This window comes from Cryptomeria japonica, chromosome 4 (genome assembly GCF_030272615.1).
Source record: "Cryptomeria japonica chromosome 4, Sugi_1.0, whole genome shotgun sequence".
NCBI classification, from domain to species: Eukaryota; Viridiplantae; Streptophyta; class Pinopsida; order Cupressales; family Cupressaceae; genus Cryptomeria; species Cryptomeria japonica.
Window position 1 is genome coordinate 413,319,070 of NC_081408.1, and position 72,089 is coordinate 413,391,158.

Below are 72,089 nucleotides of genomic sequence, written 5' to 3' on the forward strand. Positions count from 1 at the left end.
CGCTTCATATTAGACCCAACAACAAGCATGCCATCAAAATAAAGAAATAGGATAAACTGCCATTATCCAATCTCTTAAAATAAACACAATAATCAAAATTACATCTATGGTAACCTTTTTCAACCATGAAACTATCAAATTTCAAATACCATTACTGGGGTACTTGCTTTAGACCATATAGACTATTCTTCATCCCACACACTAACTCCTTACCTTTGACCTCATATCCCTATAGTTGCTACATGTAGATATCCTCCTCTGAATCCCCATAGAGAAAAGAAGTTTTAACATCTAGTTGTTCAAGATGCATGTCTTCTACAGCCACAAGAGTTAGAACAATTCTAATTGAAGTGATTTTTATAACTGGAGAAAATATTTCATCGAAGTCTCTTTTTTTTTTCTTTTGTGCAAAACCTTTTACCATGAGTCTAGCCTTATATCTTTTCTATCCCCCATCCTCCTCCTTTAGCCTATAAACCCATTTATTTGGTAGGACTCTTTTTCCTATAGGTAATGGGGGTAAGTCCCAAGTCTAATTCTTCATCAATGAATACATTTCCTCTTTCATGCCTAGCTCCCACTACTGTTTGGCATCCACTTGCATTAATTCTTCATATCCTTCTGGTTCACCAAAATTAGTTGATAAAATAGAATACAAAGAAGGAGAAATTTTTTCAAGAGGTCTACTTAACCTCATGGAATTTCTAACACTTGTAGGAGTTTGTGGGATATTTTGTTGGTGTTGAGCATCAGATACCAATGGCATTTTATTTTCAGGAAGCTTATCCAACACCATATATTCCTTTTTGACATGTTCATGCTTCTTTTCTTGCATCTATTATTTATACATGACCTTCTCATTGAATATAACATTTCTACTTCTAATAATTTTTTAATTTTCAAAATCCCATAATCGATAACCAAAGTCATCCATTACATATCTAATGAAGGTACATTTTTTAGATTTAGCATCAAGCTTCTAGTTCTATTTTCTTTATCAACATGGACAAAAGATTCACAACCAAAGGTTTTTAGAAAATATTAATTTACCTTTTTACCAGTCCATGCATCCTCTAGACTGCCATCATCCAATGGATTTGAAGGTCCTTTGTTTATCAAATAAACAAGAATATGTATAACATCTACCCATAAATGTAGGGGCAGTCCAACATGCAATCTCATGCTCCTTGCATGCTCCATGATGGTCCTATTCATTCTCTCAGACACACCATTTTCTTGTGGGGTTCCTAGAATGGTCTTCAGCCTTCAGATTCCATTGAAAGAATAGTAATCTTCAAATGATTTGCTGCAATACTCACCTCCATTATCAGATATGAGACACTTCAACCTTTTTCATGTCTCATTCTCAACGAAATCTTTCCATTTCTTAAAAGTTTCAAAAATATTTAATTTTTGTTTTAAGAAATATACCCATGTTTTCCTGGTTGCATCATCTATTAAAATAACATAATAACAAGAGCCACCAAGAGATGATATCTGATCCAGTCCCCATACATTTGAATACACAAGCTCAAACCTCTCATTCTTCTTCTCTTTCCTAACCTTGAGAAATATGAATATTTTCTATTTACCATAAACACAGTTTTCACATACCTCTAAATCAATCTGCTTCAATCATGGCAAAAAAATTTTAGAGTGAAGTATTTTCATCCCTTTCTCACTCATGTGTCCAAGTCTATGGTGCCATAATTTTGTATTTGTCCTTGCAACATCTATTGTGGTTGTCCCTGTAGCAACGTTTTCTATAGCAGCTAAGGTAGAATAAGTATTACTAGTACACAAATACAATGTGCCTACCTTTTCACCTTTAGCTACTACTGTGTCGACTTGAATTTCATCCTCGGGATCTTACTTGCAACAAGTTAGTTTCACAAAATACCAATGGAAATGCTACAGGAAATCCAAACTCAACCAATGAAACTACATGAAATACATATGAAATAAAAATACTAATATTACCTTCATGGTTTATGTCTCATTGTGTCCTAACTCCACTATTCCTGGTTGCAGATGGTGTGCTATCAAACAATGCACTGATAGCTTCCAATATGGCATATGAAGAATGGACTGATAACTGATAGTTCACAAATGCTATGATATGCAATACTACATGATTATACTAAAATGATTATGTTAAAATGCTAATTGCTTCAAGATTAAAACTCACGGATGCATAAGTTTTACAAATGATTTGCTTGAAAATGCACTTGAAGTCTAACTCTCTTGCAACTGAAGATCTTGATTTTATAGACCTTGAGAGGATGAGATGATGTGGCTTAGATCAACGATCATGATTAGATCTATAGATTTGGATGGCTGTGAGCAAAGGTGAAGGTTGAGAGAAAAGGGGAAGGAGAAGACAAGTGTCACTCATCTCACCTTGATGGGGTTGCTGACTGAGGGAATCTAGGGATGGTTGGAGAAAATTTAGGCATGAGAGGACAAGTGGATTCAAGTCCTTCCTAAGATGTAGGGGGTGTTGGAGAGAACATAGAAGATGGTTATGAAATATGTGTATGTACACAATATTCATTGAATTTGGAGGTTGAAGATAAATGATGAATTAATATTTAATAAATATTAATTTCTTTAGCCACATAATTGATGAGTTGGCAAAAGGAAGATGAAGTGGAGATGGAAGAATGAGTTGGATAAGAAAGATTAAATAATTTAAGAAATTATTTAATATTTGAGACTATAGGATAGGAGAATAACTATTAAATATTAGATATTTAATTGATTGAAGGAGATAATTAAATATTAGATATTAAATTAATTAGAGGAATAATTAAATATTAGATATTTAATTATTTTAGAGGAATAGGATAGATGAATTAATTAATAAAATATTAATTAATAGAAAGACACGAAATGAATTAAATAAATTAATCGTTTCAAACTAACTATTTTAAGAGAAGAATAATTATTAAATAAATATATAATATTTATTTAATTGTTCATAGCCATTTTTATGTGTATACATTTTGCCCCTCTTTGAAATAATGTCAAGACAACATTGTTTCAAAGATTAAATCAAGTCTCGATAGTGCATCTGGCAAAGATTAAAAATCTTGATTGTGTGCCCCCTCAGGAGATTGATCATGAAATTGTTGAAAACTTTGGTTTGAACGATTGATCTCATGATAATTGATAAAAGGTTCTGTCAACTAAATTCATTTGTAAAAAACAAATTAAATCGCCCCATTGAATAGCATTAATTACTCTTTCAAATAGTAAATATAAAATTAACCAAGGTTAATTTTAATTTCATTTTATCCTTGTTAGCTTGTGAAGAAAATTGTCTAGGTGAGGTGGCAAAATGGTGATTCCTATGGAGAATCATCGATTTGAGCGTGTTTGATGATATCAACAACCTCCTGAGTATGGGTATCTGGTATGTATCTTATTCAAGTTTTGTTTTCAACTTGTTGTGCAACTTTTCATGGTTTTTAGGCGCATTTTTGATTTTTTTTTTTTTGTTTGTGATTTTCAGCATTTGGTTAGTGCTTTTGCATTTAGATTTAGCACATATGCAATTAGGTTTAGCACATTTGCTCATGATAGTGCATATGCTCATTAGGATAGTGCATATGTTAAGGATGTTAGCGCATATGCATTTTTTGATAGTGCTTTTGCATGTTTCACACATTTGTGCGTATGGTTAGCGCGTTTGTTGAAAAAGTTAGTGCATATGCCTCATTTAGCGCTTATGTTCAATAGGATAGCACATATGCTCAAAATTTATGTTTTTGATATATGCAAAAGCTAAAATCACTTTGATGATTAGATTTAACGTGTTTGATGCACGTGTATGATGAATAGGGACTTGATTGATTGATTGATGTTGTTGGATAGATCGATTTGATTTGTTTTGATATAGTAGCTCTAAGAAACCAATTTAGTGTATGGTGTAAGAGATTAGCAGAGTTTTGATTGAACTCAGTGATTGATAGAAAACCATGATTGATAGGTTTTAAAATGATTTGATAGCTTAAGTTGCTTTAGTTTGATTTGATAGATAGATAGTGTAAGTTGCTTGAGTTTGATTTGATTGTTTTGATAGCGTAAGTTGCTTGAGTTTGATATGATTGATGTGATAGCGTAAGTTGCTTGAGTTTGATTTGACAGATTTGATAGATGATGATTGATCTAATTCTCTTGGTAAATAGGAGAAACTTGATGTTCTCCAGTGTCAGAAGAAATTCCCAGCAGTACGACATTTATTGCCAGAGATGACATAGACAGAGGTGATACATATAGATGCCTGTGGTTTACGCCATTTGTTGTATATTCCCAAGATTACACATAATAGAGGATTGTTGATGGCATTAGCCGAGAGATGGCACTGTGAGCATAACACTTTCCACCTGCCTACGAGTGAGATTAGTGTGACACTCGAGGATGTTTATAGGATTATGCACATCCCAGTGACTGGCAAGTTAGTGCAGTATGATTTTCAGGTTCATGTTGGGACAGAGGCTTGCAGAGCCATTTTTGCTGATGAGAGCATCTCTAGAGGAGAGATCCGATGGGAGGATATGGTGATGTATTACGAGACTCTCCCTGTGATTCTTGCTAGTTTGATTGGAGGATTTATTTGTCCTGATAGATGATCACAAGGTTTTACTATTGGATGGGGTGAGATTCTTCAAAGTATGATGCAACATCAGACTCGATATGCTTGGGCTGTTTGTATGCTGGCTCATTTATATCATGATCTTCATCAGGTGGTGTATGATGAGAGTGCTAGTTTGTCTACAAGATGCACATTATTGCAGATCTAGTGTTGGGAGCACATTGCTATTACTCGGCCTATCCATCAAAGAGTTCATGGAGAGAGGCAGCCATATGTGTATTTTTATGTAGGTATCCTTACTCAGCATAAGCTGGGTAAGATGGAGTGTTGGCAATGGGTTCTTGATTCATTGGATAGTATTACTTAGAGACCATATGTTGATTGTGAGCCATGGATGGATGATGCTTAGACATTACCATTTATTATGAAGAGTAGATATCTCATTGGTCGGACTCCTTACATTATTGAGCGACAGTTGATTAGTCGCATTCTTAGACAGTTTGGTATCATCCAGTCTATGCCTACTGGTGTGACGATATATGCTCGACGATACAGAGATAGGCAAGATTGGGGACCTTCTTTATCATTTGAGATTACTCGCGTAGAGTTTCTTGCTACTCCAAGAGTGGCTTATGATATGAGATTGCACATTCTTGATCCTGGGGTTAATGCAGAGTATGCTCAGTACATACTAGCACATCCATGTCCTTGTATTATCGATCCAACAGATCCTCCTCCCAGCTTAGGAGATGAGGATGATGATTCAAATGATCCAATTTTTAGGAGATGAAGATGGAGATGAGAGCTTAGAGCTGCTCAGGAGGTCGAGGGAGGTGGAGATGAGGATGGAGATGGTGGTGGTGGTGGTAGGAGACTTGGACGGAGGGGAGGTTGATTAAGAGTTCTTGGAGGACCGTTTGGACCAGTTGGTAGGATTGGAAGACCGCATTCTATGGGTGGGAGAGATGTTGGCCGGATTAGGAGGGATATTGGTAGGGTAGAGATGAGATCACTGAGAGGGTTGCCATTGACAGGAGGAGGCGGGATGACTGGACTAGATGGGGGTTGCAGGAGAGGCATTTATTTTGGCTAGACTCAGCCAGACCCTAGAGTTATTGTAGCTCATGGTGGGGAGGATGAGGATCTAGAGTATCATGTTCCACTTATTAGACGATGGGTTTTGAGAGCTACTTGCATTGAGATGCCAACAGGTGGACATGGAGGTGGTGAGGAGGGGATTGGGGTTCATGCATCACAATAGGATTTGCTAGAGAAGGTTGCACCAGAGCTTGATATGCCAGAGCAAGAGACCATTAATAGTCTTAGAGCACAGATTAATCAACTTCGAGCATAGGTACAAACTTTCATGGCTGAGAGGGATAGAGTTGTTAGGAGACAACAGGATACTTAGGGCCTTCTTGATCATATTCAGCAGGTTGGATTGGGTACTCTCTCAGCTAACACTATTAGAGAACTAGTTCAGGCCGGGAAGGAGACTTCCCGTTGGTGATGACTTTATGAGGAGGTAGTCGAAGAGAGCCAAAGAGTAGGTAGTTATCATACCACTATGTTGATGGATACTACTAGTGGTGGAGTCATGGGACCTCCTCAGATGAGTGATGATCATGGGAGACAGGCATTTGGAGGATCTTCTCGCCCACAGCCATAGAGACGGACAAAGTTAGGTGGTAGTGGTACAAGACATCCGTGACTTGATTTGGATGCACTTGTATTGTTTATCTGATATCATTGTATACTTGAACTTTTTGTTGTTTTATGATGATCTATATGCAGACATGGACTTTATACGATGATGATCTCTATTATGCATGTTACTCTATTTTATGATGATTATCTATATGCATTTACATGGATACAGTGATGATGATCTATATGCATTGATTACATGGATGATGTTATGATCTTTTCTTTTCATTATGATGATGCTTTATATGATGATGCAATGATAAATGTTTTTGATTTTTGATTTTGAGGATCTTGGATGCAAAATAAAAATGATTACTTAACTTAAATGATAGAAATGCAATGATCTATATGGGAATGCAATGAATGATTATGCTAATATGCTAGTCAAATGTTTTTGATTTTTGATGCAATTTTTTAAAATAATGTGAAAATGCTAATGCAATGATTGATTGATTATATGATTATGAGTCCAAGTGCAAAGATGCAATTTAAATGAGATGAAATGGTAATGAAAATAATAATGATGATACACTACATGATTAATGAAATGCACTTAATTAAATGCAAACTAATGTAATTGATGAAATGCAACTAAATGATTTGAAATGATTTTAAGGATGAATGCATCTAAAGTGAGCAAATGAAAATTGTTTTTGTTTGTCCAAGTATACTCAATCATGATTTATGACCGTTGATCTATTAATGAAATGATATGCTTATAATGCAACTGACAATGAATGATTATAATGCAGATGAATAAAGAGCTAATCTAAAATGATTTAAATAAAAATGATATTGCCATTCTTCATATGTTATCTTGTAACAATGCTTGATTTCATCATTGAGCTTTAAAATGTTGTAAGAAAATACGAGCAACTTAACATAAAGATTTAAGATGACCTGAGTATTTCTTACATGGATTTTGATATAGCAAGTTAATACAAGCAACTTGATATAATGGATCAAGTTGACCTGAGAATTGCTTGCAGAATAGACACGGATTATCTCCTTTCATGTATGACTTGGAACGTCCTCCTTGATCTTTTGTCAATCATATCCTGAGACAAGTACATACCATAGTAAGAGATAAACCACATAAAACAATCAAAGAAAAATAATCATGTCCCATCATAGCTTCTCTAGTCATGGACATCCTTGAGTTGCATTGAGTACATGATTAGCAATAAAATTGAGATATAAACACTGAATCTTGTATGGCATTCACATGTTCTTATGGTCATTAACTGATATAATCATCTTGATGAATGATCTTTGATAATCCTTTATTACTTGTTGGTTGATTCTTCGGTTTCTGAGTGTCATGATTCAATTGTTGATAAAATGCCTTGATTTTCATTGCTTTGTTGCTTGTTATCTGTTTCAAAACCCTAGGTGTTTTTGTTTTTTCTAAGTTTTTCGAACGTTTTGGATTTTCAAAGATTCAGAAGATCACTTTAGCAAAAGGAATTAGGATTTTGCCCCCAGCAGAAACAAAAATTTATTATGGATGTATGAATTGATCAAGATCCAAACCATGGAAGGATACAAATGCAAATTGATTGCTTCTGATAAGATTTAGGATAGTGACTATGACAAGTATGTCAAAGATTGATAATTGTTGGTAAGTTGCATATTTCCTGCTAATGGTTCAGAGCAATGGATGTGGAAGATGGAATGGATAAGCTAGGAAGCAATAGATTGGATATAATGGAGTGGATAGGTGCGCAAAGCAATCTCATAGATGGAGGAACTTACTTTGTAGATAGTGCCTGTTTACCAGGTTTTCACCATCTAAATTTATTGCATTTTTCTCTCTTTTAGGGATTTTCTATTTTTCGGATGTTTACTGATTTTTTCAGGACATTATATGCTTTTTATTGATTTTTTTTTCTTTTTTCAGGACTTTATATCTCAAGCATAGAATTTCTTGAGATGGATAGAATTGATAGGTTCATCAAACCAATCACCTTCAAGGGTAGATAACTTGTACGCTCCTGATCTATATGCTGCTACTATGACAAAAGGTCCTAGCCAATTTGGTTCAAATTTTCCCTTCTTGTCTCGGTCTTGCTGATTTATTGGATTCTCCCTTAGAACTATATCTCCAATCTAAAAAATGCGTAGCTTGACCCTGTGGTTATAACTTCTTACCTTTCTTTGTTGATATACTTTTAAATGATCTGTTGTATTTTGGCGACGTTCCTGAATCAGTTCAAGTTCCTGGAGTCGAGAGACTCGTTGTTCTTCTTCTGGTATAAGACCTTGGAAGGATACTCATAGAGAAGGTATCTCTACTTCTATAGGTAATATGGCTTCTGATCCATAGACCAAACAATATGGAGTTGCCCCTGTTGGAGTGCGGATGCTAGTTCGGTATGCCCAAAGATCAGAATTTAGCTGAATGTGCCAGTCTTTTCTAGCTTCATTGACTATTTTCTTCAAGATTTTCAAGATAGTTTTGTTTGATGCTTCAGCTTGACCATTTCCTTGTGGATAATATGGAGTAGAAAACCTATGTTGGATATGAAATTGTTCACATAGCTCTTTCACATCTTGATTTTTGAATGGTCTTCCATTATCAATGATAATGGTCATAGGAAGTACATAGCGACAGATTATATAATTCAAAATAAATGATGATATTTGTTTTCCTGTCATTGTTGTTAAAGGCACTGTTTCAATCCATTTAGTAAAATATTCAATAGCAATTAGAATAAACTTATGTCCATTAGAAGATGAGGGATTTATTTTTCCTACCAAATCAAGGCCCCATTGAGAAAATGGCCATGATCCTATCATAGGATATAACTCTTGTGCCGGTGCATGAATGAGATTCCCATGGCTCTGACATTGTTTACATTTTCTAGCATATGTGAATGAATCTCTCTCCATAGTAGGCCAATAGTAACCCATACGAAGAATTTTCTTGGCCAATGTTAAACCACTTGAGTGTGTGCCACAAATACCTACATGAATGTCGTTAAGAAATTTATCAGATTCGTCTTGTTCAAGACATCTCAACAAAGTACCATCTAGACCACGCCTATATAGGATATCAGTAATAATAGTATAACAAGAGGACTGGTGGATGAAATTCCTTCTCTGATTGCTAGATAAGTCAAGGGGAAGGATATTTTCTTTTAAATACTGATAAGTTTGACCATATAAGGATTGACTGGTTCTTGATATATGGCAGTTTCAGTAGGTATGCTGGAATTGAATGGTAGGGATTAATATATCTTCCATGAGAAATTTGTAATGATGTTGATTCTCCTTATTTTGCAAGAGAGATTCTATTGTAGCCATTGCATCTGTTGCTTTATTCTCATTTCTTGTAATCTAGGTGAATGATATTTCTTTAAAGTGTTCTTTAAACTCCTCTACCAACTGTTTGTATGGCACGAGCTTATCATCTTTAATTTGATATTCATCATTTATTTGGTTGATGATAAGCTGTGAATTGCCATAGACATGTAGTTCTTTGACATTCCATTCAATGGCCACTTTAAGACCAATAGCCAATGCTTCATACTCTGCAGTATTATTGGTGCATGGAAACCACAGTCTATATGATTTCAGAATTGTGTGTCCCTGAGGTGTGATGAAAAATATTCCTACGCTTGATCCATATTGTATATAAGAACCATCAAAGTACAATTCCCAAAAGTTTGTACTTACTGTCAAGATATCTACATTAGGAAATTCGATGTGCAAAGGCATGTTGTTTTGTAAAGGTGCATCAGCCAATTGACCGACGATGACTTGTCCCTTGATAGCTTTTCTATCAACATACTCTTTATCAAATTCACTCAGTATCATAACCCATTTGGCTAGTCTCCCTATCAAGGTAGACTTGCTCAACAAATATTTGAGGGGATCTATCTTTGCTATTAGTTTCACAGAATGAATCAACATATAATGTCGCAGCTTCTGAGTTGCAAATACAACTTCTAGACATGTCTTTTCTATTGAGGAATAATTTAATTCATAACCAACAAGAAAAATATTGATATAATATACTACTCTTTCTTTTCCTTCTTCATCATGTTGAGCTAGGAGAGCTCCTAATGATACATTTGTTGTTGAGATATAGAGAAACAATGGTTTCCCTTTGGTTGGTGATACCAGTGCTGGAGGACTCATAAGATATTCTTTTATTAGCAAAAAAGGTTTTTCACATTTTAGATCCCATTTGAATGGAATATTTTTATGTAGAAGATGGGTAAATGGAATACATCGATCTGCTAACTGAGAGACAAATCTCCTGATTGATTGTAATCTTCCTTGTAAAGATCGCAATTGACTTATATTCTTAGGTGACTCCATCTCCATGATGGATTTGACCTTTTTAGGATCTACTTCAATTCCACGAGTTGATATAATGTACCCAAGGAGTTTTCCAGAGGTTACTTCAAATGCACATTTCTTTGGATTTAATCTCAATTGATATCTTTTCCATCCTGTCAAAAATCTTGCTTAAGATGTTCAAATGTTCTTGTCTTGTATGAGATTTTACAAGTATGTCATCGACATAATCTTCCATAAATGTATGCATCATATCATGGAAAATTGTCATCATAGCCCTTTGATAAGTTGCTCCTGCATTCTTAAGCCCAAATGGCATAACATTCCAGCAATATGTTCCCCATGCACAGGTGAAAGTTGTCTTTTCTTGATCTTTAGGTGTGATTCTTATTTGATTATATCCTAAGAAGCCATCCATTAATGAAAACATCTCATGCCCTGCTGACAAGTCCACTATTATATCAATATTTGGTAGTAGGAAATCATCTTTTGGATATGCTTTATTTAGATCTCTGAAATCTGTATAGACTCTTATGCTTTTATCTGGTTTTGACACTAGTACAATACTTGAAACCCATTCTGGATAAGCAACAAGTCTTATAAAACCCACTTCTAATAGTTTCTTCAACTCGGTTTTTACAAGAAGAGCAATGTGTGGATGCATCTTTCTTAGCTTCTGTTTAACTAGTTTTTTAAAAAAATCCACATTAAGATGATGCATGATAAGATCTGGATTAATTCCTGGCATATCTGCATAGGACCGAGAAAAATTTATTTATCTTTGCTTAAATAATTCCATGTATTCTTTCCTCTCTTCTTCCGATAATGAGGCATCATAATGAAGTATTTTAGGATCCTTTGATGTACCAATGTTTACTATTTCTGTTGGTTCTATCAGGATAGCAGATCTCTCCTAAAAATATGCAGGAAGAATGTCAAACTTTCCATCTTCTGGCACCTCAAAGAGGTTCTCACCATTAGATACATCCTTTATTTTTCCTTTTGATTGATCTAGTGTTGCCATGAATTGGTTTTCAACAATAAGTCTCTTTCCTTGTTTTCTTTCGCTTTTACGACTAGAAAGTTTGGCATTCTCCTGACTATGAGAAACATTAGTTAATTCTACAATGGAAGATATCTTAGGTGTGATGGGTTTGACTGCATTAAGGTACACAACTAAGTCATGATCATTGGAAAAGACATTCAGTTCAAGGTTGTCTAAATTACCCCAATCAATTAGTTTAGGATGAAGAAGGGGTAAATCATAATCACTATCATCATTAGGTGCTTCAATGTTCATGACATAATGATCATAATTTGGCATAGAATAGGTACTATTATAGATTAAATTTTTTAGAGAATTGTCTTTCCCAAGCATCTCCCAATTGGTTCTAACAAAATTAGTATTAGTATTTTGTAGCTCACACTCAAGTGTCTCTTCAACTGACATTTGTCCATTAAACAAATGGATTATATCAACACACACATCTTTAATACTGCAAATTCCTTCTTGATTGACCTCATTTGCATTTTGGAGTTGACATACTTGTGTACATGATAAAGGGGATTCTTTTGCTAGAGTTTCTCTCATTTCAAACTCAACTTTTTCAAGACTAATAGTCAATCCAACTTGACTATCTCTTAATTCTTATATGGTTTTGCCACATCTAGATACATCTTGTTCCTATTTTGATGAAAATCTTATATTTCCATATGCTTGATCTATCCTTGTTTGTACTTCTTGCGGCATTACTTCTTTGTCTTTGTCATTCCCTTTCCTTTTTGCATACACCTCTTTTCTCTGAATTCTAAATTTTTCTTGCCTTCTTTCTAACTCCATCTTTTGTTTTGTAAGAGACAAGTCTTCTTTCACGAGAGATGCTTGGTCTTCATTGTGTTCCTTACTCGATGTAGTAGATAAGATATCTGGACCCCATTCATACTCATTTAAATCTGTCTCTGAATCATGATCTAGGACTACTCCACTATACCATACAAGAATGTTGTATGGTGCAAAGAGTTCCTTGATTTCTGCCATCTCTATTTTTGCTTCTTCTGGAATATCTTGTTCAAATTTTGCATTTTTTTGTATTTCCAGAATTTGTTGACAAGATTTTTCTTTACTCTTGATGGTAATCTCCTTGTCTTGATTTTCATGTTCTTCTTGCTCCTTTTGTTTATTGGTTACTATTTCTGTCACTTGATGTAACTTTTCTTGCCAATTTTCTTCTTTAGAGACTGATTTCTTTTTCCTCTTTTGCTTTTGATGATTATGTTGCTTTTGATTGGATTTTAGATATCCAAGCCCAGATTTATCATCTTTGGATTGCAAGTACAGACAAATAGGTTCTGAAATACCTTGATGCCGCTACCAATTGGTCCTTTTCCTTCATGTCCCCTTTTTTGCATGATTTCATAACCTTTGCCATATTATTTTATGGGAATATTGACTTTTGCTGCTATTTCTATAGTCTTATCTTCATCCTTGTACAACCAACCAAGAATGTCTTTGTCTTCATTTTCTTCTTCAAGAGTTCCAGCACTAATAAATGTTCCTTTAAACATATGTTTTGATGTCTTTGATTGAATATCTATAGGCTTTCCATATGACTTAGGGGAAAGTGGAAAATTATGCAAAGAATATTTTCCCATTCCTTCATCATTTAATTGGAGCTTTTCCTCAAAAGTTTCCCATAAGTTTTCTTGAATTTCTTTAGTAGGATATACTGATTCTGTGTTATGTGGAACTCTTGTATCTTGTGTTGGCTTTAAATTATTGCAATATTGACTAGAATTTGCAATTATAGCGATCGCTTGTCCTTCATGAGGAAATTTTACACATTGATGTTATGTAGAAGGAACTGCTTGCATCTTGTGAATCCATGGTATTCCTAGAAGAATGTTGTAAGAGAGGTTCAAATCTAAAACCTGACACAATGTATTCCTTTCCACAGGTCCTATCTTTATTGATAGCACAACAGTTCCTTTAGAAGAACGTTCTGCTTCATCATAAGCCTTGATGCTTATTTTCTTTTTCGGGTCCACTATATTTTCTGAATATTCCAAAGCTTTTATCAAATTTAATGCACAAATGTTTAAGCCGACTCCTCCATCTATAAGTACACATTTGACATGAGTTTTATTGATGGCAATTTCAACATGTAAGGGAGCATTGTGAGGATGTTGCAAGGATGCGTCATCATTTTCAAAAAATGATAAGCAATGAGGAGCTATAAGGTGTCCTGCCATGTTTTGGAATTGATCTATATCCAAATCTTTTGAAACTTTTGTTTCCACTAAAGCTTTCTCCAAAATTTCCTTATGCATAGGTGAAACCTTGAGAATTTCTAGAATTGATATTTGAGCATGTATTCTTTGTAATTGCTCTACTAAATTGTATTGTTGTGAAGTGGATGTTGGGTCTTTTGTTATACCTGGAAAGGTAACCTTTTCTTTGCTTCTTGTAATAACATTGATTGGCTCTGAAGATGGATTATCTTTAACAATGATAACATTTACCACATCATCATATGTATAAGTGTAATTCACTTTGGCTTTTCCTTTGTCATCTTTTAATTGGGATTGTTCACCTTTGTCATAATTTGGAAGTGGAGTTTTGAAAGCTAGGTGTGATTCATTTGTCTTATGACTATCTACTGTGATGGTTCCATTATCGATTAGATCTTGGATAAGGTGTTTCAATATCTGACAATCATTTGTTTGATGTCCTTTATTCCGATGGTAATTGCAAAAATGATTGTCATTCCACCAATTTGGCTTGACTGGTGGTTCATAACTTCTTGCTTCTGGTAAAACAATCAATTTGTTGGCAAGCAGAGTTTTTAGAGTTGACTCCAAAGGTTCTCCAATGTTTGTCAATTTCCTCTGAGGATTGGAGAAAAAGGACTTGGATTTATTGTTTTCTGGATTGTTATTGCTTGGGATTTGACTTGATAGATTAAAGATTGGTTGTTGTTGTTTTACAACATTATTATTGTCATTTCCTCCATTGCTGACATTCCTATTCTTTGACCTAAACTTGGGTTTGTCATTGTTGTTGTTGTTGTAGGAATTATTTTAAAATTTTAGCTCTCCTTTTTTTACCATCACGTTCTCTATTTTCAATCCATTCTCAATCATTTTGGCAAAAGAGGGAGGACATTGCATTCTTAGTCGATAACTCATTTCACTGATAAGATCATCAATGAATATGTGCATATTTTCTCGATCAGGTACATCTCGGGGATACCTATTAAACATGCATTTCCATCATTGTAAGAAGATCATAAAAGATTCACCATTCTTTTTTTTAAGATTGCATAGATCCAACTTTGTTATCTCATTCCTTATATTGTAGGAGTATTGTGAAATAAATCTATTCACAAGTTCTTCAAAAGATTTGATTCCAGCTGGTAATCTTGAAAACCACTCCATTGATTGTCCATTTAAACTCCTAGGAAAAAGACGCATAAGGTAACTTTCATCATGAGCAAATTCCATGCTCATAGTATAAAACTCCCTAATGTGATCCCGAGGATCGGATTTTTCATCGCATTTGTCATATTTAGGAATCTCGCAATGTTGCAGAAATGGTAGCATATTCAAATTCTTATCGAAAGGATATGGGCATATATCATCTAATGAATACTTCTTGGAGCTTGTTCCATTTTGCATGTCTTGTATCTGTTGTTGTAGAGTTTGCATTTGTTGAGTAAGGTTTAACAATGGATTATCCACATAGTTTCTCCTTGTTTCTTTGTGAGTTCTTTTATCACTATGCTCTTTTCTTGTGTCATCCCTTTCTTTCCTTGTTTCCTCATGACTTTCTTTATTCAAATCTTTATTTTTTGGATCATATGTGTTTTGGGTGTTACTTGCCTCCACATCTTGTTTCAAGCTTTCTATGTTAAAGTCTTGTGGTAGTTTAGCTCCAAATTTTTCCAACATCAAGAGATATTTCTCTTTTTGCTTTGCCAACAATTTTTCCATTATCCTATCAAATTTGAAATCTTGCTCAAGGTCTCTAATGGTGCTATTGATTGCTTCTTTGTCAACAACGGTAAACCCAAAAGTTTGGAATGTAGGATTATCTTCTTCCTCCATTTGTTGTTTTCTCAGTTGTTCGTATTGAGCTGTAGTCCAAACTGGCATGTGATTATTTCAAGTTTTTTGAAATTTCCAAAGGACAGTCAATAGGTGATTATTGGTTTAGGTAGATATGTTTTGTTGATTTTACTGCTATTGTTTGTTCATTGTGATAAAGCGTCTCTTTGTCAAAAAGCACATCCTTGTAAAATTTCTACATCAAACTCTGTACCGTAGCCATGTAAGTAGTGACGAAAATGGTGTAGGAATGTCCTATGTTTTAATAAGATCTTGCGATTGATATACAAGAATCTTATTCTTTTCTAAGTAGCTTTATAACTGGGTTTTCTTTTCTTAAGTTGATACTTAAAATTCATATAAGCATTTGACAATTTACATGTTTGTTTGATTCCAATGGTGGTGCGATTCTAATTTTGATATAACCTAGGTTCAAAATAGGAAAGATATATCCAAGATTATGAACCTAGTATAGATTGATCAAGCTTCATGATAGTGGATTTGATTATCCTGATGAGAGACTTGACAACGATGTTGATTTTTTTGCACTTAAGATGTTTGAATCAATAGCTTGTTGAATGTTTATGCTTATAGAAACCTTTCAAGAATAACCTATTGGATTAGTGACCCAGTTGTTGAGCTAGTTTGAAAATACGTGATGGTTTAGAGACAAATCTACTTCAAGAATTATTTCGATACTGATGTTTTGATACTTTAGTTTGATTTGGTGTTTCAAATGTTGGAAAGCTTTTTGTATTACCCTTTTGATCAATTTTTCCAACAATTTGTTGGATTTTTGCTCATTCGTAGATGATAATTTCCTTCAATTTTTTTTTTTGGCCATTTGGAACATGTTACAGACATAGACGACACAATGTTTAATAAACAAAATGCACAAGCAAGTACAAATCTTATGGCAGCCTGAGACAATAGTTGTTGAATCTCACATGGGGTTTCCCCCAAGGCTACACTATTCAAAGTGGATATTCAGATGCTTGACCCCACTGGCTCCACCCTCGGCACTCACTTCTCTCGGGCAGCCAAGCACTAGTTTCCATGAAAAATCCTCATGGAAAACTTTATATCTCTACTAAGAACTGTATGTATGTGAGCGGCTTCAGAGGTCCATCCTCCTGCGCCAACAACTAGAAGGATTTTGGCAACTAGTACAAGTGGTTTTTAGTAAAGGCTTCCAGTCATGTGGCCATACATGTGACACTTTTAGCTTTGTAAATATAGAAGGTTCCCAACCTATAGAGGTTACGCTCCATAGGTTTTATGGGGAAACATAGTGTTGGTATGAACTTATCAGCACATATTGTTTGGGACTTTTGTCACAAACATGATTTATTTAAAGTGGATTGGAAGGACTTAGCATTAGCCTGTTTCCACTTTAGGTCATTCCCCTCTCACTGGCCCCCTCAAGGCAACTCGGGAAGGTAGGCCCTCTAAAGGATTTAATTGCTTGAAAGTAAAGAAAGCATAAAAGAGTGGGTTTGGCTTTTTGATCACCCAATTAAGGGGAGAGTATATACCTACCACTTTCAAGATGCAAAATATAAGTGTTCTTTTTAACTTTCCATAGCAATGTGATCGATCCTCTATTTGGAGATGTTGCTCCAACAAGCATGATGTTTATTTTAGCCTTTTTAAAAGTCTACATGCAACTATTTTAGAGAAGTTACTAAAAATGCAAGTTGCATGCTGTCAATTTATCCTCTTGGTTAGACTAAATGAGCAAGACATGATATATTGCTTCCCAAAATAAGGCTTTTAATTAACTAGGTGAGGAAATGCATAAAATTTGTGTAGTTCAAAAAATTTAATTTCTTGGACATTTGAGCCTAGAAGAAAATTTTGTTAGTTTCAAACAAAAGTGCTATTCTAACATATGCGCTATCTTTCACCTTGAAAGCGCTAATCTACAAAGAAAATGCGCTAATCTACACTACAAAAGTGCTACGCTGTGGACTGAGAAGCATGATTTCTTCAATAAATGCGCTAACCTAGAGGACAAAAGCGTTAACCTGTAATGCAAATGCGCAGATTTTTAGACAAAAACGCTAACCTGAATGGCATATGCGTTAACCTGAGATGCAAATGTGTTAACCTAAGATGCAAATGCGCTAACCTAACGAACAAAAGCACTATGAGAATTCACACATGCGGGAATCTACATTACAAATGTGTTAATTTTAACTTTGAGAGATTTATAAAGGTATATGCGAGGTCCATGAGCCCCATAGTGGGTGCTAGAATGGTGTCGACTTGAATTTCATCCTCAAAATGCTACTTGCAACAAGTTAGTTTCACAAAATACCAATGGAAATGCTACAAGAAATCCAAACTCAACCAATGAAACTACATGAAATACATATGAAATAAAAATACTAATATTACCTTCATGGTTTATGTCTCATTGTGTCCTAACTCCATTGTTCCTGGTTGCAGATGGTGTACTCTCAAACAATGCACTAATAGATTCCAAGATGACATATGAAGAATGGACTAATAACTGATAGTTCACAAATGCTATGATATGTAATACTACATGATTATACTAAAATGATTATGTTAAAATGCTAATGGCTTCAAGATTAAAACTCACAGATGCATACGTTTTACAAATGATTTGCTTGAAAATGCACTTGAAGTCTAACTCTCTCTCAACTGAAGCTCTTGATTTTATAGACCTTGAGACGATGAGATGATGTGGCTTAGATAACGGTCATGATTAGATCTATAGATTTGGATGGCTGTGAGGAAAGGTGAAGGTTGAGAGAAAGGGGGAAGGAGAAGACAAGTGTCACTCATCTCACCTTGATTGTGTTGCTGGCTGAGGAAACCTAGGAATGGTTGGAGAAAATTTAGGCATGAGAGGACAAGTGGACTCAAGTCCTTCCTAGGATGTAGGGGGTGTTGGAGAGAACATAGAAGATGGTTATGAAATATGTGTACATACACAATATTCATTGAATTTGGATGTTGAAGATAAATGATGAATTAATATTTAAGAAATATTAATTTCCTTAGCCACATAATTGATGAGTTGGCAAAGGGAGATGAAGTGGAGATGGAAGAATGAGCTAGATAAGAAAGATTAAATAATTTAAGAAATTATTTAATATTTGAGACAATAGGATAGGAGAATAACTATTAAATATTAGATATTTAATTGATTGAAGGAGATAATTAAATATTAGATATTTAATTATTTTAGAGGAATAGGATAGATGAATTAATTAATAAAATATTAATTAATAGAAAGGCACAAAATGAATTAAATAAATTAATCTTTTTAAATTAACTATTTTAATAGAAGAATAATTATTAAATAAATATATAATATTTAGTTAATCTCTCATAGCCATTTTTATGTGTATACAACTACTAATGCACCTTTAGTGAGCTTCGAGACATTGTTTGCAAAGGTAATTATGCAACCTTGACTGCCCAGTTGTCCTGCAGAAATTAAATTTCTTCTAAAATTTGGGATGTTGGCCCTTGCAATTGGAATAGCAACTAGGTTCTAAAAACTTAGCTCAGAGATTGGACATCCTTACTAAGTAGCTACCTCTCCTCTAGCAAAGGTTCATTTACTTTATCGACCAAGGATGTAAACTTGAAATGGGTCAACACTGTATGTGCACTAAGTTCAAATTGCAACCATTCTATCCTACTGCTGGAAAATGATTCTCTGAAACAAATATGCAGAAACATGATGACTTAACACTTTATTAAAACTCACAATTGAAAGTAACTTAAGAAAATGCTACTAATGATAATGTTCTAGTCGGCGGACAAGAACTACTCTGCCTACTTTGGCTGCAAGAACAAACACAAGAACTGATTCCAGTGGCTATAGGAATAGTCGAATACCAAACCAACAACTATAATAAAACATAAATTAACTGAAAAACACACATGAACTACTCATGAAGTGGGCCCCCTTGAGTGAGTATATCCAAAAATCAGATAACAACTGATAAGCTCAAAATACCATTATTTTATTTACTTCAAATTAATTGCACATACACGAGTCTGAAAAACTAAATACTACTAATTCTATCGTTATTTTGTCTATCCTTGTGAGGAGATAGAGACCTTTATTTATAAGAAAACTTATTAAAAAAATCCTAACTAATCAACCCACGTCCTAGAGGAATAGGTGAGCAAGACTTATTACACTAGAAGAAGAAGTTGACACATGAATTCAGAACAACAATTGTCCTGCTACTGAGAAAATATAGTGCAACCTCCTTCCTAGATTTATGTTCTATCAGGAACACTCATCAATGCTCCACAAATCTCTCCATTGAGGAAGAGGTCAATTGGTTATGACCTTCTTCAATGCTGCTCCACTTTGACTAGGTCTGCATCCAGCGACACGTTGATGTGTCTTTTAACCATGAGCTTAGTCATCCTTTCATCTTGGCTGACCCTACATCATGGCATTAATGTGCACAAAAACATGTGTATCCATTGATGTTAACATAACATAAATAAAACCATATTTTAAGATTAATTCAAATAATTTGTATAGATTGATTGTATAAAGATCATTAGATAACAACCTTAGGTCTAGGGTAAATCAAGTCCAAAAATAATAAAAAGACACAACCAAGAAAGTCCTATGACCCATACATTACCCAAACATATGACCAAAGAAAATTTGAGAAAACAAAGCTAATATTTTGGCTCATCAGTACCCCCCAACCTATTTTCTTGTTGGTTCTCCAGCAAAAAGAAAGTTTCTAATCCTAGCATTAATTATGAAATTATTGGGGGTAACCTATCTAGAACCTCCTATAGTCAAGCTCCAATAGAATCCTTTCATTTTTTCCAACCATGTCCACCTGGTGCGCTCTGCTACTTCATTATAAGGTAGGTCATTATCCCTGCATCCCATCAGTGGCCATAGAAGAATGGGTGGTTGGAAGCTAAGGGGAAACTAGTGTTTTTCTTTTGTTCTGCCCAAATGTATATATTTGGGTGCCCATCTTAGTTCTGCATGATAATTTGACAAGGAATGCGGCTCAGACCATTTCAATTCATTAGGTAGACTATTCAAGTGCTGTACTAAATGTCCAATTACCACCTAACCCTCAACCATAGCCATCTACTCATACTCTCTATATACCTCTTCTCTCAGGGGTAGAATGTTAATCCCATAATCTGGTTGATACAAAATTTTCTACCAATCATAATAAAGTCATCTCGGATCCCTTGATTCAGCCCTCAATAGAAGTGGGAGATCAAGTTCCTCCTTCTTGTGTATCCTAAATTGTTCTCCCCTAGTAATTTCATTTTGAATCCATGGCATGAGATCCCTTTGAATATCTCCAATGTAGAGCAGGGGATTCCAGTCAGCATCATTAAGGACAACATAATTATGCAAATAGAACTCACAAAGAAAATTTTTGATGGCTATAGGAGACATTTGATAGACATGATAAAACTCCTAAGGTGTTTGTAAAGAAGGACTCGGGTCTCTAACAATTCTCATCAACTGAAAAAAAAAATGTTGATCTTTCAAATACAAGGAGTATACTTGAGGTGGTGCTCTGCACTGCATTAGTTGTGGTATCATAGTGACTACCGTATCCACCTTATTTTTGAGCTAAGCAATTTCCTCATCTTTTTGTTCAATCACTTTCTTCTATTGATCAATAAGTCTCGACATCTCTACTTTTTCTAACTCCCATTCTTTGTAGAAGGCAACAACAAAAACATGACTAGTAAGAAAATAGGGTGGTCTGTGAATTGGTGCTCTGGCTTCTGTTTCAACAATTTGCCCTGGGACGAAGGCCAAGCCTTCTATTTCAACAATCTACGCTACGATAATGACCAAGTTGTCAAGACCATCCAAGCCCACACTTTCTTGTGGCTATTCATGAGGGCTTTCTTCCTCTACTTTTTAACCCTTATCTCCTTCTTTACTAGGTTCTTCAGTTTCCTAAACCTCTTGCAGCTCCACAGGTGAGGACGGAGGAATAACATCCTAGTAAGGACTACCTAGTTCTTGCTATGGGGAATCAACATGAATGCTGGCACTCGACTTCTTTGACTTCTTTTGATTTTAAAGTTTTCTCCAGAGCTTGTTGCTTCTTCTCACATGCATTTCTTCAGACTCTTTAGGTGTTTCTGCAGCTCCTACAGTGGCTACAAGAGAATCTTCTTTTGCAATTCTTCTTTTCTTTGTGACAAGAGGGACTGAATCCACACTTTTTCCTTTCTCTTTCTTCTTCTTTGTGTCAATTTTATTCTCTTTACCTTTCTCCCTCTATGCAATGGCCCTAGTTCTCATTGGGGTTTGTGATGGAACCCCTGCCAAGGATTCTGACAAGGTTTCTTTTGGTGAGGGTTCCTCTACTGCAGGAACATCCTGAACTGGTGACATCCTGGAGGATGAGGGTTGAATGAAAGGAACAGGTCCTTCTAAATTTCCCCTTCTTGAGATGGGGGTTGTTCTACTGGACCCACATTATTCACTCTAAACCTTCTAACTTTTACAAATTCATCCCAGGTCATCTGGGAAACATCTCTTAAAGACCTTTCAACCAATAATTTGATTAAACAATTGTTAGTAACAGAGTGAGGCCTACCTTTTTGTGTCTCTCCTACACTAATGAAAATAAGATTATACACCACATTCAGAGCATTAATTCTCCTCTCATAGCACAGATGACTCAAGAGCTTAAAATGGTGGGAATGAAGGCATGAGAATCTCCCTTCACAAGTCAAATATTTCATGATATATAATGCTACTAATTTCCATTTGGGAGGAAGGAATTCTCATTGGGTCCCCTGCATATCTGCTACCAAAGGTGGGTCAATTGGTCACATGAATTCTGCCCTCACACTTCGTGCATCCTTTGTTTTGGGGTATTTTTCCCCGTCTGCTGGTAACCCTGCTACCTTTGTAATCCACTCTTATATCACGATAACTCTCAACCCTTTCACCCGAGCTTCCCCTTGAGAAAATGCACGGGTGAATTCTTTAGCAATATCCTCAATGAACTTAGTTAGCTTAAGAAAATAGTCTAACCAACCACTATTGCGGAATTCAAGTTCACAAACGTGGTCTTGCAGAAGGACATCATGCACTGTAGGTTCATGGCGAACTAGCGGACCACCCATTGTAACACTAGAACTCACAACTCACTACTTGCAGAAATATATCCAATTTCATCTAAACTCTGCAAATTTTCAAAAGAAAATATGCTCTGCTTGCAAATAACCTAGCTACAATTTCAAAATAACTCAAGGTAAGCGAAAAAAAATGGCGGCGACAGAAGATATAGCAATAAGAATAGAAAATATAATGTCACATCAAACTGAAATAATTTAAATTAAAATTTATTTGAGATGACATAAGAATTATCCATAAGAATAATTCAACATTGTACTTTCCTCCCCAACCTAGGGTGTAACAGGTGTCCACACATGCAGAGGATGACTAAAAAGAACACTATGCAAATATCATTATGATATGAAATATGGTTTAATAAATGTATGCAACAAAAAATAAATACACGCGAGCACCTGTTATCGTGCCATAATGACAACATTTGGAGAAATCCATCATGGATGAAGTCAACTTGCTATGTATGACAAGTGAGGTGGAGAAATGAATGGCAAAAGTGGAATGATATGGAAGAGTGATTGGCGAGTATGAAAAATGGAATATTTATTGCCAAGAAGGGTACTTCCATGGGATATGGAAGTATTTATAATGATCATGCAACAAAAAAAAAGGAAGAAGGTGGGATGACAAGTCCTCCTTCTTTTGCTGTAGGAATCTCGACACCTGCCCAAGTAGTGAATTGCTACAGGAATTCCTCTTTGGAAAGAGTCTTATGATAGAGGTGCAAGCAATGACCATTTACCAACAATTTGAATTTTATAGGATCAATAGTGGCCAATCGTACTACACCATTTGAAAATGTTTCAATCACCTCATAAGGCCCTAATCAACGCATCTGCAATTTGCCCAAATTATCCTTATACCTGGAGTCATACAGAAGGGCCCAATCTCTTGATTTGAATTCTTTGTCTTTGATATATTTATCATTCCATTTCATGTGTTGATTCTAAATTGTTTCTATGTGCTATAGGGTGGACTTCTTGATTTCATCTAAGGCATTAAGCTACAGGATCCTATCTCGTTGAGTTGCAGAGAGAGTCATATCCAAGGATATGGTTGTTCCAAGTGTTTTATGCTCAAACTCCACATACATCATAGCCAATTTACCATACACCATTTCAAAGGGTGTAAAACCTATGGTTGTTTTCCATATGGTCCTATATGCCCAAACTACTTCAAACAACCTACTAGACCAATCTTTAGGATGAAGGGCTACTGTTTTGGTCAGTATAGATTCAATCTCCCTATTGGTGATTTCAACTTGTCCATTTGCTTGAGGATGGTAGGGGTTGAATTTCAATGCCTTACATTATATTAATTGACCAAGGCTGTAATCAAAGTGGAAGTAAATTGTGCCCCTTGATCAGTCACAATCTCCCGTAGAATTCCATATCTTGTAAAGATCTCCTCAAAAAAATTCTGCTACCTTGTTATCTCTGGCATGCTTGAATGCTTTCATGTCAACCCATTTTGTAACATAGTCAGTACACACAAGAATGTATGATCTACCATTTGAAGGTGGATCAATTGGCCCAACAAAATCTAACCCCCATTTGTCAAATGGTGTAACAACTACCTGTGGATGCAAAGGCATCTCATCAGAGTGAGTGTGTCTACCCATCCTTTGACATCTATCACACTTTTTGGTATACTTGACTGCATCTTTGTGCAAAGTCAGCCAATAATAACTTGTATTCAGGATCTTTATAGTTGTTCTCTTGGTAGAAAAGTGTCCTCCACAAGGCTCATCATGACAGACATGAAGGATATCATAAGTTTCATCTTCTCGAACACACTGTCTCATAACTTGATCTGGCCCTATGTAGAATAAACAATCTGCTATCCATGAAAAATTGAAACTCTTTTCTACAAGTGACCTTATTTCTTTGGGTGAGAAATGAGGGGGAATTTTGTTAGCTACTAAGTAATTAGCTATGCCAGCATACCATGGAGTGTGCACATTTATTGAAAACAAATGCTAATCTAGAAAGAAATCGGGTGAACACACAATACTGGTTCCCACTTTTTGACCATCTTTGACACTTAGAAGAAGATTTTGAAAAAAACCTTCACTTTCCGACACCTATAACTTTTAAACTATTAAGAATTTGAAGATGATGTAAACTACTGATTTGTAACATCATGTTTGTAGATTCTAAATATATATTTTTCAATTTTTTTTTGACTAAATTTTTATAGATTTTTCCATCTACCTCAAAAAGTAGTTTTTTACAGCAAACAACATTTTTTAAGAGTGGTATTCATCATGGAACACATAACTTTTTTTCTATAAATGATAAAACTTAATTCTTTTGAATTTTGGTTTGTAACATCAATACCCAGGGCATGTAGTTGGTTTGAGAGTGATATGCATTTTATTTAGTTTTGAAGTCCAATTAATTATAATTTAGATATAAGTATATGTTTGAACACATAACTTGTTCTATATATATAAATTCAATTTTATTTTTTTCATTAGAAAGAAGACATCAATACCTAGGGCATAGATATTTTTCAGAATTTTTTGAATTAGTTTACTAATTTTCCCAATTCATTGAACAAAGTTCATGTTCGGTGAAAAACCTACATTCATAAGAAATAAAAAAAAATATATTAATGAAATTAAATATATTAAAAATTATACTATTTGGAAAGCTTATAATAAGGACTAAATACTTAAAAAACCAAAAATTCTAAATGAATTCATTTGACCTCCCAAAAGATAATGTAAAAGTGGTTTTTTATCAACATTTTGATAGGTGCAAAGGAGATTCCATTGCAAGTACGATTTATAAGTAGAGAGGTTCGATGAAAGAAATTTTGATCTAACTCTCTTCAATTAATTATTTCAAATGGGACCTCTTAAAGCTTAGATCATTATATTTTCTAAAAAATGTATGATTTCAACAAAAATCAAGATGTACCAAAGAGTGGGAACTAGTATTGTGATTTCATCCAATCATCAATGGCTACAAGATCATCCTTTGTCTAAATTTTGGACAGAAAGTCTGCTACTACATTTGCCTTACCTGGCTTGTCGATGATAGTGATGTCAAATTCCTGCATCAGCAATAACCAGCATGCCAATCTTCCAGAAATAGAACTTTTATTCATAAGGTACCTAATGGCTGCATGACCAGTATGTACAAATATCTAATAGCCAGTGATGTAGTGTCTAAACTTGTTGAGGGCATAGATAACAACTAACATTTCCTTTTCTGTAACAGTATAATTTAGCTCAGGTCCTTTCAGATTTTTGTTGATATAATGAATTGCATTCTCTAAAACTCCTTATTTCTATCCCAAGACTGCTCCAATTGCAAAATCTGATGCATCTGTGTGAATGTGAAAAGGGAGAGACCAATTAGGTCCTTTAAGCATAGGAGCTTGAGTTAAATCTCCCTTGAGTTTGGAAAATGCCTCTTCACATGTTGGTGTCCATTTGAACTCAACATCCTTTATCAAGAAAGAATATAGAGGTTCTACCATCTTACTAAAGTCCTTTATAAATCTTCTATAGTACCATGCATGGCCTACGAAAATTCTTACATACTTTTGTTTTGCAGGGGCAGGGAGGTTAAGTGTTACCTCAATTTTGGTAGGGTCAACTTGATTACCCACTTGAGAAATACTATGTCCAAATACTATCCCTTCCTGCATCATCATGAACCATTTTTCACTATTTAGGGACAAATTATGATCCTCACACCATTGCAACACTTTGCCAAGATTTTGCAATGCTTTGTCAAAAGTAACCCCATAAGCAGTGATATCATCCATATAGATTTTAATGCAATCATGAGAAATATCTAAGAATATACTGAGGACAACCCTATAAAAGGTTACAGGAGCATTGCACAGACCAAATGGAAGAACCGAATAGGCATACGTTCCTAGGGGAAGGTGAAGGTTTTCTTTTCCTGGTCTTCAGGAGAAATTCTAATTTGATTGTAACCACTAAACCCATCCAAAAATAAAAAGTATTGTTTTCCTGCTAAAGAATCCAATACCTGATCAATGAAAGGAAGTGGGAAATGATCTTTCTTAGTAGTAGTGTTGAGCTCCCTATAGTCCACACAAACTCTCTATTTACCTCCTTTCTTAGGACTATAACCAGAGGAGATACCCATAAACTATCTGAAATAGGGTAAATGAATCCTGCATTAAGTAACTTTTGTAATTCTTGACTTTTTCCCTTCATGCAGGATTAATACTTCACCGAGGTTGTCTAACTCTCTTACAATCTTCTCTGATATAAATCCTATGAGTACACAATTTAGGATCTAATACCTTCATATCATGATAATCCCATGCAAAGGCCTGTTTATGGGTCTTGAGGAGTTTTGTCAAGGACAATATTTGGTCTGTTGTAAGCTGACTATTGATATTTAGGTATCTTCCTGAAGAAACCTCTACTTGAGTAGTTGACTCAATTTTAGATACTTTAGGTAAGCAAGGGGTTTGGATTTCCTACGGCAGCAAGGTATGAAATATATCTGTGGTTGCAGGAGAATCCAAAGAACTGGTAGATGGAAGGAAAGTATCCAAAGGACATGTTGGCAAACCAGGTAATTGCTGAGCTATACCATAATGATTTTATACGATATTAGAGAGTACCTTATCATCTTCATGGAGTTCTATGAATGGTCCCTCACCAACATCATAAGCTGTTGAACAAAATTAATTTCCTCTACTTCTTCTCCTACATCTGACCATACTTATTTCTCTTGATCAAGTTGCGGTTGTGCAGGAGAATAAAGTGCAAGAGTTTTAGTGGTGGTACCATCTAAAATGGTCATGTCCCTTGATCTACACCCTATATATGCATTAGTTGTAGAAAGCCTAGGTCTTCCCAAAATGATTGGATATCCCCCCAATGTTTCTTTAGGAGAGAGTATCATAAAATCAACTGGATATTTCCAAGAATCTAATGTGACAACAATATCCTCAACCATCCCATCAGGTCAGACAATGGAGCTATCTGCAAGCTACAAGACTGTTGGGATAGACCAAAGACTAGTAATATTGAGTTGTTGCATGACACCCTTGGTGATAAAATTTATATCTACTCCTAAATCTATCAAGGCATTCCTTATTTGAGTTCCATTGATGACTACCTTCACAACAGGACTATCTGGGTCAGAATGCTTAGGGACAATAACTTTTCCTAACATAATATCAGCCAGTTGTCCCATTATATGGACTATTTGTGGGTCCTTTTTCTTTCATCCAAGTTTCTTTAAACATGCCTCCTTAATAGATTTACCATATATGGGAATATCCTTAATAGATTGGAACAATGGAATATTCACACACATATGTTTTAATTGATCAATAAGATCAAAATCTATGTCATCCTGCTGCCTAGTCACTTCTACCTGCAATCTTTGAGGAAATGGAGGTGTTTTGACAAGTGTGCCTGGGTCAGATTGAGGTACCTATTTAGGATATGTAGGTTGGTCAGGTGTAGTATATTGTGCAATCTCCTCAGATGGTAACTCAATTATAAATGAAGGATATGGGGTAGACAAAGTTGTTCCCGGCCGTAAATGAATATCACTTATACCGAGAGAGTATGCAGGATATTGATTAGGATCAGCTGAATAAACTTAATGCTGCTACTAAGGTTTATTATTAGGATTTAGCACAGGTTGTGTTGGTAGTTGAGTTTACTTGGGTGGAGTAGTATTAGCAGCCGATGGTGTTAAAGCTAGTTGTTGGGATTGTTGTGGTGGTTGCAGGAAACCAAAGGATTGGTTTGACCATTGTTGACCTCCCCTCCATTGAGGTGACTACTGCTAGTTACCCTGAGGTTGTGACCAATTCCCTTGTGGTTTCTACCACTGAGAGGAAGGTCTTTGATAATTGGGAAGATGATTTTGGGAGTTATTCCAAGACTGAGGAGTATAATTCCCAAAGTTTTGGGAATATGGAGGTTGCCATTGATTATTTTGTGCATTCATATAAGGACTAGAAAAAGATAATGGATCTTATGGCATACCATGTCTTGGGGGCCATGTCCTTTGTTGTGCAATATAAAAGAGATGTTCATCATCTCCATAAACTGGCTTGAAATCTGGAGGAGCCGACTGACTGTCAATTTTAGCAAGGAGCTTACATTTGTAGTCCTTCTTCTTTTGCCTATAATAAGGACAAAATTCAGCAAGCATTGCCTCTACTTCTTCATGCTTCTTCTTTACTTGAAGTGTATCCAGTTGAGTATCCATGTTATTAATAATATCCTCCTTAAAATCCTTTAGTAGATGACTTATCTCCATCCTTGAAATGATTCTAGATGCTTTTGTTGTTGAAGATCCAGGCCTATAGTATCTACCTTTCTTGGCAGAAGCCATGGAGTATTCTTGATAGATCTTCTTGATGTCATCCAGTGAGTTTGAGAAATGTCTCCTCCTCCCATGAGGTCTAATGATTCAATACAATCCTCATTGATTCTCCTTATAAAAATCAATTTCAAGGATTCTTCACTCAAGGTATTATGCTTAGACTTCTTGACATTGAACAAAAACACCTCAAGATAATCTTCTAGACTTTCATCTCTTTTTATGTCATTCAGAAGATATCATCGCCATGTCGATCAATTACTTTGTAGTAATCTTTATACTTCTCCAAGAACTTTTCCTTCATTTCATCCCAAGTAGTTATTACATCTCTACCTAAACTCATAAACCACCCAAGAGCAACTTCTTTTAGAGAAGCAAGGAATAGCTTGAGTTTATGGGCATCCATGGTATAATCATAACTTCTGCAGAGAATATCAAATTCAAACAGAAAGGTATCTAGATCTTCTGTGAACAAGCCATAAAACTTTGGAAGAGAGGAGGCTGGTATATTCTTCAAATTTGCATAGTCATGTAGGTCTGGAATAGGGAATTCAAAGGTTGGGTTCATAGGTGGAGGTGGAGGCCCACCTCCACCTCTTGGAGGATTTCCTGCCATTGGTCCTTGATAAATATCTAGAGGTAAAATATTATGTTCAGGAGGTTCATTTAAGAAATCAATGTCTTCTTTTGATAGATAAAAAACACCTTGGTTTCTAGCTTGCACAAAAGATTCAACAAAAAGATTTATATATGGGGCTTGATTTGAGTTTATTTCAAGAGAAGAATGCGAGGGAAGAAATATTCCTAATGTATCTCTTCTTCTTCTATGCATGCATATTTTATGAGTGAATTCTAAGAACTAATTTTAAAGCAAACTAAAAGATTTGAAACTAATGGCTACAACAGATTCTTAGTTGGGCACCATCCCCGACAATGACGCCAAAAATGTTGGCCCTCACAATTGGAATAGCAACTAGGTTCTAAAAAATCAGCTCAGATATTGGACATCCTTACTAAGCAACTACCTCTCTTGTAGAAAAGGTTCATTTACTTTATCGACCAGGGACGTAAACCTGAAATGGGTCGACATTGTATGTGCACTAGGCTCAAAATGCAGCCATTCTATGCTACTGCTGGAAAATGAAATCCTCCAAACAAATATGTAGAAACATGATGATTTAACACTTTATTAACACTCACAATTGAAAGTAACTTAAGAAAATGCTACTAATGACAACGTTCTAGTCGGGGGACCAGAACTACTCTTCCTGCTTTGGTTGCAGGAACAAACACAGGAACTGCTTCTAGTGGCTATAGGAACAGTCGAATACCAAACCAACAACTATAATAAAACATAAATTAACTAAAAAACACACAGGAAATACTCACCAAGTGGGCCCTCTTGAGTGAGTATATCCAAAACTTAGATAAAAACGGATAAGCTCAGAATACCATTATTTTTTTTACTTCAAATTAATTGCACATACATGAGTCTGAAAAACTGAATACTACTAACTCTATAATCGTTCTGTCTATCCTTTCATCTTAGCTGACCCCGCATCATGGCGTTAATGTGTACAAAAACATGTGTATCCATTGATGTTAACAACATAAATTAAACCATATTTTAAGATTAATTCAGATAATTTGCATAGATTGAATGTATAAAGATCATTAGATAACAACCTTAGGTCTACGATAAATCAAGTCCAAAAATACTAAAAAGACACAACCAGGAAATTCCTATGACCCATACATTACCCAAACATATGACCAAAGAAAATTTGAGAAAACAGAGCCATTATTTTGGTTCATCAAGGGACATGCCTTACCTCCTGCAACAACCAATCATTTTGATTCTGCAACTTGATTTTTATCTTGCCTTTTCCAAGAATCTGACAGGGCTCATCATCACCTGAATATACTTGTCCAGAATCACCTTGAACATAATCTAGAAAATATTTTCTATGGGGTGTGGCATGAAATGAATCTCCCAAATCTATTACCCAAGAATCATTAACATTATCTAAACACATAATCAAGGTATGTTGTAAAGTATTAGTTGCAATATCATCTTCCTTACTGTCATCTTCATTTTCATCTCCTTGTTTGTTATTCCGAGACTAGCAATGTTTCTTTAAATATCCCAGCTTTCCATAGTACCAACAATCCTTTCTTCTTATAGATTGAGAGCATCCTTTCTTTGACTTCCCTCGTGACTTCTCACACCCAAGGCTTTTTCCTCTTTCCTTTGATTTTCCCCTATTCTCTACATTCAAAATTAGTGCCCGATGATGTTGAAGTCTCACCTATGCTTTTCTGTCACATTTCCTTGCTTAGGATAACACCAACAACATCATCAAATTTTAAAGTGTTTGTACCAAAGACATAGTTACTTACAACAATAACCAAGCTATTCTATCTTTCTAGCAAAGAGCATAAAAATTAAGAGATCCCTAACCTCTTCATCAAAATTAATTTCTACTGAAGTCAATTGGAAAGAAGTATTAAATTCATTTAAATGATCTTCTATAGATCCTCCTTCACTCATTTTTATATTAAATAAATGCTTCATAAGAAATACCTTATTCGAAGCTAAGGGTTTCTCATACAATTTATCCATTGCTTGCATCAGGGATTGAATCATTATTTCTTTTGATATATTGAATGCTACAGATGGTGCAAGGTACAATCAAATGGTGCCCAGTGCCTTTCTATCTAGAATCTCCTAGTCTTCATTTGACATCATGGAAGGTTCCTTTGTCTTTTCTTCCAATGGCCACCACAGATCCTTTTGAGATAGGTAATCCTCCATCTGCATTTTCCATAACTAATAATTCTAACCGTTGAACTTATTGACCTTAAATTTGGTTTCTTCCATTGCTCCCACTCAAATCTAAAAGTCCCTACCAATTTATAGAAATACACAACTCTGATACCAATTGTTAGTGTTTAGGCAGATTCAAAGAAAATATAAATTAACAATTATATGTAGATTCAACTACACAATGATGAAGAAAAAATACACAACACAAATAACACAAGGATTTAATGTGGTTCACCCAAGATGGGCTACATCCATAGAACACATCCATCCAATCTTTTCTTATTATCCAACAAAACTATACAATTCCTTTTTCATTCCAGTAGCTTATAACATGCAATTTTTTAGGGAAAAATACAAATTCAGCTTAAATTAACCCTAACCCTAAAAGAATATTCTCGTAATCTTTTCCTTGTACTCGTACTCGTATTCTCATATTCTAGTACATGTATGAGAAATGTTTTTGGGGAGCCCTTTAGGCTCCCCATTACACTAGCCCTTTAGGTTGACCCCTTCGCCCAACGAGTGTATAACACTAGCATGATTAGCCACCACATACCAACACTATCTTATTCTTTTTATATTAAAATCATATTTGAATGCAAGTTCTTGAAGAAAGATGTTATGATAATTTTGTCAATTGGTACTTTGATTTTCTTGTTTGAATAAGCATGCATGATTGTTGGTAGAGTCTTGTTACTATGAAGCTCTTTTGTTTTGGGAAAACATATATTATTCCATGTTAGAAATTGTGTAACTATGTTGAATAGAAATAGGTGTGGTTATGGTTAACTTGGTTTTTCTTGGGATTGGGATAATCCGTGGATGGGAGTAATCTAGTTAGTCATTTTGCTATCACCTTTAAGGGGATACATTATGTTATAATTGGAAAGAGTATGAATCATCAATATACCAAATTGAGCTAAGTGGGTGAATACACGACTCTCACTCGAAATACAAGGTGATGAATTATTTGGCCAAAGTAGTGTAGGTTCCCATTGTCTACAATGTTGATTCACTATGATCTAGGTTTACATACTAGGCAAGAATGTCATACATGTAGGTTGTAGCCAATGTATGATAATTGTAGATATGTAGGACATAACACTATGATCATGAGGCTATTATTATGAGGTCACCAGACCAATCTCTTCATGAAAGGGTTGGGTCTCTTCCAACAAGAAGAGACATGAGGGACTATTAAGTCTTGGTTGGGTGGAAAAGCACTTGACTGAAACTCTTCTTGGCCAAAAATTTGAGGATGTTTACCAACAAGGACATCTAGACCATTCATATTTCTTATGTAGGCTCATAGAAGCTATTAATTATCTCTATGATATTTGTAAATTTGAAAATGAAATTGTAAAATCATTTATATGATTATGAATATGAAATAGAAAAGAAAAATTTTATTACCTAAATGTTGGTATTATAAACTATTATGATGTGGGTTAAAATTTAGTAAATTGAATGGGTAGAACAATTGGGCTTGTGACATAGGCAAACTAGGAAGCTTAGGCATATTTTCACTCTAATTAATTTGAGAGGGAGAATGATCCAATTGGACCAAGATGCTCTTAGGCACAAAGTGAATTCAGTGGCCCCTCATGGGGGTACTTGAAATATGACTGCACAATTTAGGAAGAAGGATGCAAAATAAGGTAAAAAGATGACCTTTTAGTGTACACATGAAGACTGGTAATTAGCAGACCAATTTTGGCAAAGGATCTAATAAAGAAGACTATAACTAAGTTGTAGTCTAGATTTCAAGTAGAAGTAGAGGGATTGGGTCACCTTGATCAAATCACTCTCAGGATTGAGTTTTCTAACTCAACCTACTCTTGATAGTTTTAGCTTTGATGAATTGTAGACTATAGATCTCCACCTGCTTTCTTTGTACCTATTTTGGGGGGTCTGTCACCTATTCTTGCACACAAAAAAGAGGGAAAATGTTGAGTAGAAAGGGGTCTACCTAAGTCACTCTGATTTTGGAATCAACCTTGAAATTAAATTAAAATGAACTTGAAAGGAAATCATGGTGATATAGTAGAGACTATATTTGAGAATGACAATGTCTTATACCTTGATGATGCAAATGGTTCTTTGAAGATGATCACAAATGTTGATACAATAACATGACTCCACAAAAGACCTAAAAGAAAATCATAAAAGACATGCTTGCATGAACATTGTTGAAGGTTGCCACAATGAGGAATATAGTGAGATGAAATTATTTGAATGCTTGAATTGAATTGCTTCATTTTTCTATTCTCATGTTCATTTGCCTTCTATATTCACAATTCCTAATTAACTAAAACGAGGGAGGATACCTTGCTTATATACCTTTCTCAAGCATTTCGAGGTGCAAAAATTAGAGTAGGTTCACATAGGCAAAGATTTCTTGCTTAAGCAAGTTGATTGTTAAGTGGTTTGAATTTGGGCCCAAACATCATGGAGCAAGTTTCCCAAGTGCAACCCGCTCCCTCCAATGTGGCCTCAAATTGGGAGTTGAGGTCCAAAATGGGAAGGAGAAGTCAAAATGATATGTGAAATTGAGCTGGGATGAACAAGACCAGATGTAGGAGACCATATGTGTAGGGACACATAAACAAAAAAACAAAACACACAAATAATGGGGTTAGTACTAAAAACAAAGGCTCTAATTCAACTAGTTGAAGAAATCTTGATAATCAAAATGTCTCAACCACCAATAGCATCCACATAATTCTATTGAAAGAGCACAAGTGGTCACTTGGAAAGAGAAAGAGAACACATCAAATATGAGACAAGACTCCATGGTCCAATCAACTAGCAAAATATGCTATGGGATCATAAAGGAGAGAGGAGAGCATGGATTCCATAGGCTAGCAGGATGTGCTATGCTAGTTGATCCATGAAAGAGGAAGAAAGAGTAGAAAATAGTCTAGCAAGTTGTGTTATGCTAGTCCCACTCATCCCAAGAGAGTTCAATGTAAAGAAAGAGTTGAATAGTCTAGCAAGTTGTGTTATGCTAGTCAACCCATCCCCAAGGATAATGAATGAAAGCATTTACTCCAAGAAAATCTGCCAAAAATGATGTGAAATAATGGCCAACGAAAGCATTGTCTCCAAGGAAATTTGCAGATACAGTGCAAAAGGATAACCAAGGGAAGCATTGTCTCCAAGGAAATCCATAATAAATGGTGAAAATGGATAACCAAGGAAAGCATTATCTTCAAGGAAATTCACTAAAAATGGTGCTAAAGGATAACAAAAAAAAAACATTGTTTCCAAGGGAATCAACAAAATAATACACAATGAGGTCGCATATATGTTCCCCTCCTTAATATGGATGCACATAGCTATGGTGACATCTTAAGGAAAAATAAGAACACAAATACACACCTTCAATCACAAAGGAGATATCCCTAAACAATATTGTACATGCAACCCTAGATAAAAATACATAGCTCTTGTAAGCCAAGAAAGAGATAAGTGCGAGATATCATGCAACAAGTGTAAAGGGGTATTTTTGAAGGTTATACAAGAAGAAGGAGGAAGAGATCTTTGCTGAAAGATATCTATCTCCAAGAGGAGATCATGAAAAAAAATAATATCATTGACCATAGAAAGGAAGGAGAATAAGAATTCACACCTTCCTCCCATTGCTAGGTAAAGGGATTCTTGATGAAGGATGGTGTAGTCACTGGTTAGGAGGGACCTCAAAGAGATCAATCCGGACTGGTCAGAAAGAGTAAACACAACGAAAACACAAGGATATGATGAAGGAAATGCAGAACAAAATAAATTATATCATGAAAACTGATTACAATCAACCGGTAACATCCGACTTATAGAAACTGGCTCACTGGCCTACTAAAACATGGTCAATTACAGACTAGGTCACAATGAGGACCTCAAATCTTAAGATCTAGCTTCTATGTTCTGTCTACCACCTTTGATATGCTTTCTAATGCTTAATTACAATGATTTATACGATCCAAGGGATCCGGTCGACCCAAAAAAGGGATCAAATGCGGAAGAACAAGACCTAACGTGTAAAAAACAACAAGGTTGGCCTCCGCCAAATAAATTCCTCCAAAAAATACAAAAGATGAAGTGTAGATCAAAGAGAAGGTTGGCCAAATGCCAAGGAACATCAGAATCAATGCTCAAGGCTTGGCAAGCTACGAAAAGGATCTCGTAGATCACTAAATTCTGGCTCATGATACTGATGTAGATCTACAATGTTAAATATAGGTGAAATACTCAGACTATCTGGTAACTCCACTTCATATGCATTTCCGGAACTAAACTTTCTCAAAATCTTGCAAGGTCTAAACTTCCTCATCTACAACTTGTTATAAGTTCCAACCAGGAATCTTTCTTTTCTCAGAGACACCATCACTTCATCACCAACTTCAAGTTCCTTATGTCCCCTCTTCTCATCTACTTTCTCCTTATACTTGTTGTTCATGTCCTCCAAATGCTTCTTAAGTTGAATATGTAAGTCCTTTATGTGATCTGCAAATTCTTTTGCTTCTAAACTTCTCCGATCTTCACTGCTGATATCACTCAATTTTGATATACCTCTACGGTGTGCTCCGGTAACAATATCAAAAGGTTTCCTTTCAGTACTTTTGTTTACTGAATTATTGTAGGTAAAATATACTTGTGCAAGAATCAAATCCCAACTTCCGGTTTTGTCTCCAACTAAGCATCTCAACAAATTTCCCAAGCTCCGGTTTACTACCTCTGTCTATCCATCAATCTATGGGTGAAAAGTAGAACTGAACTCTAAATATGTCTTCATATTCTTCCAAAGTTCTCTCCAAAAATAACCAACAAACTTGGTATCTCTATCTGAAACTATTCTCATAGGTAATCCATACAATCTCACCACTTCCTTGAAAAATAGGTCAGCTATATGCACTGCATCTGATGTGTTCTTACAAGGTATGAAATGAGCCATCTTCAAGAATATATCCACCACCACAAATATAGAATCATTCTCTCTGTGTGTTTTAGGCAATCCTAGTATGAAATCCATGCTGATATCCTCCCAAGGTCTCTCCAAAACTGTCAAAGGTTTATACAATCTCACATTCTGACTTCTACCCTTTGCAACTTGACAAACTCTACAACTCTGCACAAATTTCCTAACATCCTTATGAGTTTGGGGCCAAAAGTAATGCTCACTCACCAATGCTACTATTATATCTATAGGTAGGAATTTGGAAATCATCAAAGCAAATCAATATTAGCCTAGTTCAATCATTAAAACTCAATTGCAATGACCAATCCTAAAAACACTCAATAAAGACATGAAAACAAGACATCAATTCAAACACAAACCATTGCAAACTTGAATGTCTCCTTCATGTGGCTCCATTGTCCTTCTTTCTCCTTCAAATAGCTTTGTTTGTGGATCTCACCTTCAAGTGCATGAGTATAATGTGAAAGCAAGATTGTCAAGACGGTAGCGCAAGAATACTAGAAGCATGATTGATTCGACCAGGGACCTTGATTGAAGAAATTCATCCAATTTATAGACAAATTGGAGAAAAGACAAGATTAGCATGAATTTGATTCGAATGGAAATTTCAAATCAAGAATGACAATTATGATAGATTATGACAAATTTGCACTTTCTATGCAAAATTGATTGATTGATAATTTTGACAAAATTATGACAAATTTCTATGTCAAAATTGATTGATTGACAATTATGACAAATTACTATGTCAAAATTGATTGATTGTCAATTATGACAAATTATGACAAATTTGCTATGTCATTCCCATGAAATTAGGAGAAATATAGGAGAAAATTGAAATTAGATGAATTAGAAATTAGGAAATTAGAAAATGAGGAAATTAGGAATTAGGAAAATTAGAAAATGAGGAAATTAGGAATTAAGTGAATTAATTAACAATTTTTCATTCATTAATTAATCCACAAAGAGAGGAGGAATTAGTTAGCCAATTAATTAAATATTTAATTGTGACAAGAAGACTTAGGATAAATAAATAAATAATTTAACCTAGAGGGGGAAATGACCAACAAGGTTAAATGAATAAATCATAAAACCCTAGAAGATGAATTAGAAATGCAAGAATGACAATTAGGTCCTGACAAAAGATAATTGATGTAGGGTTGATTTAATCATGATTCTGACTTGATAAATGATTTGATTGATAAACAATTGAAATTGGTTGACAAATTGACCAATATTGATAAAGAGACCAAATTGATATGCGCCAATTGACATGATTGAAGAGGACAAGGATCGATGACAAATTGATCACAAAATTGACGAGATTGGCAAGGACGAGGATCGATGACAAATCGATCTCAAAATGACAAGATTGATAAGAGGACAAAACCCTAATTCAAAAGTGATAAAAATGAGGAATGCAGAAGAAGGACTCGATGCTCACAAATGATAAAGACCAAGTACGCAACATAGAAGAAATGTTAATGCGACACAAAAACCTAAAATAAGGCAATGCGCCAATGTTAAAGTATGACTCCGCAAGAGTTGACCATTTTTAGATGTCTACATTTTGCCCCTCTTTGAGACAATGCAATTTTAAGCATTGTTTCAAAGAACAATAATGAAAATGCCCCAGATACTGACAATGTCATATGCATGCCCCCTTGAGCAATTGGCCAGAAAAATCTAGAAAAGAGGCCAAGTGATCGATAAGAATGACAGAAGATGATAGGTTCGAATGGACTGCCAAGACTGACGGAAGAAATGTTAGTGAGAAGAAATAAGATAGAGGATAGTTAGAGATGAAGGAAAACTTGCTTTCACAAATGCACATAAGTAGGTGAGAACCTTTATTTAATGTAGCAAAGCGGATGTAGAGCATCATGGCATTGAAGGCCAGAGCTGAAACGCAACCCCTTTTGCAAAAGACAGACACATCGCACACAAGGAATGAGTGAAGCATCCTAGGGTGCATACATCAAGGGTCGAGGTATGTGCGGCATTCATAGAGAGAACGTACTTATCACAGACACCCAATGATATAGTTGCCCCAGTTTGTGACAAACATTCCACAAACAACAAACACAACAAAAAAAGAAAAGGGACCATGAACCATCCTGGTCACTCTAAATCACTTAGTGACATCCTTGAGCAACATAGGAACATGATTGAAGCCAAAGATAAATCAGTAAAAATATAAGATGCACAAATTCAACCAAGTCAAACAAACAGTCTGATCATCATTGTCAAAAGTGGAAAATAGGAATGATCATGTTGTCTGGTTTCAGGGAATGCGGTACCCCGTCTAAGATAGGACACAGTTTGGTTTTGAGTATACCACACCCTGTATAAGACCCATGATAATAGTGACAAGGACAAATGATATTGATGTTGATTGATTGATATGACAATTGTGATCAGTTTGAATGTCTGGTTTGATTGAAAAGTTCATTTGTTAATGCGTGATTTACAGTAAAGTGCAATGTGTGATTGAGAATCATTGGATGTATGCTCAGCGATCTGTCTATGCACAAAGGGATCATTTTATTGACAAAATGCAAAATGCAAAAGAAATTGTTTTTGGATTTTAATATTTTGAAAAAAAATTTGTTTGTTTTTTCAGGACATTATTTGATTTTTTTAGGACATTTTTCAAGTTTTATGATTTTTTTCAAGACATTTTTCAATTTTTTTGGATTTTTTTAGGACATTTTTCAATTTTTTTGGATTTTTTCAGGACATTTTTGAATTTTTTTTTGGATTTTTTCAGGACATTATATGAATGTTTTTGGATTATTTCAGAACATTTTTCAATTTTTTATGATTTTGCCCCTAGTGTCTAGCAAGGCAAGGAATATGACAGGTGAATAAGTAGGCTTTCTGAAATGTTGGTGGATAGAGAGAAGACAAAGGCCTTTTATTATGGAGACAATACGGATGCAATTTCCAAGGGCTATTGCGTGATGGGACAAGAGACTGGATATGACAATGTAAAGCAGGAACATGGCATAAGGGACATGTCAAGAGGTTTTTGAAACTATGTTTAAATTTTGCGTCCTTATGTCAGACCAAGATCAAGGAACAAAAAAAAAGAGTGTATGGATAGTGATAAGATATGGATAGGATAAGCAAGACCAAGAATGGATAAGGGACATGGACTGAAGGTTGGGATAGGCTAAGGGATAGTGGCAGAAAGTTGCAATAAGCTAGGGAATATGGATGAAAGGTTGTAATAAGCAAATGGATAAATACCAAAAGCTATGATGGACTAAAAGCTGCAAACAAGATGCATGATGCTCATGAAGATCATCAGCCTTGTCAAGATCAAAGGAGGAAAGGGAAACTGGACATGAGGGACAATAGGATATGAAGGGTAATGACAGGGGTTCGATAGGATAATGGAACAATGAAGGACAAAAGGATATGATAGGATAAAACCTGTCCCCAAGTGTGGTGTGCAAGAAGTTCATAGATTACACATGATGCCTATTTTCTAGGTTTTCATCATGGTACTTTCCCAAGGCGCCTGTTTGCCAGGTTTTCACCAATGGACGAATTATTTTTGCTTTACTTTTTTTTTTCTTTTTCTTTTTTTTCACTTTTTTTTTTTGGTATTTTGACTTTTTCAATAGAAGATGGACACATGATAGGGGATGGAAGAAGGACTCAAGCATCTTTTTTGTTTTGGATAGTAGCCTTGAAAAAAATGGACCATGACCTTTAAAAGTATGCTCAAAGATGTTGGTAGGATAAGGACATGGAAAAAGAGATGAAACTAAGGCAAGGATTTATGCAAAGGATTGGATCAAAGGGATCGAAGGATGAAAAATATGCATTGGATAATGGATAGGGTATTGGAAGAACTATGCTTGAGTGGATGGAAATGAAGGCAAGATCAACATTGGCACACACCTTGAGGGGTGATGGACTGATGGAGGAAAAATGGATCTTGGATATGGAGATTTTGATGAAGGAATAGCTAGGGATTTGTGGACATAAGGACCCAAAATGGATGAAGAATGTGATGGAGGAATAGATTTGAGAGGTTTGGATGGAAGAATAGCAATTTTGGATGCCAAGTTGGATGTTTCTTTAGGCTTTTGTGCTTCAAGGAGCCGCTTAGGGATCCACATTGTTTTGGATTTTTCATTCTTTTGTTGTTCTTTGGTGTGCATTGCTTGCATAAGGGATTTAGGAACCCATATATATTTTGACTTTGCTTTATTTTTCTTAGTGGGCCTTTGTGCCCTTTTGGATATTTCTTTTTCTTTATAGATCATATTGTTCTTTTTTTTGACATGTCGATTATATTGGACATGTTGATCCTTGAATACATGTGGATTTCTAGACTTATGACTTTTATACTTGGCATCCAAATTGCTTGGAGGGGGAAAGGAATGCATGGATGGATATGAATGAAATGGACTTCTTTTGGATTGATGAAATTTACTCAAGGATGTGTGCCTTTGCTGACCTTGCATAGAGGATGAAGGGATATAAGGACCTAAGATGGATGGAAAGTATGATGGAGAAGGGATATGTTTGGACTTTGAAGGGATGTTGGATTTAGTAGGGGTACCCACGTCTTGAGGAATTTCATTGAGGCCATGACCCTTAATATTTTCTTTAACATGAAGGGATGCTTTCTTATGGAGATCTACTCCTTTTCCTTTATGAATATCTTGACTTGTAGGATACTTTTTCCTTTGGGAAGAAGACGCGAGTCCATTATGAGGTGGATATGATATGAGAGAAATAATGAGATCTTGAAGTGGATTGGATTGCACCAAAGTGGAAGAACCCATTATGCATGTCGAGGGTTCATGAACATCTTGTATTGATATGTTAGAATCATGAGGGGGATTAGGATCATGAGTGGGACTAGGATTGTGTAGTGGACATGGTTCAATGACAGGCTCTTCAAGAGATGGAATGGGAGAAATAATGGGATCATCAAAAGAAATGCGATCTTGGAGTGTATATGGAGCATTAGGACAATTAGATGGAGGAACAAGTGGATCTTGTGGAGGATCTGAAGGAATAATTTGATCTTGACAAGGAGGAAGATCATTGGAATCCTCTTTAAAGGTGCTTTGCTCTTGACTTTCAATGGGATCATCATAAATGATGGAAAGGATATCTTGATCTTTCTCAGGAAGTGGAATGTCAATGGGATTTGAAAGGACATTGTGTTCATGAAATGGAAGGGGATCATTTGGGATTGGATGAACTGGGATATCTTGATCTTGCCCAGGGAATGGAGTGTCAATAGGACTTTGGATAGGATGGACAAGAATAGGGGAATCATCATGAATTTCTGGGAAGATGAGATCCTGGTCAACAATTGGATGGGATGATAAGGTTTCGGGATCTTGATCTTGATTTTTTGTAGGACTCATTTCTTTGTGCTCTAAATTATCCTCTTGACATGGGGTTGGACTTTGGATATGCATGGGGGATTCTGACAAGGGATCAACGTTTTGGCATGAAGGAAATGCAATTTGAACATTTGTAAGATCAGACATTCCAGTCGTAAATCTTTCTTGCATCTTAGATTTGGATCCACTTTTTGGTATTCAAGGAATCACTTCTTGTTGAGGGACACCTGTCATCAACATTTGTGTGGCCATCATTTGATTTGGTGTTAAAGGTGTTGCATTAAACAATGGATTGTTTATTGTTTCGAATGTTGACTTTTCTGGAATAGTCACTGTCAAAGTTCGTGAAGCACACTTACTCAACAACGTGTGTTGAGGTTCTTGTTGCACATTTTCTTCATTTAGATGTGGAGAAAAACTTAACAGCTCACCACCTTTTTTTTTTTGCACATTAATCTACGCATTTGAGGAGGTCATATTACTCATCATATCAAGATATTTTTGTGGAAACATCTTAAAGACCTTGTTCAAGAATTTATCCATCTTTTTTGTCAACTTCAGATCTTTAAGGAACATATCAACATCATCAGAAGCATCAAAATTTGATGAAGAATCTGGTAAAATATTTGGATTTATTTCTTGTTGAATGCCTTGATCTAAACCAAATCCTTGTGAAAGAGTTTGTTCCTCATGTAATGTTTGAATTTCATTTTGCAGGTTCAGTTGATTCCAGTCGAAAGGTTTATTTCCTCTTGGTGTTGGTGGAACACTCCCATGTCCTGGTTTCATGGGTACAAACACTGGTTCATATAATGGAGGTGGTCCAAGTTGAACCATTCCATATGGTGGTAATGATGTGTTTGACAAACCTTCAATTTGTACTGTTTGACTAGTTTGAAACTGTGAATTTGATATGTTGTCAATGGGTTGATATGTTGGTTCGCCCATCTTTTTAGATTTTGACCTTGTCTCAACAGGCATGTCACTATGCAAATGCAATATTCTTGGAATTTTTCAAGGATAATATATGATATGCAACTAAATGCAAACTAAATAGATGAAAATGCAATCTATGGCAAGAATGCAACCTATGTTTTTGTTTGTTTTTCAAGATTTTGACAAACTTTTTGGAATGCAAATCTAAAAGAGACCCTTAGGAAATTGAAATGATGTCTAGACCTCAAAGGACAAAAGGACCAAGTGACAAAAGGAAAAAATGACAATGTCTCCCCTATATGCTTGGATACTAAGCTAGGTTTGACCAAATGACAATAATGACAAAAAGAGAAAAGGTTTGATAAGGTCTAGACCTCCTAACAATGACTTAGGGTTTATCAAAGATTTGGATTACTCAAGTATGACAAAACCTAGTTTTGGCACTATATTCAAAGGGACAATTACTATGCAAATGACCCTAATATGATATGATAATGACCTAAGCTTAATGAAGGGACCTAGGGTATGCAAATGTGACCTAATGTTATGAGGACAAGGATGCAAATGCAAATGTATGACAATGTCAACCTAAGACAAAACCTAAGGTTGAATTATGAAATGGTATTACTCTAATGCAAGAGGACACATGCAAATGGATGACCCTTATTGATATGCATAGGAGTATGACCTAGGTGAAACCTAACCTTGGTAGTTGACAATGAATTTGCAAAATGAAAACCTAGGATGAACCTAAATCTAAGTGACATGAATGTTGAGACAAGATTTTGGAAAATGTTTGACAACCATGTTTGAAGGTGTTTTGAACTTTGTTGAATGAAATACTCTTGTGTTTAACCTTGTTTTGAATCAATTTGTCTTGTTTTTTATTTTGAAATGAGACACAACTCAACTTTTGACAAGCAAAGAAGACAAGATATTTCAACTTAGACTCAAAACAATCATGCTCATTCACACATTTCTTATGGATTGCAAGGGCAGTAGGTACTTGAGAGGTAGACTCGTTATGAGATTCAAGGAGAATACATAGATGCTTGACCCCACGGGCTCCCCTCCACAACACTCACTTCTCAGGGCAGCCAAGCATCAGTCCCCATGGAAATCTCCCCATGGCGAACTTAGTATCTCTTCCAAGTATCTGAACTTGTCCTTCTCAAGCAACTAGAAGGATTTTGGCCTCTAAATACAAGGTGTTTAATAAGGATTTTTGTTAAGCGCTACTCCTTGGTGTCACGCAAGCATGATTGAGACATAGGCCCACCAAGATACCAAACAAATGTAGTTGCACAAGCATGATTTAGACTGTGAGGCCCTACTTAGATGTTGATATGAGAAAGAGTTCAAGGGTCATCACCTCCCAAGTAACTACAATTCCCACGTAACCCTTCCTTCAAAGCTTTCACTCATCAGGTATGTATTTATAGTGAGTTAGAATGCCAGGGTACTCTAGCTGTGCTCACTTTGGGTCGTTCCCTTCTCACGATTGTCACTTGCTTGCAAAAGAAAGCAAATGGTCAGGAAGGCAGGCCCTCTAAAGGTAACACACAATCCAAAACATGAGAATGGTATTGAAGATCTGGATTTCTGATCACCCTAAGAAGGATGAGAGCATACTCTCCTACTCCAATGTCAAACTCGACAATCAAAGCAAACACACATTCATTCCATCCTACTTAGCAATCATACTAGGTGCCTAATTATGAATTACAAACACAAAGTTTAGTTGGAGTGTAAGGCAACCTGCAAAATCACCAAGTCAGAAGTTTAATTTGTTTAGTCTTTAACTAGCGAACCTGCATAAAATGTGTTAGTAGTTTCATTTTTTGTCTTTGTCATGCGTAATTCCAAGGTGCTGCAGAGAGAATCAGTACCAAAGAAAAACCAAAAAGCAGAAATAGAATGCAAAACAAAGTAATTTGCAAGTAAAAACACTGCTTTTTACCTTTGTTTCTGGCCTTACACAGGCGCAAAATGTCTCACATAGGCGCAGAATGCAGTAACACAGGCACAGATCCCTTTGACATAGGTGTAGAAGTCCTTGACATAGGCGCAGGATACTTGACACGGGCGCAGATTGCTCCTACACAGGCGCAAAAGTTCTCAGAAAGCCCTGTATTACCCTGTTTCTTGGGTTTTTCACCTGCAAATCAACTCAAAAGCACTCAAAAGCATGGTTAAGGGGCTAGTTCATGTCGGGTTCACTAATAAATGTAGGTAGGAATTTGGAAATCATCAAAACAAATCAATATTAGCCTAGTTCAATCACGAAAACTCAATTGCAATGACCAATCCTAAAAACACTCAATAAAGACATGAAAACAAGACATCAATTCAAACGCAAACCATTGCAAACTTGAATGTCTCCTTCATGTGGCTCCATTGTCCTTCTTTATCCTTCAAATATCTTTGTTTGTGGATCTCACCTTCAAGTGCATGAGTATAATGTGAAAGCAAGATTGTCAAGACGGTAGCGCAAGAATACTAGAAGCGTGATTGATTCGACTAGGGACCTTGATTGAAGAAATTCATCCAATTTATAGACAAATTGGAGAAAAGACAAGATTAGCATGAATTTGATTCGAATGGAAATTTCAAATCAAGAATGACAATTAAGACAGATTATGACAAATTTGCACTTTCTATGCAAAATTGATTGATTGATAATTTTGACAAAATTATGACAAATTTCTATGTCAAAATTGATTGATTGACAATTATGACAAATTACTATGTCAAATTGATTGATTGTCAATTATGACAAATTATGACAAATTTGCTATGTCATTCCCATGAAATTGGGAGAAATATAGGAGAAAATTGAAATTAGATGAATTAGAAATTAGGAAATTAGAAAATGAGGAAATTAGGAATTAGGAAAATTAGAAAATGAGGAAATTAGGAATTAAGTGAATTAATTAACAATTTTTCATCCATTAATTAATTCACAAAGAGAGGAGGAATTAGTTAGCGAATTAAATAAATATTTAATTGTGACAAGAAGACTTAGGATAAATAAATAAATAATTTAACCTAGAGGGGGAAATGACCAACAAGGTTAAATGAATAAATCATAAAACCCTAGAAGATGAATTAGAAATGCAAGAATGACAATTAGGTCCTGACAAAAGATAATTGATGTAGGGTCGATTTAATCATGATTCTGACTTGATAAATGATTTGATTGATAAACAATTGAAATTGGTTGACAAATTGACCAATATTGATAAAGAGACCAAATTGATATGTGCCAATTGACATGATTGAAGAGGACAAGGATCGATGACAAATCAATCACAAAATTGATGAGATTGACAAGGATGAGGATCAATGACAAATCGATCTCAAAACGACAAGATTGATAAGAGGACAAAACCCTAATTCAAAAATGATAAAAATGAGGAATGCAGAAGAAGGACTCGATGCTCGCAAATGATAAAGACCAAGTACGCAACATAGAAGAAATGTTAATGTGACGCAAAAACCTAAAATAAGGCAATGCGCCAATGTTAAAGTATGACTCTGCAAGCATTGACCATTTTTAGATGTCTACAATATCAACACCAAGTTATCTGACTAATCCTCCACTATGCTTCTCCTTTATCAGATTCTCCCTAATAGAACTCTTAGGTATACACAATTGAACTCCTTTGAATAACATCCCATCCTGAATGAAGTAATCTAACCACTTGCTTCTATCTACCATAACCGGTTCTCTACATTCTCTCCAAGGTTTTGCAAAATCTAGGTCATCCGCATACAAGGTCTTCAACTCCTCAAATCCTAATACCGTCACTCTCATCTATGTCAGCAAATTCCTCCTTCTACTCAATGCATCAACAAATTTGTAATATTTTCAACTTCTATGCTTCAACACAAAGGTGTAACTCTGCAAAAATTCTACCCATCTCCTATGTCTCTGATTCAACTTACTCTAGCTGTTCAAATACTGCAAAGCTTGATGATCTGTATACAACACAAACTAATGGCATTGTATTGGCATTGATGTCAACCAATAAGCATGTCAACCAATATGGAAGATGTTGTTACTGGCACTGGATATTGTTGGCATGTTGATGTCAACCGATAAGTCAAACCCGGTAAGTGCAGTCCGATATTGCATGTTCTAACTGGTAGAATAGAGAAGTGCATGATATGAAGGTTAACGGGTTAGTGTATACCAATAGCATGTTTGGTCATTGACTAACTTTGAACTGACACAATCAAGTGGGCTGGATGCTAACAGAGATGTCATGTGGACTCCAGGTGATGAACATACAGTGGTAGGTGAATGGTGTGTGAGGCCGTACCCCGAGCTTTCATAGCATTGTAGTTATTCTCATGTTTTGGACTTATTATTGATACTTTATTTTGATGCATTATGGACATAGATTCTATATGATCCAGTGATTGGATAATCTTGATATGGTGTATGCCACTTATCTCTAATTTGTAGTACTTTACTTTGATGCTAGAAATTATGGATGCATGCTTTATAAAAGATTAAATTTCATGATGATTATGATGTAGTTTATTTAATGTGGATTTTATTAGATAATTGAAATTGTATGCAAATCTCTAAATTGTATTAATTTCATATGATAATATTATATGTGATTTTTGGAATTACTAATGTGCAAAGTGAGATGTGTAGGAAAACTGATCCATGTGACCATGGAAACTATTTGGAGAATCAAACCTAAACCTATGTGCGTTTGTGAAGCCAAGGGTTGTCTATTTGGAGAGAAAACACCTCATGTGTAAATGTGTTTTAATTTGTAAATGTTTATGCTTGGATGTGTGTTTAATTTGAAATTGTTAAATTATTAATTCGAAAAAAAAGGGACATTGCATTTAAGTATTGTGTAATTTTGTGGTGTCACTTGACACATGTGTTGTAAAGTGAGTTGGCAGTGACATGTCCCTTGAAAGGAATTTGTTTTACCAATGTAATTTTCAATATCCTAGTATGGTCCCAAGAAAGTCTTGGACAGGGAGCCATTAGAAAGGTCAATGACCCGTAGGTAAACTTTGGGTGAGTTTCTAGAGGGTTAAACTAACTCCTAAGTTCAGGTTAGGGGCATTTTTAATGGACCATATGATGTACCTATGGGTAAAGACCAATTTTAGCCATGTGTCCACTCCCTGGTGACTGTCTAGTCACCTCAAAAGTTGAGTTTTTCAGGATGGCCGAATTTCAACTTTTGAGGATCTTACCTAGGTTAGACAACCTTCCTAATGAGTGATATTTGCTCTTCCCCATTTTCTTTCACCTTTTTAGGATGCCTTGTATAGAGAGCTTGTAAGGTTTTGGGAAGACCAACCTATGAAAATCCCTCACCCTTCCCAAGAGGATTGGAAAGAGTGAGGAGTGTCTTCTTAGGGAATGGTTTGAGAGGGAGAATTTTGATCACCCACTCTCCAGTTTTGGAGACATAGAATCTTGAGAAGTTTGAAACTTTGGTATTGAAGTTTTTGGCTAAGTATTGAGAAGGAAAGGATTAGTGGATTGGGTAGCTCTCCTACAACTTCTACTCATCCCATTGCAGGTTTTAAGGTTGGTTGAAATACCTTCTTTATGTATTGTTTTGTAAATTGTTGAAAGATTGATTGTGCTCTTCTTTGGTTGTTTCTTTGTAGTCATGGAAGATGTTTGAGTTCTTCTTGTGTTTCTTTTACATTGCTTGTATTATGTTTATTGTTTGGGTTGTTTCAAGGCCATACTCACCCTTGGGAGGGTAGAGTAGCCTTAGGGTGAAGGGTTGTTTGACAACCTAAGAGTGTAGAGATTCTCTTTGGAAGAGAGTGATACACAAAGGTTATGAGACCCTTGTTGTATAGTGTTTTATGTTTATGCAATGGGGGTCATAAGGGGAGATTTGAGCTTGTATGCCATGGGGGACATAAGGGTATTGTTGGGTCAAGTTTGAACTTGTGGATATTCTACTTGGTAGCCTTGCAAATGCATTATGTTCTCCTACTTGTAGATTTCTCCTCCAGGTACTTGGTCCACCTTCACCCCACAAGAACTAGTCACTTAAGTGACTTTTTTTATCCTTGGGTTGGGAGTGCTTGTGTTGTGAGTTATTCTTTCTTATGTGTTTATGTTTGTGTGTAACCCATTTAGCCTTGGTTCTCCTAGATCGGGGGTGGCTTCTTGTAAGCCTAGGCTGGGAGGCGAGCCTCCGTGGTCACAACCTACAAAATTTTATTGTAGGTTTGATTGGGAATAAAGATTGGAAGGGAAGCTATGGCTTGATCCTATATTTTTAATGTGGCCGAATTTCAACTTTTGAGGATCTTACCTAGGTTAGACAACCTTCCTAATGAGTGATATTTGCTCTTCCCCATTTTCTTTCACCTTTTTAGGATGCCTTGTATAGAGAGCTTGTAAGGTGTTGGGAAGACCAACCTATGAAAATCCCTCACCCTTCCCAAGAGGATTGGAAAGAGTGAGGAGTGTCTTCTTAGGGAATGGTTTGAGAGGGAGAATTTTGATCACCCACTCTCCAGTTTTGGAGACATAGAATCTTGAGAAGTTTGAAACTTTGGTATTGAAGTTTTTGGCTAAGTATTGAGAAGGAAAGGATTAGTGAATTGGGTAGCTCTCCTACAACTTCTACTCATCCCATTGTAGGTTTTAAGGTTGGTTGAAATACCTTCTTTATGTATTGTTTTGTAAATTGTTGAAAGATTGATTGTGCTCTTCTTTGGTTGTTTCTTTGTAGTCATGGAAGATGTTTGAGTTCTTCTTATGTTTCTTTTACATTGCTTGTATCATGTTTATTGTTTGGGTTGTTTCAAGGCCATACTCACCCTTGGGAGGGTAGAGTAGCCTTAGGGTGAAGGGTTGTTTGACAACCTAAGAGTGTAGAGATTCTCTTTGGAAGAGAGTGATACACAAAGGTTATGAGACCCTTGTTGTATAGTGTTTTATGTTTATGCAATGGGGGTCATAAGGGGAGATTTGAGCTTGTATGCCATGGGGGACATAAGGGTATTGTTGGGTCAAGTTTGAACTTGTGGATATTCTACTTGGTAGCCTTGCAAATGCATTATGTTCTCCTACTTGTAGATTTCTCCTCCAGGTACTTGGTCCACCTTCACCCCACAAGAACTAGTCACTTAAGTGACTTTGTTTATCCTTGGGTTGGGAGTGCTTGTATTGTGAGTTCTTCTTTCTTGTGTGTTTATGTTTGTGTGTAACCCATTTAGCCTTGGTTCTCCTAGATCGGGGGTGGCTTCTTGTAAGCCTAGGTTGGGAGGTGAGCCTCCGTGGTCACAACCTACAAAATTTTATTGTAGGTTTGCTTGGGAATAAAGATTGGAAGGGAAGCTATGGCATGATCCTATATTTTTAATGTATTTAGTTGCAAGAAAATAAATGTATTTGGAAAGCCCCCATTTGGTAGAAATGAGAGGCTTGACCTTGTAATCTCCCTATTTTTAGTGAAAGAAATCATTATGTAATAAGCATATTTGTTTGAATAGTTTCATTTCAAGAAATAAAATAAAAGAAGAATTTGAGATATTTCTTTATAGACATTTGTTACTTAAAATAAAATAGGAATGAAATTTTATTTCTACCTTATTAGCTATTGAAAAAGAAATGCATGTTGATAAGGGAAAGAGGAAAAATAGATGTGCATTTCAAGTTGTTTCCTTTGCTTTTTATGTCATTCTCTAAGAAAACGAAATGAAATAAATTAAATGTTAGTAGTGTTGTTATTAATAAAAGAAAAGAAATATTTATTTATGTCTATAGTTTAAACAAAAGAAAGATTATTAGACTTCTTAGAATTAATTTCTAATCTTGCATTACATCTTGCTATTTATTGATTAAATGGATTCTAAAAAAAGGTTAGTTGCAGTTGTAAATAAAATCATTTCTATTATATTTTACTATTCTAAAAATGCATGTATAGAGGAAATTATATAAATCTAGATATTGTTATTTTAGATCAAAAGCAAACTATATGTTATTGAAAGAAAATAAAATTCATTTTATTCTGTTTAATTGAAAATATCATTCTCTAAGCTATGGAAATGCAGATTTAACCATATAAATATATATGTATATACATCTTCATATATATATATATATATATATATATATATATATATATATATATATATATATATATATATATATATATATATATATATATATATATATATATATATATATATATATATATATATATATTATTTAAGTAAATGCCTAATGTTTAAAATTTAAAACTAAGTTGTTGTATTCTTTTAACACAAATAGATGAACATGTATGCTACTGTCATATATATATATATATATATTTAATGAAATATTAATAAGCTGAAAATAAAAGAAATACATTTTACCTTAGTATTCTGGCTATTTAATATTTTAATCCCGATGCATTTTTCTATCAATATATATAATAACATATATATATTATATACATTAATCTATAGTACATATTTTAAAACATTTTAATCTTATTTAAAAAAAAAAAAGAAGAAAAAAAAATCATGCAAGGGTTTCGGGCCGGATGGCTTAGGAGTCATCGGCTCTTTGTGGGTTGGAACCCATAGAGTGGCTCCGACTGCACTATGGGCCGCATCCCATAGGGGCGGCTTCGGTCGCTACCCACAGTGTCGACTGCGGCAGTATAGTGGGCCACAACCCATAGGGGCGACTTCGGTCGCCATTGTGGGATACGACCCACAGTGTCGACTGCGGTTGCACTGTGGGCCATGAACCACAGTGGCGGCCTCGACTGCCACTGTGGATCATGACCCAGATGCACGATTTGGGTTGTCCTATGGGTAGCCTCCCACAAATGGCTGCCATTCACTCTGAAAACCCACGTGGAAAAAAAAAAAAACCTTCGGCCATCAGAGCATTAACATAAAAATCGTGCTCCATTTCTTGCTCGGCCACCATAGCCGCAACACCTGCACACACACACAACCTTGTATCAAAAACAAAATGTTAGAACAAAGAAGCCCTAACCCAATTTTGGGTTAGGGTTAGTTATTGATAAGAATGAAAACAAGATTAGTTATAGAAATAAACCAACCCTAGTTAGGGTTCAAAAAAGATAATAATAATAAAAGAATAAAAGGGGGGGAAACCTTTTCAAATTTGAAAAGGATAACCCCATTTGTAATTTGGTTATTATTAGAAAAAAATTATTCCTACAATTATTTTGGGGATATTATCTTTAAATAAAATCCCTATTTTTAAGTAATTATATTTATGCATATATATATATATATATATACACATGCTAATAATCATATATATATATATATATATATATATATTTTAATATTGGAATCTACTAAAAGTAAAATGTTTATTTTAAACTATAGGGTCAATATTGGCCGAATATTAAATATTTGATATTTAATATTTAAAGGGGATTAAATTCGACATTAATGTGAAATGAATTATTAAGCAATTATTATATTTGTTTTGGTTAATTTTATTAGTCAAATTTGAAAGCATTATTTGCATTTGCTCAATTAATTATTCTAATGAGTGTTAACATTATTTTATTTAGTCCTAGAGCAATTAAATACTATTTGAGATAATTAATATCTCTTGATTAATAATTAAAGGACTATTTGGTTAAATTAATTTATTAATTAATAAAGTGGTAATGACACTTTTGGGAGAATTATTTTCACTTAAAAATGTTAATGCTAGAATGGTTAAGTTAATTATATTAACTTTAGGAACCCATTCATTTAATGCATGAGTTAACCTTTATCTTAGATAAACTTATTTATCTCATCTTTATCATCAAGTATTTAGTATTTTATGTTGTTTTAAAAAAAAATTGTGGTTGCATTTTTGCCCAAAAGTTTGGGCATGACATGGTGCCTCGGCGAGGTAGTTACCGACTAGGTCGGTATTAAATGTCAACTGCAAAAAACATGGATCGGTTGCAGAGGATTGCAGCTCATAGCAGATCGAAGGGTAGAGCAAGATATCTGATCGTCTTGTTGATATGGAGAAAGAAACAATTAGATCATTTGTTGTGATTGACAAAAGTAAGACTGATGAATAGAGTCCAGTTTGCTAAATATAATAAACGTTTATAGGAAGAACAAAAAGAGGACAAATATTTTTTCTAAATTGTTGTAGGTTGTCGATCCAAAAAGATGAGATCTGATTTGACATGGATCGAGGCTGGTGAAAAAAATCAAACTTCACACGCTTTATAATTTTCTTCACCAACCTTGATCCGTATCAAATTAGATTTCATCTTCTTGGATCGACAACCTGCAACAAGTTGTTCTCAAGTGTTATGGATGAAGAAAACCCTCAAGGACATTTAGATAGAAATATCTGACCCTATTTCAATCCGGTGTGATAACTCAAGTGCGATCAACATTTCAAAGAATCCGATTATGCACTCACAGACAAAGCATATTGTCATCAAATACCACTTTCTCAAAGAGAAGGTTGCAAAGAAAGAAGTGAAGGTAGAATATGTTCCTACAAGTGAACAAGTTGCTAATATCTTCACAAAACCTCTACTGGTAAACACATTTGAATATCTAAGACACAAGTTAGGAGTTTTCTCACCAGCTTTATGCACTTAAATGTGTATGGAGATCTATATTTTAGGGGGAGTTCATAGCCATACATTTTTAACTCTTAGACCATATGCTAGACACAGGGGGAGATCAAATGTATGTATGGTAGTACCGACTGGTTTGAAGCTTTGGGAAGTTGTCTATTCAATTTGTCTATCTACATAAGTTAGAATTGGCCTACCGGGAGACAAGGTAGATTCATTTGGCTTACCGGTAATTGGTGTCTGAGCCCTTTGTCATTGTTGTCAAAGGGGGAGAAAGAACATAGTTGGAGAAAGAACCGTAGTTGGAGATAGTGCATATTGTGAGCCCAGGTTGTGGAGATTAACCAGATAATATGGGTGTTGACATCAATGCCAAAGGGGGAGATTGTTGGTATTGTATTGTCATTGATGTCAACTGGTATGCAAGATGTTGTTACTGACATTAGAGATTGTTGGCATGTTGATGTTAACCGGTATGGGATGTCAACCGGTAAGTCAAACCGGATAAGTGTGGTCCAAGATAGCATGTTCTAACTGACAAAACAAAGAAGTGTACGATATGAAGGTTAATCGGTTAGTGTATACTGGTAGCATGTTCAATCGGTGATTGAGTTTGAACCGATACAATCAAGTGAGCTGGATGCTAACAAAGATGTCACATGGACTCTAGGTGGCGAACATGCAGTGGTAGCTAAATGGTGCGTTGATGAGGTAGTTGCCAACTAGGTCGATATTAAATGTCGACTGCGAAACATATGGATTGATTGTAGAGGGTTGCGGCTAAAAGCAGATCGAAGGGCATCAATTTTATTCTTTGACATTATGATCGAAGAAGGATACCTGATCATCTTGTTGATCTGGAGAAAGAAATAGTCAGATCATTTATTATGATCGATAAAATCAAGACTGATGAACAAAGTCCAGTTTGCTAAATATAGTAAATGTTTATAAGAAGAATAAAAAGAGGACGAAGATTTTTTCTGAATTTTTGCAAGACACAAGATATCATCGAGAGGGGGGGTGAATCAGTGATTATAAACAATTTCAAACAATGCATGCAACTGGTAGGATAATGGAAACACTAACAAGCAACTACACACAAGAGCACTTCACATAACACTAGATATACGAGGAAAACCCAATGTGGGAGAAACCTCGGTGAGAAATGCTACCGAAGATCTACTGCTCCAATCCGGCCTCACAATGAAATAACCAATGCAAATGTTTCTTCAAAAATCAATTCCTTATACTTGAGAAAACCATTTGCACACTAACCTTGCTTTATACCCGACAATCTTACTTTCTTAATTCATCTTGTTCGGGTAGACCCATTTAGTACCAATGACATTCTTATCTGCTGGTCTAGGAATTAATTCCCAAGTCTTGTTCTTTTCAATCTATTGCAGTTCTTCTTCCATAGCATCCATCACAACCTTGTGACAAAATCTTGCATGACCACAATGCCAAAACACATTAACATCATGTCAACAACCAAACTAGTTAAATCATAATGATACATGCACATAAGGTCGACTACCAAACCAACACATTTTCACACAATACTTCTCTAGTATTGCCTAAGACATAATTTCCTCAGTCCAAGCCACATGAATCACTATAATGATTCTGCAATATATTTACTTACATAATCTATAATTTTGGTTAACCCTATACCAAACCAATATCTCCACAGGAACACTTTATCCACTAAACTCCATCTTCCTAAGTCAAATGCTTATGCTATCTTTTTGCAGTTTCAACTATCCTTTGCTTGCAACAGTAATCCATCTCACATATGTAGATGTGTAGCCAGGGCACTAACTACACACACTGCCATCCATCTTCTTCCTTATACTGGTAGCAACTTGTCCTTACATTTATCCTTTTCAAATTTGGGGATGAATAATGTGATCAATATGTAACTCCCCCTAAGGTCTTGCATCTCCTTTAAGCCTTAGGAGACATCACATGTGCATTGAATGCACAATGCCTGCCCATGTTCATATTCTCTTGTTTCTTTCTCCATACTTTCTTGATTTCTCTCCTTTTCTCATTTTCAGTCTTTGTAGCAGTATTAATTTTCTTTTGCTGAATAGTCATTTGTCTACAAAATTTTGTAGGATGACCAAAAATATTGCAGTAGAAATTTACTGTGTTCATGCCAACTTCCAGAACCAATAGATTTCTTGATGTTGTAGGAACACTTCTTTTGTTCCATGCATGTGTTTGATTCTCATATGCTTTATAACTTCTTTCATATTGAGCATGATTGGTATCAGAGCCTGGTCCTCTATTTTCAGAAGCCTAACAACTTGAGGAAGATCTTGACACCGATAAAGATGGAGAATCTGATGAAGCAACTTGAAGGAGCTCTTACAGACTATGATGCAGAGAAATTGAAAAATATCAAACTAGAAGATGATTTAAGGGCAGCTCGGGATATCATTCAGGCACTTCAAGAGAATCTTACTGTTGCAAGAAATAAGAGAAGAGAACTTTGTGAAAAATTGCAAAATGAGAATGATGAAAAGGAATCACTTAATGATATGATAAGCAAGTTGAAACAAGAAAATGTGACAACAAAGAATGAGATGTAGGATATGACTATGAGATTTTGCAAAGAGATTGATGATAGGAAGAAGAATGAAGAAGAATTAACCAGAAGACTAAGTGATGCAGTAAATGAGAACACAAGACTTAGCTATGAAAATGACATGTTGAAGACAGATCTGATGCATACTCAGAATCACTCAAATGAACTGATGAGAAAAAAAGAAGTCTTAGAAAGAGAACTAGAAACTGCAAATCAACATAAAGAAAAATTCAAGAAAAGCTCAAAGGAACTTGGCACCTTGCTGAAGAATCAAGAACCTAAAGGTGACACTTCTGGAATTGGTTTTGAAGTTGGTGAAAGCTCCATTACCGCAAATACTCAGGATCATAGCAAACTAGTAAGACAACCTAATGCTTATAAATTCAATGGAAAATGCTTTAACTATAATAAGTATGGTCATAGAGCAAATGAATGTAGATCTAGAGATTATCAAAATATCAACACACCCACTGGTCAACATTCTAGATGCAACAAAGTTGGTCACAACTCTAAAAATTGCAGAATGAATGTGAGATGTTATGTTTGTGGAAGATTTGGACATTTATCTAATCAATGCAGAACACAAACTGACATAGGTTATGGGAAAGCTATTCAGAAGAATAATGTAACTTGTTATGCATGTAACAAGATTGGGCATATTGCAAAATTCTGTAGAAGTAAAGGAACACCGGTAGACAACAAAATTTCTAGCTTGAAAGGTAAAGAAAAAGTTGAAGAGGTTAAGCAAGAATTCTCAAAACAATGGATTAGAAAAGCTGATCTAAATATTGGGAATACTCCTCCACCGGTAGAACAAACCAATGCTTCACCAAAAGGATAGAGCAGTGCTCCACTGGAAGGAAGTTCTTCATCTAATTGAAGAAAGTTTCCTTGAGGGTTTGGCAATCTAATGACACATGTGCTACTATTCCCTCGGTTAAAGATAAGAAGTTGAAAATTACTTTTTACCAATAAACAATGTTAAGAGAATACTTAACCGTCATGCATTTAATGTGGTAGATGGAAAAAAGACACTATAAAATTGAGGTTTTGGCTCCATTCCATTTCACCAAGATTTCAAACCTTCGAAGAGCATGAAGATTCTAAGCTAAGGCATTTCAAGCAAGAGGCAAGAACACTCCAACATTCATCCATCCTAAAGGCAGTAAAAGGTATTTAATCATGGCATCCACCTCTGCAATTGAATATATAGCAAACCCTACTATTATCGAAGTGATAAAAAGACCTAGGCCTGTATTTTAGTTAGTTCCCGAAGTAGCAAAGAAAGATGATACCTTAGGTGCTTTTTCTCAAATTCCCAAGGGAGTTGTTTATGCTGAAGACCCCAAAATTTACATCCACTGCAACATTAAGGATCTAGGAGATGAAGAGATTAAAACCATGTTTAAAACTATTATATGTGATAAAACCGGCAATGTAAAAGATGAACACAAGATCATTGAAACCCTAGGATTTATAGAGATCCTTAGCATTCCTGAATTTCCCAAGGATATGATTAGGATAGTCTTAAGCAGGGTACATGGTGAATTTTTCTGGTTAGATGCAGTCCACAAAATCACTAAGGAAGCTGTGAAAGTTGTCACAGGGTTACCGACCATCGGTAAAAGGCTAGATAAAACCAAGAAGGTATCCAATGACCTAGTTACAAACCTAACTGGTGTAAAATTTGACAAAAGGTCCCTAAGAGTTAATGATGTAACAAACATTAATGTGAGATTTATCAGCATGATATTAGGGTATAAAGCTACTCATGCAAATAGACTCAATTCAGTTTCAAGTTTATGCATTAAGAGTGCTTATGATATGGTCATAGAAAATGCAAAGATTGATATATGTGAGTGGTTAAAAGATGAATTAATTGACAACCTTGGAAAGATTAAGAAGGACAAGAAAGGAACTTTCAGGTTTGGAAATCTGTTAGTATGTCTAATGCTACATATAACAAAATAGGTCCCTGGTATAGGCTACAAAGAACTTGGTTATGATATACCGGTAGGTAAACAGTTAACAAAACTATTCAATAACATGGGAGAAAACAAGGAAAACAATATTCATGACTTCTTTCAAGCATTAAAGGCCAAAATGAAGAAAAGAATTAGGTTATCACAAAATATTGTCGACAAATACAAAGATGAAATATGCTTTGTAATCAAGAAGGATGAAATCTGGATGGAAGAAGTCATCCCTAGGACAGTTTGGGTAACCAAGATGGGCTATGAAACAGATGATCATATAATTGAAACATATGCTAAAGCACTTCTAGAAGCCCCCAGAGAACCTAAGGAAGAAATATTTGGTAGTGCAGAAACTATTGAAAGCCAAATACAATCAAAGAAAAGAGTGAAAAAGGTTGAGGCAGTTGTAAGGAAAGGTTCCAGACAAGCAAAGGCCATCAAAGAAGATGTGTTGAAGAAAACCGGTATAACAGAGGATGAGTTAGCAGCTCCACAACCTGAAACTCACCTATCACCGGTAGGTACTTCTTCAAGGAGTGACATGCCTGCAACTTTCAAAAGAGTTGTAAGGAAAAGAGATCCCTCACCAAAAACCACACCCTCACCCAGGAGGACAAGAAAAAAACAACAAGCAGTGAGATCTTCGGTAAGAAGGGCTACACCAAACAAGAAGAAACTGACACCCAAAAAGAAGAAGAGGACAAACAAAGACTTGGCCCCTCTTGATATACTACTGAATGAAATTATAGAGGAAGGTAAATTGAAAAATATAGAGAAAATATATGACACTTTAACAGCTGATGAAAAAGAACAAGTTGAAAATAGTGTTATATTGCATATGGATATGTATAAGAAGATTTTGATGGAAGTAGTAAATGAAATTCTAGATGAACTATTTAAGAGGCTGGAAGCAAGAAGACAAGCAGTAATAGAACTTGACAAGAAAATAAAGATTGAAAAGCTACTTGATGTTTATCTGGTAAACTCACCCAAAGAAATTGATGACCTAATTGCTCAAGCCAATCGGTCAGTATTTTCTACTGCACACTGGCACATTGCTTAATGGTTGGAAGAATTAATGAGGTGACTGAGGAAACAGAAAATGGATGGGATATATTCTTAGTTGAAAAAGAAAAACAAGAAGAATACAAGAACCCCAAACCCATAAAAGTTTATCAGAAAGATAGAGACAAGGGTAAAGGTAAAGTTGGTGGATCACCTAGTATCAAGGTTAGAGACAACTTACCCCCACCTCCTTTGATTAATCCACCAGTAAAAACAATAGCTATAGAAGATCAATCGGCAGCTGAGAATATGGATGTAGAGGATAGTAATACTAATCCTGAAGTCTTATATACTGTGGATGTTGATACTCAAAAGATCAACATAGTGGTAGACAAAGATACAACTGATAAGACTGACATGGCTAGTGAGCCTCCAGTAGTTGAGCAAACTGAAAACACACAGGAGAAACTAACAGAAGACAAAGAGAAAAAGGTAGAGACTCAGACTGAGACAATGCAACAAATAGAGCAAAAGGCTTCGGAATAGGAACATAAGGAAACAGTGCCACCGGCAACTGGAGAAATAGAAAAACCATTGCTTAAAGAAATGCAGACACAAACAGACCTACCAGAGGTCAATACAAGCTTGTTTATTTCCACCGGTACTCAGATTGTTGGTTCATCATTAGGCTTCAAATCAACTAATGTGACTGAGGTACTATTAGATTCAATCAAAAAGATAACAGACTGCAGCTCACAAGCTTACAAGGCAATTGATGATACCATACCAATTTTGAAGGTAATTTCTCCTAACTATAATATAGACAATAAAGATTCTTTAGGATAACTTGATACACTGTGTAAATATATCACAGAAAATATTGAGAAAATAAAGGAAGAGTCATTGAAGGATAAAGTAGAAATTGAAAAACATAAATTCTTTGATGAGCAAATAAAGAAGTGTAACTGAGATTTTGACACACTTCTACCGGAATTATGTAATTTATTGAAAGAGTACAAAACTCTATACAAAGACACTTGTAAGACAAAACTTTTGACTGTAGATATAGACAAAAAGATGAGCAAGGCACAGGATGAGATCAATAAACTTGCAGATACTTTTGTTAACTCACCTGATACACTATCAGTTTTTTAGGAGAAGATAACAAATTTTGAAGAAGATTTACTTAAATTGGAAAGAGAGAGAGAGAGAGAGAGAGAGAGAGAGAGAGAGAGAGAGAGAGAGAGAGAGAGAGAGAGAGAGAGAGAGAGAGAGAGAGAGAGAGAAAGAATAGTGAATAAGGCAAAACATTTGAGATCAAAACTAAGTCCAAGATTGGACTATCTAGCATCACTACAGAAGGAAGTATCTGAAGCACTAATACAGGGACATAAAACACCGGCAAAGCATTTGCAGCATCTCACCGGTACAGTGAAGAGAATAGAGACAACAATAAAGGATAGCAAGAAGTTTATGGATAGTATAAACTTGATTTTGGGAGATCTTTTTCAAATTGTAACCACCCAATTACAAGGTTGAAACTACAAACTCTACTGACATCTTGACAACCTTTGTCATTTATGCCAAAGGGGGAGTAGTGGGATGAGAAAATTCAATATCACAAGAATCATATGCCCAGGGGGAGCACACACATTTTTTGTAACATTTTTGGATACATTTTTTTGAAATTTCTCATGAGTGTTGCCATCAATGCCAAAGGGGGAGATTGTTGGCATATGCACACTCCAATGAGACATTGTATGTGATTGAAGGTTTTGTCATTGATGGCAACCTTGCAATCCTATGGCACCAGCAAAGGTATTATACTGGCATCAACAGATCACACTCTACACCGGCACTCAGGACACTGGCACCGGTACAAAGAAAAGAAGTGTACCAGCATAGAGGCCAACAGGATTTTGTTATATTATATTTTGTTTATTATTGTAAAAACTTTGTAAGTCAACTTGGAAAATTGTAAAATGACTCTTATATATAAAAGAGATCATTGTAGACATTTGGTAATGAGTGAGGAACCATTAAGGAAAAATATTAGGTAGACCTATTATGCGAAATATAGGCTAAGGGTTTATGTAAGAAGTAGAGCAGCAACCGATACTGGATTAGGCATTATAGATGCTATTGTAAAGTAGTACAAGATATTGGATTTGTATAATCCTCATTGTAAGTCAATGAGACTTCCCATTGAGCAGTGAGCTCTAGGCAGTTGGCCTTCCTGCATGTGCAGGCCCCTATTGTAAGTAATATTCTCTTATTGGCCAGTGAGTGAATATTGTGGGTCACAAATCCCACTGAGGTTTTTCCCACATCGGGTTTCCTCGTTAAAACCTTGTGTTATGGTGTTCTTTTCATGTGGATGTTCTTGATTCTCTTTATTACATTATTTCTTGCATAGCGGTACACTATTATAGTATGTTCTGCATGTTTTAATTTGAGAAATATTAAATACCGGTTAGATACTGATTCACCCCCCCCCCTCTCAGTATCTGTGGGAATCCTAACAGATGATTACACCTTGCACCTTTATTAAGGGAGTGCGTGTAGAGGCTTCCATATGACTTAAAATTCTTCTTCCTACATTCATGACTTCTATGACCACATCCTTCACATGGAAAGTAGTAACCAGAGAAGGAGGGCTTATAACTTACAAACTTATTCTGCCAAACATGTGGTGATCTTGTAGGCTTTTTTGCCCCATTCCTTCTTCCTTTGTTGCTGGTCCTAGGATTCTCATTTACAATAGGCATATGTCTTGGAATTCTCTTATTCTCTATTTTGTGTGCTACAATATGGTTTGATCTTCTTCTAGCAGGAGGTCTTCTAGACTTTCTTGTGCTCTCATCTCTCATAGAACCAACATCATTCAGCTTGCTTTTTCCTTTTGGATCTGCATTATTCTTCTTTGTTGTAGCAGTTTGAGTCTTCAAAATTTTAGTAGTAGTGGTCAAGTCAATTTTATTCCTTGGAGTATTTCTGACTATGAAAGTTTGCCTACTACCATTATCATTTGAAGAGATAAAATTTATGTCACTTTTTTGATGATTCCACACTGGTAGAACATTTTCCAACCTCACATCCTAATTCTATGGTATCTTTTGATTACTTTTGTTTACTCAACATTTCATCCAGTGCTTTGGTGTCACCATCATACTTCTTCCTCAATTTGAGTTCATCTTGACACTTCTCAAGCTAGATCTATCATGAGCTTTGCTATTTCATCTTTTTAGGTTCTTACACTCCTTTCCCTTTGTTTCCATTTCTGATTTAAACTCTTTACACCTGTACTTCTTGGTATCACAATTTAATTTTGATCCTTCATTTGTAGAACACAAGATATCACTGAGAGGGGGGTGAATCAGTGATTATAAACAATTTCAAATAATGTGTGCAACCGGTAGGATAATGGAAACACTAACAAGAAACTACACACAAGAGCACATTACATAACATCAGATATATGAGGAAAACCCAATGTGGCAAAAACCTCAGTGAGAAATGCTGCTAGAGATCTACTGCTCCAATCCAACCTAATAATGAAATAATAGTTTTATGATGTTTAGGGCACCAATCCAAGGAGCATCTACCCAAAGGAGCACCAACTCAAGGAGAACTAGCCCTTGCGCCAAGCACCCACTCAGTGAAATACAATGAGATATAAATTAATAAAATGATAAACACTTGTTACAAATAAGTTTTTTAACCCTTGCAAACAATTCTCTCTATCGGTTAAACTCCTTTATGTCACATTGCTTCTTCTCTACCAATCCTCTATTCTTACTGTCTAAATCCTCTACAACACAGTTTCAGCCTTGCCAAATCTTCTTTGAAACTCACTCTTCTCTCCTCCACTCTCTCCTGCTATCTTGACAATTCAGACACTATCAGTTTAACAGATTGCTATACTTTGTAACATTTAATCGGTAACCTCAACCCTTGGCGGTTACACCTATCTTACCGGTTCTTCTCCAACACTCAGTCGCTTCAATATTTTTCTATCACACTTAGATTGATCAATTATCACCTTGTAGAGATTCAATTTATCATTAATATCTCATCCAACATCACATCTCTTAGATCTATGATCTGCACATTTATACTCTTGCTTTCCCGCCAAAAATAAAAAACTCAAACTTCACGTACTTAGGGTTTTCTTCACCGACCTCGGTCCGTATTAAATTAGATCTCATCTTCTTGGATCGACAACCTGCAACAACTCAACAAAAAGCTCTTTCATCTTTTTATTCTACCTATAAATGTTTACTATATTTAGCAAACTGGACTTTGTTCATCAGTCTTGATTTTGTCGATCACAATAAATGATCTGACTATTTCTTTCTCCAAATAAAAAAGACGATCATATTGTTGGCATTGTGTTATCATTGATGTCAATCAGTATGGGATCATAACCAGAAAGTAAGTGTTGGAAACTGGTATGGAATGTCAATTGGTAGGTATGTTTGTGGTATGCAGATGTAGTAAGGAGATCCATCGGTGAGCATGTATGAACATGGAGAAGACAATTGCTAGATCACATGAGGTATGGACATAGAACTAGAAGCATTTTGAGTCAATATGATCTATCGGTAGGGTATATGACTTGATAAGGTCCTTAACACCAGTCGTGTGTCTTGGTCAGTGAATGAACTTAAACTGACATAATAGATTAGGTTGATCTGGATGGTGTTTGAGGAAGACATGTAGATTCCATGTGGCAGGTATGTAGTGCCAGGAAAATCATCCATCGACGTGATAGATCATGAGCAGGTCGACTTGAAATAAGGAATCCGTGAATCACGAGTCAATGAAAGAAGAAGTGCAGCTCGAGGCAGGTCAAGATGCAGAAGATTTTTGGTGAGATAAATAAAGAAGGACAATCTGACCTTTGTTCTCGTTGGTTGAAGGAAACAACTGAGGCATTAATGGTGAATGATAGAGCAAGACCAAAAAATAAGTTGTAGGTTGCTAAATATAGAAAGAACGTACAAATGTCATCAGAAATGGTGGTGATGTTTTATCTACTATAGATAATCAATCAAGGAGATGAGATCCAATTATATTTGATATGAATTTACTTGATGGAGAAAAACCCTAATGTGCCCAATTTGAATGTGGGTTTTGGCAGGAACATTCAAGTATAAATATGCAGAATGAAGACATTAGTCAATGATGCTTGATGCTGATAAAAATAGAGTAACTAAGAGAAAAAAGAGTGATTAGAGAGAAGATCAAAATCATCTTAGTGTTAGATCTGTCTTATAGAAAGGTTGAACTAGTAGAAGGTTTATGAGAGGTTTTACCGGTAAGGTTAGAGCAACCGACAAGCTTCCAAATAGAACAATAATTGTGTGAACCGGTAAGGAAGATTCAGGAAGAAAGTTGCAGAAGGTGAAGGAGAAAAGAGAGTGTACCGATGAAGGGTATGTAAGACAAAATCAGGACATAAAAGGTATAAACAAAGAATAGATAACTGACAGAGAGATGAGCAAGGGAGAACTGGTAGAAAAGAGTTAAACTGATGAAGTATTTTGATTGCAAGAGTTACAAAACTCATTTGTAATAAGACTATAACTATTGTATTAATATGATCTATTGTATATCACTGAGTTGGAGCTTGGTGTATGGGTTGGTATCCTAAACTTTGTAATAGTGTTTATTGTGAGGCTAGATTGGAGCAGTAGTACCCAACAACATTTCTCACTGAGGTTTTTCCCATATTGGGTTTTCCTTGTATATCAAGTGTTATGTGTTGATTATCCATGTGTGTTTGCATTATATCACTTTCCTTAGCTCACCGGTATATCCTTCTTGTGTCTGATTTTCTAACTGGTACCAAGAGTCTCGTTTAAAAGGTTTAGAATATTGGGAACCACTGATTCACCCCCCTCTCAGTAGTACATTATGTTCAACAATTGGTATCAGAGCCTAGGTTCCCAGTTAGATAAGATTTCTCTAGCTTGGGTAGATTCTGGTCTTAGAACACAATGGCAAGAATCGAGTCCTCCTCTTCTAAAGTTCTCATGTTTTATGGAACCGACTATGCATTTTGGTGTAGAAGAATGGAAACATATCTGTCCTCTCTAGGATTTGATGTTTGGATGTCTGTAAAGAATGGGTATACTGTCTCTAGTGTTCCTTGCAGTGACCCAAATGCTAAGAAGGAGTATGAGAACAATACAAAGGCTAAACATGCTATTATCAATGGGCTGTCAGATAATGAGTTTGTCAAGGTCATGCACCGCTCATCCGCCAACGAGACAAGAAAAATTACAGAGATTATTTGAAGGAGATGCCAAAGTCAAAGAGGCCAAGCTGCAATCACTAAGAGGTCAGCTTGAAGGCTTGAAGATGAAAGATGAAGAAAGGATTACAAACTACCTTCACAGAGTAGATGAAACTATGAACACCATCAGAGGACTTGGAGAGGAAATTGTTGATGAAATTATTGTAAAAAAGGTACTTAGATCACTCACATCTAAGTATGATACTAAGGTCTCTACTATAGAGGAAGCCAAGGATCTGAAAACCTTCATAATGGATGAATTATTTGGTTCCTTAACAACTTATGAGATGAGGACAACCAAAGAAGGATCTGAAAGGAAATCAAGTGTGAAAATACACTTCCCTAATGTAAATTTGTAGGGGAAAACAGACTAGTGTTTACAAATTTTCAACATTTACAGAATATGGCATAAGCATGAGCATACACAATTAAACAACATAGAGATAGAACACACAGAGTTAACGTGGGAAAACCCTTTCGGGAGAAAAACCCACCACCAATAGAAAATAACTTTATTATCAGTATGTCAAATACAATAAAGTTCAATTTGCAAACTTCCTTACACTCTGTCAAACAATCGTTCTAGATGTAATAAACAACACTCGGATCAAACTACAGTTCTAGATTTCTCAATAGCTATCCCAAGTCGTAACCATATATTTGGTTCACATTCAGCTTCAAATACCAAACTAGTCAATTGTTTATCTGAGAAACTGTAGCAACAGCTTGAAGTCTAACTATCTGCCTATGTCGGTCTGCATTCATAGAAAACCAATTATCCCACATGTAGCAAGGAGTCGGGTTGGTTCATATTCATATACACCGACAGTCTCATCCTTAGTGTCTGAGTGTTCACCTTTTTGGATCTCAGTTTGAACTCACATCTGTAGTTGGTCTCTGCTCCATCGACCATCAGGATAGCTTTCAACTGGTAGAGCCGATTGCCCGATGATACTCGATCGCCGAAGGCGAGTCCATCAGGTCATCAGCAAAACATAGGAAGTGTTACCCTGATCTCCGATGACCAAGAGCGGACCTCATCGGCTCATAAGAACCAACACTGCGAGGTTACCCTGATCTACATTGTTATCCTGATAACCTAAAGTGGTCTCATCGGGTCATCGGCTCACGCCCAAAACTGCTATTCCGATAAGCGAAGCACTCTGAGACAAAACAAAGTGGACTCATTGGGACTTCACTGTAGCCTTCATCACATCGACCTGATTGCCGATATCAACCCGATCACTGAAGGTGACTTCCTCAGGTATCGACTTAACTCTAGACCAGAACCTTTGATAGCTGATGACAACCCAAACTGCCTAAGATAGCTCCATCGGGTCATCGACATAACTCTGATGCAGTCTTCCTGAAAGATGAAGTTATCCTGATGACCGAAGTTGACTTCATCGGGTGATCAAAATAACGTCAAACCTGCTCCTCCAAGCTCTGATGGAAGAGGATACATCAGCAAGAGTTGACCCAATCAATATGAACAAATGTCAAGTGAATTAGAGGCACATTTCCAACAAAATCCCACTTGACGAGGAATTCACTGGACCGATTACCATTTCAGACGTTACTGAGGAACATGGGTATCAAGACCCATAGAATTTGAACATGTGAGGCCCTACCCTGACCCATCCTAGCATTTTAGTGATTTTCATGTTAAAGCTATTATGGATGCTTTATTTTTATGCATTATGGATATAGAACTTTATATGATCCCAGGATGGAATAACATTGATATATTGATGCTTCATTTCTATGCATTATGGATATAGAATTTTATATGATTCTAGGATAGGATAACATTGAGATGGTGTATGTCATTTATTTGATTTGCAGGACTTTATTATGATGCTAGAAATATGATTTTCATATCTTATGAAAGGATTAAATTTATGAGGATTACGATAAATTGCTTATGTGAATTGCTTTGATATATAGTAAATTGATTTGTATGATGTCAATTTTATGCAGAGTGATTGATTTGTATTCTTATTTATGTGTTTAATATTATATGAGGCTATTTGGGAATTACTAATGTGTAATTGAGATGCCCAGGAAAATTATCCATGTGACCATGGAAACATTATGGAGAATCAAGCCTAAGCCTATGTGTGTTCGTAAAACCAAGGGTTGTCTATTTGGAGAGACAACACCCCGTATGTATCGTATTTTATTCATAAATGTAAATGTTTGCATGTGTGTTAAATTGTAATTATTTAATTGTGTAAATCCTACAAGAGATAATTGCCATGTGTGTAATAGTGATGTGGAATTATTTTGCAGTGTCACTTGACACATATGTTGTATGTTGTGTTGGCATTGTCATGTCACCTTTTGAGAGATTTATTTTTGTTTAAATGATATATTTCCAAATTATCCTTGAAGGTTCCAAGAAATCTAGGATAGTGAGCCATTAGGAGGGTCAACTCAAAGTTGACCCGTAGGTAAACTTTAGGCGGACTTTCAAAGGGTTAAACCAACTCCTAGAGTCAGTTTTGGAGCATTTTTAATGGGCCTCATGGGGTACCTATGGGTGAAGGCCAAATTTGGCCATGTGTCCACCCCCTAGGACTTGTTTAACCTCCTCAAAAAGTGGATTTCCCAAGATGGCCGAATTTCATCTTTAGGAGTGCCATCCTTGGTTAGAGAACCTTCTTGGTATGTGTCATTCCTCTTCCCCATTTCATTCCTCTTCTTGAGGTGCCTTGGTTAGGGAGTGTGTAAGACCTAGGGAAGACCAACCAATGGGAGCCTCTCACTCTATCCAAGAGGTTGGAAAGAGTGGGAGAAGCCATCTTAGACAAGAGATTGAGACTTAGAGTTAATCACCCACTCTCCATCTTTGGAGATGAGATCTTGCAGTTTTGAAAACCAGTTTTAGAATGGAATTTTTGGCTAAGTGTTGAAGAAAAGAAGTGTGGAATTGGGCTGCTCTTCTCCAAGCTATCCCTAGTAAACCCTTGGCAGATTCAAGGTTGGTTCATTTTCTTTCTTTGCATGTTGAAAATTTATTTTTAAAAGATTGCTTGAATGTAGATGTTATTTCCCTTGTATTTTATTTGTGAAAATTTTTATGTGATTCTTCTCCCATTTTTGTTATGCATTTTCTTGTGTTTTGGGAGTATCCAAGGCCATCTTACCTTTGGGAGGGAAAAATGGTCTTGGGTGTGGAAGGTGTTTGACAACCTTAGAGTGAGAGGATCTCTTCAAGAGAGTGGTCTCAAGGGTTTGTTTATGTGACCCTTGCTGTATAGTTTTGTTTATGCATCCGGGGGCCATGAGGGAGAAAATATGGCATGTATGCCTTGGGGGTCATAAGGATGTTGGGTTAAGATGGACTTATGTTGTGTTCTTGGTTGCCATGAGTTGGCTGTGATCTACTATCTTGTAGTTCTCCTCAAGGTACTTGGTCCACTTCCACCCATGTAAACATCACATTATGTGATGAAGTTCAGCCTTGGGATGAGAATGTGTTTGTTGAGTTTTTCCCATGCTTGTTTGTGTTTGATTGAGTGTAACCCATCTAGGTCTTGGTTCTCCAAGCTCGGGGGTTGCTTCTAGTAAGCCTAGGCTAGGAGGTGAGCACTCCATGGTCACAACCTTAAGATTTTGTAATGCAGGTTGCTTGGAAAGGAAGAAAAAAGAAAGCTAGAGTTGCTGATTTTATTTTAGTTGCAGAAAGAAAAAGAATGTAATATTGTATTATTGTTGTAAAGAAAAGAAGGGAAAGGAAGAAGTTTTTCTATTGTAATGATATTGTAAAAGAATAAGAAACTGTATTATTAACCGAGTTTTAAGTTGCACTTTATTTGATGTATGGAACATTTAAATACAAAAAAAAAAGGAGTGCATTTGATTAATTCTGTTTTGTGTAAGTTGCAAAGGGAAAAAAAATGTATTATGTTGTTCAAATATTATTGCAGAAAAGAATGAGATGTTTTATTCTATTTTAAAATATTAATATATTTTTTTTATCTTGTTGTTGTTAGTCATGGATTTTTAGAAATATTAGTTGCAGTTGTCTATAAGAATTAATTCTGCTATTTTTTACATATTTTGATATCGCATGTTAAGTAGAAAGCCATTAACTAGAAAGGTTAATTTGTAGATCTTTAACAAAAAAAGAGAGAGAAAATTAGTCATTTTTGCTTAAGTTATAAATCTGGAAAATGCATGCTAGTAGGAAACAAAAAGAAATTTTTTAATTTTAATTCTATCACTATTATTTATTCTGTAGAAATAGTAAAGTATCTTATGTTGTAGATAGATAAACTATCATATCTTTACATTCTACAAAATCTGAAAATAGATATAGATTATGCCTTAAGTGAAAATAAAATCAGAACATATGCAAAAAAAAAAAAAGGAGTAAACTGGAAATCTAGGGAAAAAGAATTTTACATTAGTATCCTGGTTATTTAAAAAAAAAAAAAAAGCATACATGTATTCTAAGATTTTATTCATATATATATATATATATATATATATATATATATATATATATATATATATATATATATATATATATATATATATATATATATATATATATATATATATATATATATATATACTTATATTTATATATACATGCATATATATATATAGTTTATAACCCAAAAAAAAATAAACCAAAAAAAAATTTGCTAACCCTACCCGGGGGTTACCCCAGAGTCGAGGGCTCCCGTGGGCTCCTTGTGGGCTGTGACCCACAGAGGCGCTATTGTGGGTCGAGTTCCACATGGGTTCTGTGATGCTGCAACCCGTAGGGGTGGTCGAGGCCGCCACTACGGGCCACGTCCCGTAGGGATGTCGCGACTTCACTACGGGTCATGACCTGCAGTGGTGCCCAAGGCGCCACTGCGGGAGATGCCACACCCTTCCGCAACCACTTCTATAAATGCTTCCGCCTCTCTTCAAACTCCCCCGCGGCTCCCCTTCGAACTCGCCACCCTACGTCAATCCAATATGCCATCGCAGTAGTTTTGGTCGCCGCCGCCTCCACTGAACCTTGCACACACACACAAAAAAAAGCACACACACAAAACCTTAGCAAAAAAAAAATGAGCTTGAGCAATCAAGTGTGAAATATGCAACCCTAACCCATATTCGGGTTAGGGTTAGCATATAAAATTAAAGAGGATAATAGGAAATGCAACCCTAGCCCACATTTGGGTTAGGGTTAGCATTTAGAAAAGAAAAATAAACTATTAGAGTTGATTTTTAAATAAAAATTAGTAGAAAAATAACTCAACCCTATTTAGGGTTTGAGGATTAAAATATTAGTGAAAAAGGGGGGGATTCTTTTTAAAGTTTGAAAAAGAATTTCCCTCCCTTTTATTCAGAGCCTAGTCGGGAATTTAATTATATCTCCCTAATTGACTTAGGAGAAGAGTAATTTATTTTTAATATAGTATTTTTATCAACGCATAATTAAATTGGGGGAATTATTTTTATATAGATTTATTATCGCAATTATTGACATAATTTTATTAAACAAGGATCATCAATGAGGATATTTTATAGATAATCTTCATATTAAATTAAATGTGGATGTTAGGATAAATTAATTTGGGGAATTTTATTAATGAAAATTATTAATTATTTTATGCGAATTCTAGCCTATGAGGTCAATATTGGCCAAATTATTTTATAGTTGAAATTTGAAGGTTTAGGGGGATTTAATTAGCTATCATATAGATTATATTTATTTGGCAAATATTATTATTGAATTGTTAACCTTATTGGTTATATTTAAAGAAAGTGAAATTGCATGCGCCCAATTAATTAATTTTAATTTAAGATAACTTTATCATTATTTTTATTGGCCTGGAACAATTTTAATACAATCGAGATATTTAAATATCTCTCGACCTTAATTAGCGACAATTTAATTAGGTTGATTAGATTAACTAATTAAATTGCGACGACCCTATTAGGGAATAATTAGTTTTCATTAATTATTGTCATGTTATTGATTGAGTTAATTATTCCAACTTTAGTAAACAATTCTATTTACATCTTAGTTAAGACAAAACTTAATTGATTTCATTTTAAATGTAGATTATTTTGTGAGTTTATGTTGTCAAAAAAAAATTTGTTGTTTCATTTTTTGCCCAAAAGTTTGGGCATGATAGAACACCACCTGAACTTGTGCATGCTCACTGGTTTCGTCAAGGCATCTGCAAAATTTTCCAGAGTGTCTACCTTGTTAAGATAAACTTTTCCATCTTCCACCATGTCATGAACGAAGTGATACTGAACATCAACATGCTTCGATCTAGCATGGAAAGTAGGATTCTTTGC